The sequence below is a fragment of the Macaca fascicularis genome, chromosome 10 (genome assembly GCF_037993035.2).
Source record: "Macaca fascicularis isolate 582-1 chromosome 10, T2T-MFA8v1.1".
NCBI lineage: Eukaryota > Metazoa > Chordata > Mammalia > Primates > Cercopithecidae > Macaca > Macaca fascicularis.
Genome location: NC_088384.1, coordinates 12,648,806 through 12,718,151, shown reverse-complemented (window position 1 = coordinate 12,718,151; position 69,346 = coordinate 12,648,806). Strand labels below are relative to the sequence as shown.

General features: G+C 51.5%; 4 protein-coding genes across 4 annotated transcripts in view; 3 read left to right on the top strand and 1 right to left on the bottom strand.

The window, feature by feature from the left end:
- The first annotated feature begins 17,866 nt into the window (after positions 1–17,866).
- On the top strand, positions 17,867–23,434 carry APOBEC3A (apolipoprotein B mRNA editing enzyme catalytic subunit 3A). Its single transcript, XM_045363609.2, has 5 exons — positions 17,867–17,979; positions 19,842–19,995; positions 22,015–22,309; positions 22,727–22,842; positions 23,105–23,434. The coding sequence occupies exons 1-5, from the start codon at positions 17,951–17,953 to the stop codon at positions 23,117–23,119; spliced, it is 609 nt and encodes a 202-aa protein (XP_045219544.2). The 5' UTR covers positions 17,867–17,950; the 3' UTR covers positions 23,120–23,434.
- Positions 23,435–32,867: 9,433 nt separating this feature from the next.
- On the top strand, positions 32,868–43,734 carry APOBEC3B (apolipoprotein B mRNA editing enzyme catalytic subunit 3B). The gene is made up of 8 exons (XM_005567246.5): positions 32,868–33,048; positions 34,685–34,841; positions 36,399–36,678; positions 36,886–37,000; positions 41,560–41,713; positions 42,304–42,598; positions 43,015–43,130; positions 43,408–43,734. Exons 3-8 carry the CDS (start codon positions 36,429–36,431, stop codon positions 43,420–43,422), a joined length of 945 nt encoding a protein of 314 aa, XP_005567303.3. The 5' UTR covers positions 32,868–33,048; positions 34,685–34,841; positions 36,399–36,428; the 3' UTR covers positions 43,423–43,734.
- A 17,027-nt stretch (positions 43,735–60,761) lies between these two features.
- On the bottom strand, positions 60,762–63,144 carry LOC135965255 (uncharacterized). Its single transcript, XM_065521781.1, has 2 exons — positions 62,216–63,144; positions 60,762–60,886 (listed from the first exon to the last, which is right to left on the bottom strand). Exon 1 carries the CDS (start codon positions 63,142–63,144, stop codon positions 62,320–62,322), a length of 825 nt encoding a protein of 274 aa, XP_065377853.1. The 3' UTR covers positions 60,762–60,886; positions 62,216–62,319.
- Positions 63,145–65,312: 2,168 nt separating this feature from the next.
- Positions 65,313–69,346, top strand: part of APOBEC3C (apolipoprotein B mRNA editing enzyme catalytic subunit 3C) — a 5,861-nt gene continuing 1,827 nt past the window's right edge. The window contains exons 1-4 of the mRNA XM_045363608.3: positions 65,313–65,351; positions 66,717–66,873; positions 68,573–68,852; positions 69,077–69,346. The exon at positions 69,077–69,346 is cut by the window's right edge and continues 1,827 nt beyond it. Coding sequence (XP_045219543.2) covers positions 65,335–65,351; positions 66,717–66,873; positions 68,573–68,852; positions 69,077–69,195 — 573 coding nt within the window. The 5' untranslated portion in view covers positions 65,313–65,334 and the 3' untranslated portion in view covers positions 69,196–69,346. The remainder of the gene's footprint in view (positions 65,352–66,716; positions 66,874–68,572; positions 68,853–69,076) is intronic.

The window sequence follows — 69,346 nt, the reverse complement described above, 5'->3', positions numbered from 1 at the left end:
TTTTTAGTAGAGATGGAGTTTTGCTGTGTTGGCCAGGCTGGTCTCAAACTCCTGACCTCAGGTGATCCGCCTGCCCCAGCGTCCCAAAGTGCTGGAATTACAGGCGTGAGCCACCGCGCCCAGCCTGTGAACGTTCTTATGCAGCCTTTGGTGGACATAGCATCCATTTCAGTTGGATATTATAACACCTAGGAGTGGCATTGCTAAGTCATGGAGTAGATGCTTGTTTCGCTTTAGTAGCTGCAACCAAACATTCTATGCTGCCCCTTTCATGCTGCCATCAGCAGTATAAGAGAGTTCCATCCTTGACAATATTTAGTGTTGTCAGTCTTTTGGATTTGAGCCATCCTGGTGGGGAGGGGGTAGTGGTATCTCACTGTGGCTTTACTTTACATTTCTCTGATGATTAATGACGTTGACCACATTTTCATGGGCTCACAGGCCATTTTGATATTCACTTTCGTAAGCTGCTTCTTCAAGATTTTGGCCCATTTTATAACGGGCTGTTTTTCTTACTGATTTTCTGGAGCGCCTTATGTATTTGGGAGATAAACCCTTTGTTAGGTAGGTGTAGTGCAGACATCTTTTCCCAGTCTATGACAGACCCTTTCACTCCCTTAATTGTGCTTTCTGATGAGAGTCTGTGCTTTTCTTACTGATTCCTGGTTATCATGTATCGTTTTATTTCACATTGTGGATGAGGTTAAAAGTTGTTAATATAACACACACTAGTTAAGACAACATGTGGAGAGAGGAACGTGGCGCGGAGGATTTTCTCCTCTAGGCTGCTTCTAGTTTTCGGAGTCAATCATATTGACCCTCTGGTTTTAGTTCCTTGAGTGGTTTCCTCCAGGAACCAATATTTCTTGATTTATTAGTTCTTGATGGTATCTACTGCCTTCCCTCCACGAATATGAGAGTTTCGCTCTTATGATTCTCCAGAACTTCCCCTCCCCTTCTCTCCCCTCCCCATGTAGCTGCATCACTGCCCTCAGGTCCCCTGTGGGCAAATGCCCACAGCTTCAAAAGCTTGCTGAAACTCAACCAGAAGCAGAATCACTTGACTCAATCTTGTGAATCAGCCGCTGACACTTCCCTCACTCCTCTTCCAGCCTTCCTCCTCATCCCATCTTCTGACCTCTTTCACTTTTGCCTTCACATTATTAAGGTTGAAAATGTTTATATTCATTTTGTGAACATATCTCAGCCTCCCATGTCCTGTCTATAGATTGAATCTAAATGTTGAAAACCCAGTCTTTGAGGTTTCCATCACTGTACTTATAGGAACTTGCATCTCACCAACCTCGGCCATGATGACTTCCCTCTCCCGGACCTTCCTGTCTTAATGCTGTTCCAAAGAAAATCTTCTTCGTGTGGCCTGCAAATGGTTCTGCCTTTTTGATTTTCCACCGATGATGCTTACAATCATGCCGTGATCTTGTTGGCCTCCTCCTTGGACCATGGCTGTAGAATGTGGAAAGGTGTTAACTCTTCAACCTTTTTTGTCCGTCCAGTGCAGAAAAGGGTTAACCTTTCCACTCTGTGAGCTCTCCCCATGTTCCTTTTTTTTGAGATGGAGTCTCACTCTGTCACCCAGGCTGGAGTGCAGTGGCACGATCTCAGCTCACTGCAACCTTCGCCTCCCGGGTTCAAGTGATTCTCCTGCCCCAGCCTCCCAAGTAGCTGGGGTTACAGGTGCCTGACACCACACTTGGCTAATGTTTGTATTTTTAGTAGAGACAGGCTTTCACCATGTTGGCCAGGCTGGTCTCGAACTCCTGACCTCAGGTGATCAACCTGCCTCGGCCTCCCAAAGTGCTGGGATTACAGGCGTGAGCCACCGCGCCCGGCCTCCCCCATGTTTCTAGGTAGCCGTGGTTAGTTTCTTTTGCTTGCAACCAAAGATCTCTAATAGGTAGAGAAGGTGATCCAAGATTCCAGGAAACAGGAAACAGAAGGAACATGCCATGGGGCGATGAAACAGGAGGAGCTTGGAGTGAGGCTAGGGCAGCACGGACCGCTCCACAGCACCTGGCTGTGTAGTTGCTCTCAGTTGGACTTGCCTGTCCAGCATCCCTTCCTCCACTGCCTTCGGGGAACCACTTCTCCTTTGATTGTCATCTTGATGGATTCGTGGACAGACACCCCAGGCCCCTGCCCTCTCCAGGACTAGGGCCAGTTCAGAACCCAAGTTCAGCCAATCTGACTCCCCTGGAGCTCTGACTCGGAACAAAATAAGACAAAACCAGAAAACACTGTCACAGCAATGTGGATCCCAGTAGTTGAGCCCTCCAGGACTGTGCATGGGTTCCTGCTCCCGGACCCTGGACCATCACTCGTTCTTGTGCTTCCTGAGCCCAGATTCTGTAATTTACCCTTCAACCCCGTGAGCTCTGTTATGTTTCTCATTAGCTGTGGTCCACTTATTTTGCTTGAAACCGAAGATCCCTAATGGATAGAGAAGGTGATACGAGATTCCAGGAAATGGGAAGCAGAGGGAATGTGCCGTGGGGAGACAGAGGTGCCACAGCCCCCATCAGAGGCACCTGGCTCCAGGCAGTTTTTTTCTCTGGTTCTTGAGCTTCTCTCCTCCCTGACTCACCCTCCCTCCCTGAAGGTGCCTTCTCTGCTCTCACCCTTGGGATGGCCTCTTCCTTCCCCTTTTCTGGTCTCCTTCCCTCTGGGTCCCTGCCCTGTCCGAGGCCTCAATGCTCCCTTCTCAGCCGATGCCTCCCAAGGTTGACTCCAGCTGAGCTTCTCAAAGCTTCATCTCCTGGCCAAGAACATTCAGTGTCACCTTCTAGCCTGTGCTGACTCCTTCCTGCTTGGTCCTGTCACCTTCCTGTTTGACCTTTTTTTCACACTTGTCTTTCCTCACTGGGGGCTTTGGAGCCCAGCAGACCTAACCTCAAGTCGGGTTTCTGCCTTTTCCGGGCTGTGTCTTTGGACAGTGGCTTCACCGGTAAAATGAGGGTCATGACGCTTGCCTTCTCTGCAAGGAGACTGTAAAAGTTAAATAGGAGCCTGTGTGTGCAGTGTGGATACAAAAAGTGATCAGTGTTCCTCTATGAACAAAAACAGAGAAAAAATCCTCCCAAGACCCTTTACCTCCACCTCTTATGAATCTAAAGGTCTCTTGCCGCTGTGTTTTTGAGCATAAATCTATGTTTATTAATTTATCTCTAGGTCATTTCTCTCATTTCCTTTTTTCCTTCCTTCCTTCCTTCCTCCCTTCCTCCCTTCCTTCCTCTCCTTCCCCTTTCTTCCTTCCTTCCTTCCTTCTTTTTTCCCTCCCTCCCTCCCTTCCTTTCTCCCTCTCTCCTTTCCTTCCTTCCTTCCTTCCTTCCTTCCTTCCTTCCTTCCTTCCTTCCTTCCTTCCTTCCTTCCTTCCTTCCTTTTCTTTCATCTCACTCTGTCATCCAGGCTGGAGTGCAGTGGCACAATCGTGGCTCATTGCAGCCTTGACCTTGTGGGCTCAACTGATCCTCCCACCTTTCAGCCTCCAGAGTAGCTGGGACAAGAGGCACACACCCGGCTAATTTTTGTATTGTTTGTAGAGATGGGATTTCACCATGTTGCCGAGGCTGGTCTCGAACTCCTGGGCTCAAGTGATCCGCCCGCCTTGGCCTCCCAAAGGACTGGGATTACGGGTGTGAACCACCACGCCTAGCCCTCTCTAGGAATTGTGTGTGAGCTGACGATATTTCAGTGTGTGCCTAGTCCATCATTTTGAAGGCTAGGGTTGTCGGTCGTTCTCGAAGGGGGTCCAGCCTCTTGACACCTTGGTCTTAAAGCTCAAGGATCTCGAAGAATTAAGCCCATTTAGGCCGATCCTCTGTGTGCAATCAATGTCCTACTCACAGGGGCTGCTTACTGCCCATGCTTCCCTTTTGCCCTCCTTCCCATCTCCTGGGATTGGAGAGCTCATGGAAGCACCGATTCTGCATCTCCTGAGGAGACCTGCTGGAGATGACTCAGGAAGGGTGCGGGAAGGTGCCCTTCGGCAGCTGGTTCAGGTTTGACTCTGAAAGCATGGGGGTGGGGCAACCTTGACTCTCTTTAGAACACTGTCTGCTGTGCCGTCAGTCTCCTGAAGGTCACACAGGTGGCAAATACACGCCCCTGTCTCTGGGCTCACCTGTGGGTGAACAGAATTGACTGTGACTCGTTCAATATCATGCACTCAGACGCCTCTGCATATGAGACCCTTTGTGTCATGATTGTCTCAGCCATTCATCGCCCTCCAACCTGGCTGACCCCTATCTGCCCTTAGGATTCATTTCAGGGACCACCTCCTCAGGGAAGCCTTCTTAGCTAGCCCTGTCCCCTCTGGGTTGTGTGAAACGCGCCACCTCTAAGCACCCCCACCTCCCCAGCACATTCCCCTCATCATGTGGTGGCTACCCGTTGTGCCCAAGGATGAAACTCTCAGTGTCTTGAGGACAGAGTTGGTGACTATTGATCTGTAGGGAGTGAAGAAAAAACTTCCCCTTCGTCCTCTGAAGTTTTGCTGAAAGAGAAGCTCACGAAAGGCAGACAAATTGGCCGGGTGCGGTGGCTTACCCCTGTAATCCCAGCGCTTTGGGAGGCCAAGGCGGGTGGATCACCTGAGGTTAGGAGTTCAAGACCAGCCTGGCCAACATGGTGAAACCCCCTCTCTACTAAAAATACAAAAAACTAGCCAGGTGTAGTGGCAGGCTCCTATAATCTCAGTTACTCGGGAAGCTGAGGCAGGAGAATTGGTCGAACGAGGGAGGCGGAGGTTGCAGTGAGCTGAGACTGCACCATAACATTCCAGCCTAGGCAACAGAGCCAGACTTCTCCAAAAACAAAAACAAAAAAACAATGACAACAAAAAACAGACAAATTGGAGAAAAGGCACGCACATTTTATTTAACGTCTATGATGGAGCCTTCAGAATGAAGACCAAAAGGTATAGGGGAAGTCATCCATTTTAATGCTTAGTTTCAACCAGTTTTGGGCAGCCGTGTAGAAATATAATTGGACAAAAAGGGTTTGATCGAATGCTAATAGACTGAGGGGGAAATCCAGCAGGGCTTGTCTCTCTAGATTCTTCTTGGCCTCTCTGAGCAGCGTTCCTTCCTTCTGGGTGTGGGGTAGGGCCCTCTCTGGACTGGGAGTCATATGACTTACAGTCAAAGTAGGTCAGAGAATTTATTTTTTCTTTCCTTCTCTCTCTCTCTTCCTTCCTTTTTTCCTTCCTTCCTTCTTTCCTTCCTTCCTTCCTTCCTTCCTTCCTTCCTTCCTTCCTTCCCTCCTCCCCCCTTCCCTTCCCTTCCCTTCCCTTTCTTTTGAGACAGGGTCTCGCTCTGTTGCCCAGGCTGGAGTGCAGTGGCACGATCTTGGCTCACTGCAACCTCCACCTCCCAGGTTCAAGCAATTCTCCTGCCTCAGCCTCCTGAGTAGCTGAGATGACAGGCACCTACCACCATGCCTGGCTAATTTAGATATTTTTAGTAGAGACGGAGTTTTGCCATGTTGGCCAGGCTGATCTCGAACTCCTGACGTCAGATGATTCGCCCACCTTGGCCTCCCAAAGTGCTGGGATTACAGCTGTGAGCCACCGTGCCCGGTCCAGAGAATTTCTTTATGAACAGTTTTTATACAGAAAGGCAGAGAGAAAGTTACAATAATATTTTGGCTGGTTTGGAGACAGAAGTAATATTTTTAGGTTTTATGGCTGTTTGCAGGGTGGGGGTAGAAAGGGGGTTCTAGTTCCTATGGCCAGCTTAGCAAGAGAATGAGACTGAGGACAAAAGGGCAGGCAAAGGTCAGAGAAAAACTATTGCTTCTGAGGCTGCTTCTCAGGCCTTCATTTTGAGATACTGTTTTCTGAGTCCCAACACGTTCTTTCACTGAGTTTTCCCCAAACATTGAATAAGCACTGACCATGTGCTAGGAGTTCAAAACCAAAACGGAGGGGTGATTTTAGTCAAATGGGAGATACTTTCCAAAATGTGTGGCTCACAGCAGGGAAATGAGAGCACTGGGGACTACTGGAACAGAACTGCCTGGCCTGGGAGAATCCAAGGAAGGCTTCCTGGAGGAGGAATGGCAGAGTGGACCTCTGCTACTGCAGCAGGAATGCCCCCAGCTGCTGCTGGGGAAAGGCTTATGTTTGCTGGGTTTGCATTTGGGGCAGAGTGACTGGCAGCTCCCCCTGCCCAGCGAGGGTAGTTCTGGGGAGAGTTGCCACGCTCGGATCCCATTTCCCATCATCCCCAACACTGCATTGGTTCTTGCCAGCAGAAGTGAAAACATAAGAAGCTGGCAGGACTTCCCAGTCTCCTTCCCCTTCTATCCCTGTGTGTAGAGGCCTCCGAGGAGCCTGGACCTTGATTTGCGACCTGGGGGAAATTGCCCATGTGCTCGGAGGAATGCCTGCATGACACTCTTGTGTGAGAGAGAAATAGACATCTGGCTGGGCGCGGTGGCTCACGCCTGTAATCCCAGCACTTTGGGAGGCCGAGGCTGGCAGATCACAAGGTCAGGAGATCGAGACCGTCCTGGCTAACACGGTAAAACCCTGTCTCTACTAAAAATACAAAAAGTTAGCCGGGGGTGGTGGCGGGTGCCTATAGTCCCAGCTACTCGGGAGGCTGAGGCAGGAGAACGGCATGAACCTGAGAGGTGGAGGCTGCAGTGAGCTGAGATCGCACCACTGCACTCCAGCCTGGGAGACAGCGAGACTCCGTCTCAAAAAAAAAAGAAAGAAATAGACATCTTTTCTATTAAACCACTGCAGTTTCGGGGTTTATTTGTTCCCTATGCAGTGCCTCTTACTTCACCAGCACCCAGCCTATCAGATCGCTTGAGCTCCCAACCTCTGGTGGAGCTGGTCAGCGGGATTAGGAAGTGATACCTAATACAGTCTTTGAAAGTCCCTGTCACTGAGTCACTTGATCCTCATTCACTCAATGCTCATAAGCCGAGTACCTGGCGCTGATGATGCAGAGATGACACTGCCCTGTTCTTACAGGAGCCACAACCCAGTGGAGAAAACAGGCGGAAAGTCCAACAGCCACGCCCGCCTCTGTCTACTCGCTTTCCCCCAGGGCCTTCCTGGATTGATGTTTCCTAGAGAGTTGGGGGAGACGTTCCAAGCTGAGCAGGTGAAAGGAAGAGTCCCAGGGAGAGGGCCGTTGGCCAGAGAGGTCAGCAGCAGGTGGGAGCAGGGACATGTCATAGGTGGAGGAGAGAGACGTTGGTCCTGGGGCTGCTAGGGGCTGAAGTGCTGATGTTAACTGCCGGGATCACTGTCAGCCAATCAGGGCTGCCACGTACAGTTGCTCAGCCTTGCACTGCTCAAGGAGGATGAGTAGAGGCTGGCACGTAGGGAAATGTGTCTGTGCAGAGCAGGGGTACTTTTTTCTGACTATCACAAAGGTGCCAAATGAGTCGGGTGCCCCGATACCAGTGAACTCAGGATCAGCACTTCAACTCATTGCTTATCAGTGATGAGACTTCACAGATGTGGGGGTGAGAAGTGGGGGTGAGGGTAAGAGAAATAATGGAGCCACTTCTGCTGCAGCACAGGAGTGGCACTTTCTCCCTTAAGCCTCACGGCACCCACGTGGGCAAGGGGTTCTTCTGGTGCGGGGGAGGGAGTTAAGGTTAGGTGGTTTGCCCAGATCTATGTTCGGGACGTCTCAGAGCCTCAACCTCCCCGTCCATGTAATAGCAATTGACAGACTCCCTCTGAATAGGGTGACCTGTGTCCCTTTTGCCCTGGATGGGGCTGCTCTAGCCTGCTGTCCCTGCCATGGGTGACAGCACCCCTGTCACTCTTGAAAGGGTCCTGGTTCAGATGAAAAATGCCACAGTGACCCTACTTCGCAGGCAAGGTATGAGGCTAGAAATGATCAATTGCCAGAAAGATCTTGACAGGGCAAACGCATCACCTGACAGCACAGTCAGGGAGGACAGAGCCTGTGGGGGAGGCGCTGGGGCTGCCCAGACAGGCATCTATCTGGGAAGCTGCACAGAAGGGGCTGAGGGTGCAGCTGAAGGACAAGCACCTGAATTCAAACTCTGTCATCACTCACAGAGCTCCCCACTGCTGGCCAGCCCCGGTCAGAAGGGACAGGCCAGGCAATAAGAGCAGAGCCAGCAGTGAGTCTCCCTGGTGGAAAGGGCCCACACATGTGCAGTCAGGGGGACTTGGGAGCAGCCCTGTCCCCACCCCTTCCTGATCCCACCCCCCTAGAGAGGAAGCCCAGAGGTGGGTGAGGGGCCTACCATGCCTCTTGCCACTTCCTCCTGTGTGTCCTTAGCCAGGAGACATACCCTGCCTGAGCCTCAGCATCCACATCTGGAAGTTGGGGGTAATGAGAGTTGCTCACCTAGGGGGATGGGGTGAAAATTAAACAAGATTCTGCCAGCAAGGTCCCTGGGTTTGCCCCCAACTCCTCACAACCTCCCTCTCTCTCCCACTTCCTGCGTCCCTCCCTCCTCTCCCATCATTGTCACTGTCCCCAGGCCTCCTCCCTGTGCCCTCTTTCCACTCTTTCACCTCCTGTTCCATTCAACACCCCCGCTCTTCCAGAATCAGGGAAACTGAAGGATGGGCCTCAGTCTCTAAGGAAGGCAGAGACCTGGGTTGAGCAGCAGAATAAAAGATCTTCTTCCAAGAAATGCAAACAGGCCGTTCACCACCATCTCCAGCCGCTCACAGACACCAGCAAAGCAAGGCGCTCCTGACAAGTAGATTTTTTTAAAAATCAGAGTGAATTAATTTTAATTAAAAATGTGTCTTGGCCGGGCGCGGTGGCTCAAGCCTGTAATCCCAGCACTTTGGGAGGCTGAGACGGGCGGATCACGAGGTCAGGAGATCGAGACCATCCTGGCTAACACAGTGAAACCCCATCTCTACTAAAAAAGACAAAAAACTAGCCGGGCGAGGTGGCGGGCGCCTGTAGTCCCAGCTACTCGGGAGACTGAGGCAGGAGAATGGCGTAAACCTGGAGGCGGAGCTTGCAGCGAGCTGAGATCCAGCCACTGCACTCCAGCCTGGGCGACAGAGCGAGACTCCGTCTAAAAAAAAAAAAAAAAAGTATCTTACGTTTTGGCCGGGCGCGGTGGCTCATTCCTGTAATCCCAGCACTTTGAGAGGCCAAGGCAGGTGGATCACCTGAGGTCAGAAGTTCAAGACCAGCCTGACCAACATGGTGAAACCCCATCTCTACTAAAAATACGAAAATCAGCCAGGCGTGGTGGCATGTGCCTGTAATCCCAGCTACTCAGGAAGCTGAGGCAGGAGAATCACTTGAACCCGGGAGGTGGAGGTTGCAGTGAGCTGAGATCGTGCCACTGTACTCCAGCCTGGGCGACAGAGTGGGACTTTGTCTCAAAAAAAAAATTATATTATATTTCAAGCATTAAATTATAAGATTATGGTTAATACTCTGGGAATAGTTTTCAATTTATTAATGAAATGATTATTTTAATTGGCTTCAAAGCTACACTTCTAAAATAAAATGTGAAGAATCTTCCATAATTTGTTAGGTAATTGCACCACAAATTGCAAGTGTGTAAATAAACATTAGGAAATGAATAAATGTCATTCCTTTTGGAGTGGACCATCATGTAGGGCAAGAGTCACACTAACTCCTTCTGGGATGAGAAAACACAGCTAACCCTTCCGGGACAAGCACCTGAATTCAAACTCTGGCCTCACTTGCAGAGCTCCCACCTGCTGGCCAGCCCTGGTCAGAAAGGACAGGCCAGGCAATAGGAGAGCCAACAGCAAGTCTCCCTGTTGGAAAGGAGCCACACATGTGTAGTCAGGGGGTCTTGGGAGCAGCCCTGTCCCCACCCCCTTCCCGATTCCACCCCCTAGAGAGAAAGCCCAGGAGGGAGGGTTTCCACATGGAGGATGGACTCTGCCCCTGGACAGCAGCCCCCTCCTCCCAATCTCAGCCATGGCGGGCACTGGCACTCTCTTGCCTTTCCATCTGCAGAGCCTGAAGCCCTTGGGTCCAGCCTCCCGGCCCTGGTCACCCTGGAAGACAAGATTGTCCAGAAAGGGCAGCCTTCCCCAGGTCTCCTCTCAGCAAACTTCTGCTCACATATCTGGGGCCAAACTGTGCCACAATGTTGACAGTGACTGTATGGGCCTGGAGGAAAATAATTAGTGGAGGGGATTAGGAGAAGCAGGGAGAGGGGATGGCGCAGGAGGGCAGGAAGAAGTCTGGCAGCCATGTAGGCCCGAAGGGAAGAGCTAGCAGACTCTGAGATCCATGGAGACATGGAAGGAAAGGAGAAGAGAGGAGGGAGGATGGGGCGGGGCAGGGTTGCAGGCAACTGCGGGAGGACGGGAGGCAGAGGACACGAAGGAGCCAGGAGGACAGGGGCGTGGGAACAGAGGGCGCTGGAGGGAGGTCTGTGACTGTAGGGACCATCAGAGCTGCCCGAGGGACTGAGAGTAGGGTTCTGTCACTACACACAACAAGACTCAGGCCCGTGGCCATGCTCAGGATCCAGGCTCTGCCCCCACATCTGCTCCTGCAGATGCGGCTCTCCTGCTGGTCACCTGGTGGCCCCCAGAGGGATGGCTGGCCATCTCCAGGCACTGGGCCTCATCCCAGGGAGGAAGAAAGAGGTTGTGGCCAAACTGTGAGTGAAGCCCCAGGGGACAGGGGGCCTGGGCCCTTGGAAGGTGGGGTTCTGGGGGACGGTGGTCAGGTCTCCCTGGGACCTGCCCTGTGACATGACTAACTGTGGGGTTCTTTCACCAGGGTAAGCCCCTCTTGCCTCCCCTACACTGGCCTCTTTGCCCAGAATGACCGCACGATTTTCATCACTTACTTCCAATGAGTGGAGTCAGGGCTGTTGTCAAACCCAGAGTCACAAGCAAAGGGCAGGGCGTCACATCGGGGTGGTGAAGGCTCCTCTGGGGACCCTCCAAGCCTGGCTGCCATGATGTGCCAGGACAGGAAGCACACTGTCCTTCCTTAAGCTCCCACAGTGTGCCCAGCCTTTGATGGAAGTCTCAATGTAATTATAAATGCAGGCTTGAGGTTGCCAGTATCAATCATCTACCCCACTAATCTATAAATGAGTGCAATCACATTAAAAATGTTGATAGGACTTTACTGGAACCTGACAAGCTGGTCATTGCATTCATAGGACTTGGATCCACTCATCTGATTTCAACTACGAAAGATAAGGAGAGTTGAGGTAGAAAACGTCAATACATGGCTGGGCACGGTGGCTCACACTTTGGGAGGCTGAGGCAGGCAGATCACCTGAGGTCAGGAGTTCAAGACCAGCCTGGTCAACATGGTGAAACCTCATCTCTACTAAAGATACAAAAATTAGCTGGGTGTGGTAGCACATACCTGTAGTCCGAGCTACTCAGGAGGCTGAGGCAGGAGAATAGTTTGAACCCAGGAGGCAGAGGTTGCAGTGAGCCGAGATCACACCACTGCACTTCAGCCTGGGTGACAGAACAAGACTCTGTCTCAAAAAAAAGAAGTCAATACTATCTTAAAGCTATAGCAATCAGAAGAGTGTGCACGGGCTGTACAAAGTCTCGATACAATTATAAAGCTATAACATTCAGAAGAGTGTGTGTAGGAGGGTGGACGGGTGCTCAGAAGGAAGCTCTAAAGCCACAAGGAAAAACTTCACCCCTTTGGACTGGAGATGGGCTGTGTTCTGGCAAATTACACAATGCAAGGTGGTGACATTCTTGCCCACTAGGGAGTCATCGAGGAAGGTCACATTGCCTAAGAGTAGCAATTTATAAAATCTCATTAGAGAGTGCCTGTGTAAATTCTTTATTTCTGGGCCCCCCGTGTACTTCCTCACTAGTAAGGAGGAGAATCGGGTGAAGCTCACGGTCGTGGATTGCTGCAGTGTAAACAGACTTTACAAAAAAGAGCTTCAACTGGTGTCCTGCCCCTCTAGGGCACTCACTGGGGCCTTCATGCTGGCATTGGAAGAGTGGGCATTGGCAAGGACAGTGGCTGAAGAAGACAAAGAAAAGCAAGCTTTCACCTGCCCTGGGTGACCCGTGAATTCTAAAGTGTCTCCCAAGGAATACTGGGAGACCCCAGCAGTTTACACTTGGTGGGTTGAACAGGGAATGTTAGTATGAATTATTCATCCAATGTTGAACACCTACCTGTGCACATCACGCTTGCCCAGTGAGAAGGGCAGGGCTGCTGCTCCTGCTCTGTGCCCGGGAGGGAGGCAGACACACGGGCTGTCATGGGAGAAGCTGAGCTCAGCCCATGAAAAGGCTCCCATTCACAGGCACAAAAGCCCTGAGGAAGAAGCCACCTTGGTGCACTTGATGGAACATCACCCACTTGGCTCAACAAATGTGTGGTGGTGTGTGCCTGTGTGTGTGCGTGTGTGTGCATTCTGTGTGTGCATGCGCGTGTGCGCATGTGTGCGCATGTGTGTGTGCATGTGTGTGCGTGTGTGCGTGTGTGCATGTGTGTATGTGTGTGCATGTGTGTGTGTGCGTGTGTGCGCATGTGTCGGTGCATGTGTGCATGTGTGTGTGCATGTGCGTGTGTGTATGTGCATGTGTGTGCATGTGTGTGCGTGTATATGTGTGCATGTGTGTGTGCATGTGCATGTGTGTGTGCGTGTGCGTGTGTGTGTGTACATGTGTGTCTCACACATGCATATTTATCTACATATGCAAGAGGATAGGAGGAAACACAGGAAAACACTTTTGTAATCTTGTTTTGAGAAAACTGTCATACACAAGGCACACAATGCCAAACACTACGGCCCTTGGGCCTCCCTGCCACGGGGATGCTGCCTTTTCTGCTCCGGGTGTTTCCACGAGGCGGGCATGGAGTCTTCCCTGGAGAATCGACATACCGTGGAGAGACAGGTAAGAATTTTTACACTTAGGAAGGGCGGAGCAGCCATGACCTTAGGTGTGAGCCCCAGGGAAGACAGCCTGATATATTTGACTGGGTTATATTTGAAATTTCTGCACAGTGGAAGACACCATGCGGTACACACAGGAGCCTGCGAGAGCACCTCTGCCCAGCATGAATGAACGGCCAAGTGACACGAGTGACACTATGAGCTTGGTGCCCTCTCCATCCAGAGCCAGAGGTGGAAGCCAGGCCCTTCCTCCCAGCTCACACTCCTACATCCCCAACTTGAGCCATGGTGCACATGCTGGGCACTTACTGTGTGCACAGCAGAGGGAGCTGAGCTGCATCCAGAAACAGATCTAGGAGCTCACAGAGCCAAGGCCTGGGTCTCCATCCCTGGAGGAGGGTGGTGCCGAGAGCAGGGCCCCCAGCTCTCACTGGCCCGGAGCTCACCGTGCAGGGGCAGCCCAGGCCCTCCGGGGATGCCATTGGGGTGTCGGCGGCCAAGGAGCAGAAACAGCTGTGGGTGCTTCCCTCGGAGGACTGGGTGGGGCTGGGACCACGAGGACCTGCCCACTGCCTTCTCTATGGGGCATCTGGCTGTGTCTGGGAGTATCTCGTGGAAGGGCCCTTTCTACCATGGGGGATCGGTAGTCCAGACTTGTCTGGGAGCCAAGGATACCAGGCATGTCAAGTAGGTTCTTCTAGAAGGTTTTCCCTCCTGGAATGTCTGTGTCTCTGCCCCTCTCCTGCTGCCTGCATCAGGAAGGGAGGGAGCAGATGGGCTGGTGAAGTGAGTGATGTCAATCACATGTATCTACCGTCCAGGGCTCACTCTGTGCTGAGGGTCCTTCCAGGAATATGTGGCTCACCAGCGTCCCACCCCATAGAGAAGGTCAGGGGCCGGCCCTGGCAGCCAGGGCTGGAGCAGGAGGAGGCTGACCAGGAGTGTGGGGGTGGGAGAGGGAGAGAGGGACCCCACTGTGCCACCCCAGCACAAGGGACACTGGTCTCTCCGATTCCTGGCCTTCCACGAGGCGGGACGCCCCTCCTCCTCCTCTGGGCTCCTCCTCTGCCCCGCGGGGCGGTGGATACAGTGGGGCTTCCACCTCAGGACCTCAGGAGCCGCGTACGTGGCACACAGTGGGCCTCCTCAACAGCTGCTCATGAGCAAACAGGCCCAACCCCTTCTGGTGGGAAAGACGCAGACACACAAGCACACACAGACAGCGACGGGACAGAAAGGAACCTTCCCCAGGGTTTCCCAGACACACCCAGATGTCTACCTCAGCTCTGCCCCAAGTCAGAGGATTGCAGCAATTCTTACCGGGAAGAGTAATGGGGAAGCCACGTCATCAACCCCGATCATTTCGTTTTCATTTCTGGGTTCTGACAGCAGCCCCAGCTCCACCCCTTGAAGCAAGTGGCCGAAAAATGGACAGCGTGTAGTCACTCTGGTCAAAGAGGCCACCCCAGTGGGGGCACGGGGGACAGAGGGCCCCACCCTGGGAGGAGAGCACTGTCCCCTGTCCAAGGGCAGGTGCAGCCACCCCTCCACCTCCCTTCCCCCCCACCCTCTGTCTGCCCCCAGCTTGGCCCCTTTGCCTGGAGAGATCCTTTGGCTGTTTTGATCACTTGCTTCTAGGATGAGGAGGGCAGGGCTGTTGTCAGAGCCCAGAATCAAAGCCAGAGGAGCAGGTGGACACTGAGGTTGTCCCTTCACCCTGCTCCATGGACAGTGTTGAAGTGGGCATCTGGGTGTGTCTGGGGTATCCCAAGGAAGGGTCTTTTTGTCATGTCACTCTGTTAGGGGCGGTGCACAGAAGCAGGGAGTCCTTTCTGTCCCGAGCTCCTCAGACTCCCAGCTTCCCTGGGTCTCATCTCAGAGCTTTGCCTATGACCTGGGAGCCCTGTGGGTCCAGGGGAGGGGACTGGACACAGCCCTATGAGACTGCTGAGACCTGGACTAGGAACTGGCAGCCTGTGGTTCCTCTGGGCTGTAGGGGTCGGGGCCCCACAGTGGTGGCAGAGCCGGGACCTCGTACACAGCAGCATGGACTCCAGACCCTAGCGGGACCTCTGTTCTCGTCCCAGGGTGACATGAGCTGAGTGGCCCAGCCATCAGGGGCTGCTTCAGGGTCCCTCTGCCCTGGTCTGTCCCTCTCACCCAGTCTGGACCCCTGTGGGGCACTTGCCCTGTCCCCAGAGTTCCTTACAGGGGACCTGGGCAAATCCCAGGGAAGCTTGCACCTGTTAAGGAGGCCGTTTTCCTGCCTCTCCCTTGGGGATCCAGCTTCTTCCTCTCCCCTTGGAACTTCCCCAGGCTCCCGTGGAAACTCCAGCAAGACCTGGTATTTTATCACATTTTCACATTTATCACATTGATTGTTCAGCCAGCGTTCCAGGGACAGCAATGGGGGAGGGGCTGTCCTTCCCCAGGAAAGGGTGGAGCCTCTTTCCATCTTCCTCACAGTTGGCCTAGGAAAGGTGCAAACTCTTAACCACCCCTGGGTTCCCCTGTCGCCTTACAGACCCGTCCTGCCCCGGCTACAGGGGGACCAGGAAGGGGCCAGTTGTGTCTGGGACATTCCTGCCCGGAGAGAGTCAGGCCCTAGTGCACAGAAGGATGTGGGTGTGGTCGGTGCGGGCACTGACAGGGGGTGGGGCACGTAAGTCTCTGGGGAGCTCACTGAGAGGTTCCAGGTTGTAGCCCTTATGGAAGTTCCTGGGTCTGGGGGCTAGAGTGAGACTGTTCCCCACTCATGTCTGGGCAGCAGATGCCCAACCAGTGGCTCCCTCTGTCCACCCTTGGCCAGGGAGGGTCCTGGCCTCCCTCTCTGTTGGTGGGGACCCCCCCAACACCCTCTCTTCTCTCCTCTCTGGAGCCCTGCCTGGGTGCATGGCTTGTACAGTGAGTTACTGAGAACTGAACTCTGGACAGTACCTGGGCCCCAATTTGCTTTGAACATTTTAGTCTGAGGCCATCTTTGTCATCAAATGAGAAGGTTCACAGATGTACAGGTGTGCTGATAGTCCAACCTTCCTGGTTTGTAAAACTAGAAGGAGAAATAGACAACATGCCTGTTTCTGTGATGGGCTGTAAAGTGGATCTTACAGATTTGGAGACATTCTGGAAGATCCAGACCTGTCTGGATCAGAGAGGGGAGCAGGCATGGGGCAGTCGTGAGTCCAGTGGGGCCTGGGCTGGCAGGAGCAGCAGGGAGGAGGATGTGCCCAGGGTGGGTGAGCTGGGGAGACCCTGGAACCCAAGGCTGAGGACCCAGAGGCAGGAGACGCAGGAGACGCCCCAGGGATGCTGAGCAAAGCGTTGTCCCGTGATGCAGCTGTCCTGGGTCTCCCCGTTGAAAGCTCATGTGTGGGCTGTCCTGGCCGTGGGTCCAGGGCTGTATTTGCTCCAGGGGCATTTGATGCAGTTTAAGCCAGGGGAAAGGCCATCGCTCTGGGCAGCAGGAGCCACCGGAAAGGGTTGGGGTAGGGTTGGGTCCTCCCACAGTCCCACAGGGCACAGGAAGTAATTGGGGCTGAGAGTAGAGGTGGCTGGATTGAGATGACACCACCAAGGAAGGACAAGCCTTTGGGGGAACATGAGCAAGGACCACAGCCCATCTATGTCTGGGAACCCCAAACTTGGTACAGGTGTGGTCTCTGCCCAGGTGGGCTGTGGGTACCGTGGGGCGTCCCACTCTGTGTGCCTCGAGTGTGAACTGGGAAGGGTGGTCTCTGGTCAGACTCACACAACACACCAAGATGAGCTCACACCGGAACCACCCGACACTCAAATGGGAGTTGACAGCCCCCAGGGGACATCTTCTTGACTAGAGGAGTCCAACATCGGGAGACAGAATTGGAGGGGTCCTCACAGCAGGGAACAGGGCCTCCTCTGGCCTGTCCATGAGGAGTGGCGCCCACCAAGATGACAGGGACACTGCTGAGGAGGGAGGATCGCTCCCACCTTCCTCTGAGGTTTCCACCTCAGTGAGCACCGGCCGGCCTGGGAGGGTGAGGAGCTGTGCTCAGTCTGGGTGGCCAGGGTGGGACTGTCCCCAGGACGTGGACTCCCCTGCATGGGACAGCTGGCCAAGGACAGGGGGGTCTAGTGAGAGCCAGGACAGGGGATTAGGCAGAACAGAGGCAGCCCCCGGGCCCACAGGGCCAGCACTTTCTAGGGGCAGCTGTGCTGCGTGCAGCAGGTGGACCTGGGAAAGGATGGCACCAGACCTGCCGCCGGGACTCAGGGACTCACTTGGGGCAGGAGCACAGTGTCCCTCACATTTCTGCAGGGCCCAGAGGTGGGAGAAAGGGCACAGGGTGGCCCTTCTCAGGGGGGATGTGTCCCTGCCGGGGACTCTGTTTGCTGGGAGGGGCTGGACCTCTAGGTACCTTTCAGAGCCTTTAGCATCTCCTCTGGATAATGGGGATGAAAACACTCCTCACCCTAGTTTACAATTATTAGGTACACTGATGCATAGGAGGATGCAGGACCTGCTCATCTCCCATCTCCACAGCCAGAGAAGACGCAGGACGCTAACAGACAGCCCAGGATGCAGCAGGTGCCAGGGAGCCTGGACCGGGCACATCCTGCACTGGCCACAGTGGAGGACATAAGGGTGGCTGCCCTTGAGCCTGCTCTCTGGGGTGCTGAGTGTTATTCAGGGCCTTTCTCCAGGGTGTGGATACCTGTCCTCTCACCTGCCCCCTAGTCTCCTGCCTTTCAGACTCCTGCGGCCCAAAAGGAGCAAAGTGGGGCCAGGTCTACATCCCCATTGTCACTCCACAGCGTCCGGTGGGTCAACTGTCAGAGTGGGCACATCAAAACCAAAGCTTGCCCGAAGGCATGGCAGAGAACTTCCTTGTTCTGATGCTGACGTGGGTGGCATGCGTGGCCTGAGAAGGGAGAAGGGGTGGGGCAGGGTATCACTGACTCAGCAGCTTCCAGGTTGCTTTGATGATATATTAAGGCTCTCGAATCCTAAGAGAATGTTGGTGAAGATCTCAACACCACGCCTTGAGCAAGTCGCAGGACGCGGGAGGACATAGACCAGGAACCGAGAAGAGACAAGCACATGGACGGCAGCCCAGCATCCAGGCCCAGGTATGGGAAGCCCCTCCGAGCACCTCTGTGCCTCACCTCCTCTTCGAGCTTTTCTGATGAGCACTCACCTCTCATCCTCAAACCCCTGGGGCCTCTCTTTTCCCCCTGACCCTCTCTCTGGACTTGGCCTCTTGCTCTAGGTTCCCAGTTTTGGTCTCTCCTTTCCTTTCCTTTCCTTTCTTTCTTTCTTTTCCTTCCTTCCTTCCCTTCCTTCCTTTCTCTTTCTTTCTTTTTTTTCTTTCCTTCCTTCTTTCTTTTCTTTTCTTTCCTTCCTTCCTTCTTTCTTTTCCTTTCTTTCTTTCTTCTTTCCTTCTTTCTTTCCCTTCCTTCCTTCCTTCTTTCCTTCTTTCTTTTCCTTCGTTCCTTCTTTCCCTTCCTTCCTTTCCCTCTTTTTTCTCTTTATTTCCTTCCTTCTTTTTCTTTCTTCCTCTCTCTTTCTTTCTTTCCTTTCCTTCTTTCTTTTCCTTCCTTCCTTCATTCCTTTCTTTCTCTCTTTCTTCTTTCTTCTCTCCTTCTTTCTTTCCCTTCCTTCCTTCTTTCTTTTCCTTCCTTCCTTTCCTCTTTCTTTTTCTTTCTTTTCTTTTTCTTTCTTTTCTTTCTTTCTTTCTTTCTTTCTCTCTTTCTTTCTTTCTTTCTTTCTTTCTTTCTTTCTTTCTTTCTTTCTTCCTTCCTTCCTTCCTTCCTTCCTTCCTTCCTTCCTTCCTTCTTCCCTTCCCCTTCCCCTTCTCCTTCCTTCCTTCCTTCCTTCTTCCCTTCCCTTCCCTCCTCTCCCCTCCCCTCCCCTTTCCTTTCCTTCTCCCTTCCCTTCCCCTCCCCTCCCCTGCCCTGCCCTTCGCTCCCCTCCCCTCCTCTTTCTTTCTTTCTTTTTTTTGAGACGGAGTCTCGCTCTGTCGCCCAGGCTAGAGTACAGTGACACCATCTCAGCTCACTGCAAGCTCCGCCTCCCAGGTTCATGCCATTCTCCTGCCTCAGCCTCCTGAGTAGCTGAGACTACAAGCGCCCGCCATCACGCTCAGCTAATTTTTTGTATTTTTAATAGAGACGGGGTTTCCCCATGTTTGCCAGGATGGTCTCGATCTCCTGACCTCGTGATCCACCTGCCTCGGCCTCCCAAAGTGCTGGGATTACAGGCGTGAGCCACCACACCCAGCCTCTTTCTTCCTTTCCTTCCTCCCTCCCTCCCTCCCTCCCTCTCTCTCTCTTTCTTTCTTTCTTTTGCTGCTGCCTCAACAGAGATTTTTCTAATTCTGGTTATGTCAGGATGCATAGTGAGGGGCTGGGAGAGGCCTTCAAGGTGGGGCTGGTGTTTCCAGTCCAAGAGTCCTGAACTGCCCCATCTCAACTGCCTGAGAAGCACATTTGGGAGACCTCAGGGCACCCTAAGGGATGTGGAAAATCCTATGAATTATCCGAAAAGAAGTCCTGGCAGGTTCCTCTCCCCAGTAATCCCCCTCAGGAGGGTCACTGTCCTGATGCTGGATGTGGTAGGAGTTAACCCTGCAGGCAGGAGGAAGCCCCAGCGGGTCCATCTCCAGCAGGGATTGAGAGAGAGCTGAGCCAGGACAGGGGTGCATGGTGAGGCCAGGGAAGGAGACCCAGCTCTACCCCAGGGAGAGGGACTAAGCACACTGAGCTGACCCTGGGGAGACCCTGACAAGGCTTACACAGGCCGCAGGGCTGCAGTGATCTCCCAGTGAGCCCCAGAAGGGGTCAGAGGGGGAGGTTTGGAGGCGGTGCTAAGGGATGTGGGGAGCAGGGGGAAGGAGGGTGGGGTGCAAGGGAGGAAGTGTGGGGAGGGAGGAGGAGGCAGAGCAGTCCAGGAGGGCTCTTCCTCCTCTGGGCTTTCCCCTTGCTGTCCACAGACACTTGATGGATCCAGACACATTCACTTTCAACTTTAACAATGACCTTTCGGTCCGTGGACGGCACCAGACCTACTTGTGCTACGAGGTGGAGCGCCTGGACAATGGCACCTGGGTCCCGATGGACGAGCGCAGGGGCTTTCTATGCAACAAGGTGACCAACTCAGCCACCTGCATCCAGGCTGGGCCCTCCCAGTCCATGGACATGCATAGGCAGAAGGTTCTGGGTGGTACCTGTGGTGTCCCGCAGAGTGTCTGTCACCTGTGCTTCCTGTAGCTGCTGCTGCTTGGCCCTGGGATTGGGGGCGGGGGGAACTTCGGCTTCAGTGACTCTCCATGGCCAGGTGGGGTGGAGTCTGCCTGACGGCAAAGTGCTTCCTGAGGAGCCTCCCAGGATCCCCTCACGGACGCAGCTCCCACCAGGAGCGATTTGGAACTGTGGGATTTGAGAACTCAGGGCCTACCTGACTCACAAGGCCGGGATGCCCCTGTGCCTGCTCTTTGGCCTCATCCTGCAGGGAGAGAGACTGAGGCAGGAGAGGCCGATCAGGGGTTCTGTCCGGCCCGGGGTGGAGTCCACAGCAAGGCCAGAACAGGCCTCATGTCAGGATGCAGGGATGTCCAGCATTTGGGGAGGAGCTGGGCCAGGCCAGGCTGAGGGGCCCTGAGCCTGTGGGACTTTCTTCCCTGGACCCTACCCAGCACAGCCTCTGTCTGGAGAGGCCAGGTTCTGCTTGGCTCTGGTGCTGGAAACTGGGGGCTTCTCTGGGCTCTGTGAACTCAGTGTGGGCCTTGCTGGACCCACACACACTGCTTAGAACATCCTTTGAAGGGTGCCAGTCTCCATCACTGCCTAAGCAGTGGGACTCCCCCAGGAATGACCCACAGCTCCTTCTCAGCACAAACCGTGTCATCCACTCCACCATGCGATCCCTCTGAATGGAGTCCCTCCCTGTTCTTGTCCCCATCACAATCACAGTCTTTGCTGCCCTGCTGTCCCCAGTTTGACCAGTTCCTAGTCTTAGTGGAAAATCCTTTTCTCCGAAGTTTGGAGAAAATACCATATTTCTATAAGTCATGATAATGACAATTATCCCATGTCCCAGGGACCTTCCCATGTTGGAGTGAGTCTTGCTGGTCTTCCCTTCCCCACTACTTTTGGTGGCCTTTTGGCCTAAGTCTATATCACTTCTGGGCTCAGCACAGGTTGTGGCACAGAATGGAAGCTTCTAGAATTATGGGCCTGAGATGGGATGGCAGTAGGGGAGTTGATGAGTAGAGCAGGTCAATCTCCCCTTGAAAGAACCACACTTACTCAGGGGCATCAGGCCAATGACCCTGGGGCTCTGCCAGCTCCTTGTCTCCCTCCCATCTCTGTAACCTCTCCCTGCAGGGCTGGGCCTGGGGTGAGGGTCCTGAAGGCTCTGACCTTGGGTACAAAATTGAAGGGGGTTCCAAATGCTCAGTAACTAGAGAAAACACATTCTAATTTAATAATTAATGCAATATTTTATTTTATTTTATTTTATTTTTTTTTTTTTTTGAGACGGAGTCTCGCTCTGTCGCCCAGGCTGGAGTGCAGTGGCGCGATCTCGGCTCACTGCAAGCTCCGCCTCCTGGGTTCACGCCATTCTCCTGCCTCAGCCTCCCAAGTAGCTGGGACTACAGGCGCCCACAACCGCGCCCGGCTAATTTTTTGTATTTTTAGTAGAGACGGGGTTTCACCGTGGTCTCGATCTCCTGACCTTGTGATCCGCCTGCCTCGGCCTCCCAAAGTGCTGGGATTACAGGCGTGAGCCACCGCGCCCGGCCAAATAATGCAATATTTTAAAAAGGCAAATTTAATACAAATGGATCATGACAAATAAAACCGAAGATTTTAACAAAGACTGACAGGAGAGTGCTGTCACATGTATATCGGAGCTGGGGCAAAATCAAACCTCATTGCTCCTGATCTGTTTGTATTTAATGGACAATATTTTGCTTATCTTGGGATTTCTGCATAACCCTTGATATTTTTAATACTGCAGAGAAAATCATGCATCCTAATAACTGGGGTTTTGGCGACCCCTCTAATTTTGTGCTGGAGGCCCCCGCCTCCCCAGCCCCACCTGGTCCTGGCCCTCCCTCTCTGTTCACCACACATCACCTCACACTCTGTTTCCTTTTCTAGGCTAAGAATGTTCCCTGTGGTGATTATGGCTGCCACGCGGAGCTGTGCTTCCTGGGCGAGGTTCCTTCTTGGCAGTTGGACCCGGCCCAGACGTACAGGGTCACTTGGTTCATCTCCTGGAGCCCCTGCTTCAGGAGGGGCTGTGCCGAGCAAGTGCGTGCGTTCCTTCAGGAGAACACACACGTGAGACTGCGCATCTTTGCTGCCCGCATCTATGATTACGATTTCCTGTATCAGGAGGCACTGCGAACGCTGCGGGATGCTGGGGCCCAAGTCTCCATCATGACCTACGAGGGTAAGAATGGAAGGTTTGGGTGGGGTGGGGTGGGGTGGGTGGGGGCAGGAGAGGTCTCTGGGAAGAAAAGGAGAAAGGCCTTGGTCTGCTGCCTGCAGAGACGATGGCTGCACTCTGGGACCCGACTTTGGGGTCTATGGGAAGAGAGAGGCCAGACCAGGAGATGTGGGCCCGGGGAGGGCAGGGAGGGTGGCTGGAAGTGGAAGCAGAACTTGGGGCTTCCCGAAAGAATGAGAACTGGGCTGGCCCAGATCCCAGTGGGAAGTGCCTGATGAAGGAGCTCAGTCCCTAGGGGAGGGAGAGGGACAGGAGGGACTGAAACCAGGATGTGGGACGTCTGTCCTGAGAGTCACGGGCTCTTGGTGCCACCCCGTCCCCACAGCCGGAGCGTGACTTATCTCCCCTGTCCCTTTTCAGAATTTAAGCACTGCTGGGACACCTTTGTGGACCGCCAGGGACGTCCCTTCCAGCCCTGGGATGGACTAGATGAGCACAGCCAAGCCCTGAGTGGGAGGCTTCGGGACATTCTCCAGGTGACGGCTTCCTCCCTCTGCCTGGTGTCCCATCGGCCTCCCTCTCCTCCCCCCTCCCCTGGGCCTTGCCTTCCCCTCTGCTCAGAGCCTCCTCTGGGTTCCTGCTCCCCCCAGGGCGCCCAGCTCCGTCCCTCCCTTTCCTTCTCACAGCCTCCCTCTCTCTCCCTCCTCTCCTGTCATTGTCACTGTCCCCAGGCCTCCTCCCTGTGCCCTCTTTCCACTATCTCACCTCCTGCTCCATTCAACCCCACTGCTCTTCCAGAATCAGGGAAACTGAAGAATGGGCCTCAGTCTCTAAGGAAGGCAGAGACCTGGGTTGAGCCTCAGAATAAAAGATCTTCTTCCAAGAAATGCAAACAAGCTGTTCACCACCATCTCCAGCCGCTCACAGACACCAGCGAAGCAAGGCGCTCCTGACCAAGTAGATTTTTTAAAAATCAAGCGAATTAATTTTAATTGAAAATTTCTCTTACATTCTAAGTATATAATAGTAAGATTGTGCTCAATATTCTCAGAATAGTTTTCAATTTATTAATGAAATGATTAATTGGCTTTGTATCTAGACTAATAAAACATTAAGAATCTTCCATAATTGCTTTGGCTCAGCAATTGTATCATGAATTGCAAGTGCTTACATAAACACTAACAAATACAAAATATTAGCCGGGCGAGGTGGCGGGCGCCTGTAGTCCCAGCTACTCAGGAGGCTGAGGCAGGAGGATGGCATGAACCGGAGGATGGCGTGAACCCGGGAGGCGGAATTTGCCGTGAGCTGAGATCACGCCACTGCACACCAGCGTGGGCGACAGAGCAAGACTGTGTCTCAAAACAACAACAACAACAACAACAACAACAACAAGTTAGCAAATGTGTAGATGTCTTTCCTTGTGTAGTGGACCTGTAGTGGGGCAAAGGTCACACGACATCCCTCTGGAGCCAGAAAACTCAGCTAAACCTCACAGGAGAGGAACCTAAATGCAGACCCCACCCTCACTCACAGAGCCCCGGGCGCTGATTGGAAGGGACAGGCCCAGCAGTAAGAGGACAGCCAGCAGCCAGTCTCCCTGTTGGAAAGGAGCTACACAGGTGCAGGCAGGGGCCCTCCGGAGCAGCCCTGTGTCCACCCCTTCCTGATTCCACCCCCTAGAGAGGGAACCCAGGGGAGGCCGTGGCTGAGACCCAGGACAGGGCCAGTCAGCAGAAGCAGCCCAGGAAAGGGGGCAGGTGTCCAGGCTGGGCCCAGAGAGAGGGCTGGGGAGAGGAGCAGCCCAGGAGGCAGAGCCCAGCCACAGAGGGGAGGGGAGCTGAGCCCTGGAGACAGGAGGCTCCAGAGGCAGAGACGGAGCCCAGGGCTAGGGCAGCAGGTGTCAGGGCTGTGGCTTCAGCTTGGGGTCTGTCCTGGGCCTTCTGTGCTGGTTCCCACCTCTGGGATGTGTGACTTATGTGCCTGATTACAGCAGGCGGCTCCCACCTCACGAGTTCTGGAAAGTCCGCAGAAGCCGCGTAAAAGACCAAGAACCGGCCTCACACGCAGCTGCTCCTGGGCAGAAACGACTCACTGCTTCCCTGGCCTAGACACACACAACGCACAACACACACAACACACACACCACACACACACACACACACAAAACACACACGCAACACACATAACAAACACACACAAACACGCACACAACACAAACACACACACACAACACACACACAAAGACACACACACAACACACACAACACACACACACAAAACACACACACACAACAGACACACACAAACACGCACACAACACACACAACACACACAACACACAAACATGCACAAGACACACATACACAACACACACACAACACACACATACATACAACACACACACAACACACAAACACACACAAGACACACACACAACACACAAACACACACAAGACACACATACACACAACACACACAACACATGCACACACAACACATGCACACACAACACGTGCACCCACACACAGTGACAGAGACTTGACAAAAAGAAACCTCCTCCAGGTGCCCCAGAGCACTCCAGGGCACACCCCAGCCCCGCCCTGAGCCTAGGACTTCTGCGTTTCCCACACAGGGGCGGGTGCGGGAGGGACCGGGTTGTCCAAGCCGCCCTTTGCTTGTGTCTCTGGGTTTGACAACCGCCCGAACTCCACTTGTTGGAAGCAAGTGATGAAAAACGTGCAGTCATTCTGGGAAAGGGGCCAGTGTAGGGGAGGCCAGAGGGGCTCAGCTGGTGAAAGAACCCCACAGTTAGTCATGTCACAGGGCAGGTCCCAGGGAGACCCGCCCCCTGTCCCCCAGAACCCCACCTTCCAAGGGCCCAGGCTCCCTGTCCCCTGGGCCTCAACTCACAGCTTTGCCCATGACCTGGGAGCCCTGTGAGTCCTGGTGAGGTGACTGGACACAGCCTCATGACACTGATGGGACCTGGGCTGGGAACGGAGAGCCTGTGGTCCCTCTGGGGTGTAGGGAGACGGAGCCCCACAGTGGTGGCAGAGCCAGGACCTCGTACACAGCAGCATGGACTCCAGACCCAAGCGGGACCTCCATTCTGGTCCCAGGGTGACCCAGGCTGCACAGCCCAGCACCTACCCAGGGTCCCTCTGCCCTGCTCTGTCCCTCAATATTCTGGACCCCTGCTGGGTACCTGCCTTGTCTCCACTTACAGGGGACCAGGGTGAATCTCGGGCAAAGCCTGTATCTGTGAAGGAGGCCATTCTCCCTGCTCCCATCCCTGCCGCCCACATGGGGAACCAGCTCCTTCCTGTCCCCAGGGACCTTTCCTGGGCTCCAGTGGAAACTCTAGCGGGATGTGGGGTCTTTCATTTTCCCTCAGTGTTGCAGAGGCTGAAATGGGGAGGGGCTTTCAGTCCCCAGAAAAGGGCACAATCTCTTTCCTTCCCTCCAGCTGGCCCAGGGACGGTGCACACTCTTATCCCAGTCACCCTGAGGACTGCAGCGCTGCTATGAGCCCAGAGTCACCGCCAGGTTCTATGGATGCCTTACACACTCTTTCCTGACCTCACCTCAAGAGGACCAGGAAGGGGCCAGTTCCCACTGGGTTTTTGCTGCCCTGAGAGAGTCAGTCTCCAGTGCACAGAGGAACGTGGGTGTGCAGGGTGGTGGCACTGGCAGGGGGGCACAGCAGTCCCAGGGGAGCCCTCCCTGTTGTTTCAGGTTGTGGCACTTATGGAAGATCCTGGGTCCAGGCGCTGGAGTAAAATCGTTCCCATGGAAGAGGTGAAGGTTGCAGTGAGCCGAGATCACACTGTTGCACTCCAGCCTGGGCAACAGAGCAAGACTCCGTCTCAAAAAACAAAACAGAACAGCATCTTAGAAGATGCAAAGACAGCTTAGAAGCTATCTTAAGAGCTTGAAGCGTGCTGCCATGCCAAAGAAAGCATTCCCAGTTCAACAAAACTCTTAGCGAGCTTTCTTAATCTCATAAAAGGTTTCTAGATAAAAGGTTTGTCTACTACAAATATCTGCTAGATGGTAAAATCAAAGTCAAGACTAGCCTGGACAACATAGTGAGACCCAATCTCTTAAAAAAATTTAGAGTTTAAATGATGAAATGTTATAGGACATGAAGAAAGACTTTTTTTTTTTTTTGGTCGGAATTTCTCTCTTGCTGCCCAGGCGAGAGTGCAATGCCGCGATCTTGGCTCACCGCAACCTCCGCCTCCCAGGTTCAAGCGATTCTCCTGCCTCTGTTTCCCAAGTAGCTGGGATTACAGGCATGCACCACCACACCCAGCTAATTTTTTGTATTTTTAGTAGATATGAGGCTTCACCATATTGACCAGGCTGGTCTCAAACTCCCAACCTCAAGTGATTCTCCCACCTTGGCCTCCCAAAGTGCTGGGAATAGAGGTGTGAGCCACCGTGCCCAGCTGGACATTATATATTAATAAAAGTTTTAAGGCATCAAGAAGTATAACAGTTCTAAAAATTTACACACCAAGGCCGGGGTATTGACTGATGCCTGTAATCCCAGCACTTTGGGAGGCCAAGGTGTGCTGATCACCTGAGGTCAAGAGTTTGAGACCAGCCTGACCAACGTGGTGAAACCCTGTCTCTACTAAAAATACAAAATTAACTGGGTGTGGTGGCCCATGCCTGTAATCCCCGATACTTGGAAGGCTGAGGCAGGAGAATCGCTTGAACCCAGGAGGCGGAGGTTGCAGTGAGCCAAGATCTTGCCATTGCACTCCAGCCTGACTGACAGAGACTCTGTATCAAAAAAAAAAAAAAAAATTACACACTTAATAATAGATCATCAAAATATATGAGGCAAAAATTAACAGAATTGAGGGAGAATTAAAGTTCTACAATAATTGGAGACGTCAGTGCTCGATGCTCAATAATGGACAGAACAACCAGATAGAAAAAAAGGAAGGAAATAGAGAACTCAACACAATAAGCCAACTAGATCTAACAGACATATACAGAACACTTCACCCAATGACAGCGGATAGCCACTGTGGAAAACAGCACGGCAGTTCCTCAAAAAACTAAAAATAGAATGGCCAGATGATCCAGCAATTCCACTGCCGGGTGTACACTCAAAAACATTGAAAGCAGAGTCTCAAAGAGATATTTGTACACCCACGGAAACAACCCAGGTTTTCATCAATACGTGAATGGAGAGGCAAAATGTGGTCTACACATACAATGGAGTGTTATTCAGCCTAGAAAAGGAAGGAAGTTCTGACCCATGCTACAACATGGATGAACCTTGAGGATATTATGCTGAGTAAAATAAACCAATCACATAAAGAGAAACACTGAATGATTCCACTTATATGACGAACTTAGAATATTCAGAATGGCCAGCCCAGTGCAGTGGCTCATGCCTGTAATCCCAGCACTTTGGAGGCCCAGGTGAGCGGATCACCTGAGGTCAGGAGTTTTGTTGTTTTTCTTTTTTTTTTTTTGACAGGCTGTGTCATCCAGGCAGGAGTACAGTGGTGTGATCTTGGTTCACTGCAGCCTCTGCCTTCCCGGCTGAAGCAATTCTCCTGCCTCAGTCTCCTGAGTGGCTGGGATTATAGGGGCCCGCTACCATGCCCAGCTAATTTTTTTTTTTTTTTTTTGACAGAGTCTTGCTCTGTTGCCCAAGCTGGAGTACAGTGGCATGGTCTCGGCTTATTGCAACCTCCGCCTCCTGGGTTCCAGTGATTCTTCTGCCTCAGCCTCCTAAGTAGCTGAGATTACAAGCGCATGCCACCACCTCCGGCCATGTTTTGGGTGTGTTTTTAGTAGAGATGGGGTGTCACCATGTTGGCCAGGATGGTCTCAATCTCCTGACCTCGTAATTCTCCCACCTCGGCCTCCCAAAGTGCTGGGATTACAGGGGTGATCCACCATCCCTGGCCAATTTTTGTATTTTTAATAGAGACAAAGTTTCACCATGTTGGCCAGGCTGGTCTCGAACTCCTGACCTCGTGATCCATCGGCCTCGGCCTTCCAAATTGCTGAGATTACAGGTGGGAGCCACCTCACCCGTCAGGGTCAGGACTTCAAGATCAGCCTGACCAACATGCCGAAACCATGTTTCTACTGAAAATACAAAAATTAGCCAGGCATGTTGGGATATGCCTGTAATCCCAGCTACTTGGGAGGCTAAGGCATGAAGAATCGCTTGAACCCAGGAGGCAGAGGTTGCAGTGAGCCGAGATTGTGCCACTGCACTCCAGCCTGGGTAACAGAGCGAGGCTTCATCTCAAAACAAACAAGCAAACAAACAAACAAAAAACAAAAAAAGAGAATATTCAAAATGTTAAAGACAGAAAGTAGCATGGTGGTTGCCAGTGGCTGGCAGAGGAGAGAATGGGAAGGAGGGAATGGGGAGGAGGGAATGGGGAGAAGGGAATGAGGAGTTTGTGTTTTAACGGGTACAGAGTTTCAGTCTTACAAGATGAAAAGAGCCGGCTTGGCGCAGCAGCTCACGTCTGTAATCCCAGCTCTTTGGGAGGCTGAGGTAGGTGGATCATCTGAAGTTCAGGAGTTCAAGACCCACTTGGTCAACATGGTGAAACCCCGTCTAAACTAAAAATACAAAAATTGATTGGGTGTGGTGGTGCGCACCTCTAATCCCAGCTACTTGGGAGGCTGAGGCAGGATGGTGGATGTTGTGGTGAGCTGTGATCGTGCCACTGCACTCCAGCTTGGGCAACAGAGTGAGACTCTGTCTCAAAAAAAAAAAAAAAAGAAAAAGAAAAGAAAAGAAAAAGAAAAAGAAAAAGAAAAAAAAAAAGAAGAGCTGTGGAAAAGGATGGTGGTGGTGGTTGCACAACATTACAAATATGTTTAATATGTTTAATACCGCTTAACTCTGTGCTTAAAAATGGTCAAGATGGTAGAGTTTATGTAATATATAATTTACCACAATATTTTTTAAATTGGAAAAATAGAAAACCAGGAGCAAAGTTTTTACCAAAGCAATACGTAGATGACAGGCACATGAAAAAGACATACGACATCATTAGCCATTAGGCAAGTGAACATTAAAACCACAATATTATCACAGACCTATCAGAATGTTACCACAGACTTATCAATGGCTAAAATAAAACACAGTGGCAGCACCAAATGCTGGAGAAACTGGATCATTTATACATTGCTGGTGAGAATATAAAATAGTACAGCTATTCTCCAATTTAGTTTAGCAGTTTCTTTCTTTCTTTTCTTTTTTTTTTCTTTTTTTCCAGATAGTTTCTCACTCTGTCGCCTAGGCTGCAATGTAGTGGCATGATCTCAGCTCATTGCAACCTCCGCCTCCTGGGTTCAAGCGATTCTCCTGCCTCAGCCTCCTAAGTAGCTGGGACTACAGGTGCGCACCACCATGCCCAGCTAATTTTTGTATTTTTAGTAGAGACAGGGTTTCATCATGTTGACCAGGATGGTCTCGATCTCTTGACTCATGATCCGCCCACCTCAGCCTCCTAAAGTGCTTTAGGAGCACTGATTACAGGTGTGAGCCACCATGCCTGGTCAAGTAGTTTCTTATAAAACTAAACATGTACTTAACATACAGTTCAGCAATTGCACTATTGGGCGTTTATTCCAGAGAAATGAAAACTTACGTTCACATTTTAAAAACAAAAACAAAAACCTGTGTTTATAGCAGCTGTGTTCACAACAGCCAAAAACAGCAACCAATCTAAACGTCCAATGGGTGAATGGTTCAACCTGCTGTGATACATCCATGCCATGAATCGTGCCCTGCAATGGAAACAAACAACCTATGGAAACCAGCAACAATTCAGATGAACCTCAAGGATATTATGCTGAGTGAAAAACGTCAATCACGAATGATTCCATACATACATTCCATATCTAATCATATACTGATGATTATATATATATCAAAAGAAATCATATCAAAAGATCCCATATATATTCTAGATATATATTCCATATAATCATATACTAAAGATCCCATATATATAACCTTCTGTTTTATATTTATTTTTGTTATTTTATTTTATGTTATTTTGAGATGGTGTTTCATTCTTGTTGCCCGGGCTTGAGTGCAATGGCACGATCTGGGCTCACCGCAACCTCTGTCTCCCGGGTTCAAGTGATTCTCCTGCCTCAGCCTCCTGAGTAGCTGGGATTACAGGCATGCACCACCACACCTGGCTAATTTTGCATTCTTTTTTAGTAGAGACAGAGTTTCTCCATGTTGGTCAGGATGGTCTCGAACTCCTGACCTTAGGAGATCCACCTGCCTTGGCCTTCCAAAGTTCTGGGATTACAGATGTGAGTCACTGAGCCCTGCCTATTTTTTAACTTTTTGAGATGGAGTCTTGCTCTGTCGCCTAGGCTGGAGTACAGTGATGAGATCTCGGCTCACTGCAACGTCCACTTCCTGGGTTCCAGCTATTCTCCTGCCTCAGCCTCCCAGGTAGTTGGGACTACAGGTGTGTGCCACCATGCCTGGCTAATTTTGTTTTTGTTTTTGTTTTTAGTTGTGACAGGTTTTCACCATGTTGGTCAGGCTGGTCTTGATCTCCTGACCTCAGGTGATCTGCCTGCCTCAGCCTCTCAAAGTGCTGGTATTACAGGTATGAGCCACAGCAGTCAGCCATATATAACCTTCTTCAAATAAAATTACACAGGTGGAAAAAGGTTTTTCTTTTTCTTTTTTCTTTTTTTTTGAGACAGGGTCTCACTCTGTCGCCCAGGCTGGTGTGCAGTGATGCAGTCATGGCTCAAGTGATCCTCCCCACTCAACCTCCCTAGTAGCGGGAATTACAGGTGTGCACCACCACATCTGGCTAATTTGTTTTGTTTTTGTTTTTGTAGAGATGGGGTTTCAGCACCTTGCCCAGGCTGGTCTGGAACTCCTGACCTCAAGTCATCCATCTGCCTCGGCCTCCCACAGTGCTGGGATTACTGGCACGAGACACCACACCTGGCCTGAAAACGTTTTTGAAAAAATAAAATGGGCTGGGCAAGTGGCTCACGCCTGCAGTTAGAGGCCTGGAGACATTAAGAAAACCACCCAAGGTCACACAGTAAGGAAGGGGGGATCTCAGAGTTGCCTGGCTGCAAAGCTGGTGTCCCTTCCCCACTGTGCCTTAACTGCCGCCTTACAGCTGGGTTTGAGGATGCCTCCCTGGTCTAGGGTTATTATTCCATTTTCTTCTACAAAGTATGTTTCTGATGAACGGAACTGTTTATTTTCCACCAATGGTCTTATCCTTTGTCCATCTCTTTCTGATGGCAACAGAAAACTTCACCTTCCAGAGGAGCACCTCTGCCCACCGCCGCACCCTCAGGGAAATGAGGAGCGCCTCTGCCCAGCCCCCACACCGTCTGGGAAGTGAGGAGCGCCTCTGCCCAGCCCCCACACCGTCTGAGAAGTGAGGAGCGCCTCTGAGCGGCTGCCCCACCGTCTGGGAAGTGAGGAGCGCCTCTGGATGGCCACCGAGCAACCCTCTAGGTGTGAAGTGGCAGCTCTGTGTGTGATCTTTCTGCCCTCCCTAAGTTTGCATTTTCGACAGTAAAATTGACTTTTAAATTAAAAGATTTATAAAAAAAGAAAGAAAAGAAAACTTTACCTTCCAAAAACAACTACTAGGAGTCCGCTTTGTGCAGAGGTAGGACAAGCTTCTGTGCAGGTAGGGGCGCTGCTGCACCCCCTCCCACCCACGCATCCTCCTCCCTATCTGCCTTCGGGCGGCAGCCAGAGGAGTTCAGAGTCTCTACAGAGAGCACAACTTCTCCAGCTGGAACAAACTCCCCTTAAAGGAATCTATTTAGAAAGATTATTTCAACGTACATTCATTCCTCCAAAATACACTTAGATGGACTTAAATAAGCAGAAAGCTGTGTGTGTAATTGTTTCCCATCTTCTTGGTCCACACGGAACTCCTTGAGAGGTCCCTGTGGGCAGCGAGCCTGTGTGTAGACACCCTCCTCCCCTCCTAGGTGTCGCAGACATCACAGTCCCTCTGAGGCGCTGACCTGCCCCCAACCTTCTGGAAGCTGGGAGGTTGGAAGAGGGAATTCATACAACGGACCCAGCACACAGCTGGGAACTCGAGGAACACCTAAGCCTTCACTTGTGCTGTGCGGAGTCCACACTTCCTTCCCCACTGGAGTCTCCAAACCTCCCCTCGCTCAATAGGGAGGTGCTGCTCAAAGCTCTGGGCATACATTAGGGCTGGGGACCGGGTAGTATGGAGGGGGCTCCAGCCTGCCCATCCACCAGGCAAGGGGGCACCTGCCCCTCTCTCAGCCTGGTCTGGACCCGCCTCCCGGGCTCTGGCTGCAATGCCTTTCTCTTTCTCTTTACAATTCCTTTGGGTCCTGCCCAACACAGATAAAGACAGAGCAGCCTGTCTTTATTGGAGGTTCCTCTGCCAGCGGGAGGGGCCTGGGGAAAACCAGAGAAAGAGCCAGAGCCAGAGAAACGTAAACCACCCCAGGGCCTCCTACACCAATGCCTGAGCAGGAATGGGGAGGGGCCATGACACACAAGGCCCTGGGAGGTCACTTTAAGGAGGGCTGCCCAACTGCAGGGACTCTGTAAGCAGGAAGTGAAACCACCACGCTTCAAAAAAAGAGCGGGATTGGGAGAAGCATATCTAAGAGGCTGCCGCGCTTCAAAAAAAGAGCGGGACTGGGACAAGCATATCTAAGAGGCTGAACATGAATCCACAGATCAGGTACTGCTGCCCTTTGGGTCCCCTGGGCCCCTCCTGCCCCTTCCTGCCTGGTGGTCCTGCTGGGCCTCAACCCTGGCCTCCCCTTGCCCCTGCCCCTGCCCCAGCCCTGGGCTGCCTCCCCTCTGGCTTCCCTGCCACCCAAATCCCAGCCAGGCTCTTTGCCCTGCTATGTGGTCGCCCTACAGCTGCTTCTGAATGTGCCGCCTCCCCCACCTGCACCAGCCCAGGCCCCCTGCTGAGATTCTCCCTTAAAGTCATGGCCGGGTTGGTGCTCTCCGCCCTGGGAGGGTGCTCCCTCTGTGTGCTTCCCACCATTCCTGAGCTCAGGAACTGGGAGAATTGAACCAAAGGATGATTGGAGCAATCAGGTATTTTGTCCTCAGCACTTTGATGAAATTTCTGTAATATTTACTTTGCTTAAATACAGTCTTAGGAGAGGGTGTGGGGGCAGGAATGGTCTCTGAAGCACATGATAAATCATGTCATCCAAGGATGACTCCATGGTGAGCAGATGTCCCCAGACAGGTTCCACTCTAAGGTCACTCTTCATCTTTTAGAACATGACCAGTGGCCCAGCGCGGTGGCTCACACGTGTAATCCCAACACTTTGGTAGGCCAAGGTGGGTGGATCATGAGGTCAGGAGTTTGAGACCAACCTGGCCAATATGGTAAAACCCTGTCTCTACTAAAAAAAATACGAAAATTAGCCAGGCATGGTGGCGCATCTGTAGTCCCAGATACTCAGGAAGTTGAGGCAGGAGAATCACTTGAACCCGGGAGGCGGAGGTTGCAGTGAGCCAAGATTGCGTTGCTGCACTCCAGCCTGGGTGACAGAGTGAGACTTCATCTCAAGAAAAAAAAAAAAAAAAAAGAACATGACCAGTAACATGGAATGTGAGAAAAAAATGCAATAATCAGGAGAAATGCTCCTTTAAAATTTAGTGAAAAGAGAGCCCAGTCCTCAACAGCTTTCCCCTGCAGGGCCCGTGATGCAGAGGCTGGACAGGACAGGGCTGGCCTGGAAAGGGGCCCCAGCTCCATCTGTCCCCAGCTCTGTGGCCTGGGCAGGTTACCCTGCCTCTCTGTGCCTCTGGCACCTCCTCTGTAAGATGGGAATGGCCCCTGCCGGCCTAGGGCAACATCACATGAGCTCACACCCCTCGCAGCACTTAGAAGAGTGGCCTGGGCCTCAGAATTCAGTTCTACCATGATTTTAAAATAATGTTAACATGCAAAGTGAAATGTCAGGAAGGAATTGAGCTGAAAGGTTAAAAGCTATTTTTTTACGGGTGAAGAGTTTTATTCTCTTTTGCATTTTCCTAATGGGTTGGGCAGTGGGTTGGCAGAAATACTAGGAGAGTGGGGAATGTACCCCTGGAAAGGCCAGAGTTGGACCTGAGCTGGGAGAGATCGCCCCAGTTGGAAGAGATCGCCCCAGCCCCGGCGCCCCTGCCAGCATCCCCGCCTCTTCCTCTCCCCTCAGTCTTCCTGCCTGGGAAGACAGCAGAAATTCTCAGGGCTGTGGAGGTGTAGGGGAGGCCCAGGGCCATCCCAGGAGCTGTGTTCAGTGGACATGAGCCCCAAGGACTCCAGGGAGGGCTCTCTGTATGGGACGGTTTCTCTCTTGTGCCTTCAGAAATCCGATGGAGCGGATGTATCAACGCACATTCTACTACCACTTTGAAAATAAACCCATCCTCTATGGTCGGAGCTACACCTGGCTGTGCTACGAAGTGAAAATAAGGAAGGACCCCTCAAAGCTCCCTTGGGACACAGGGGTCTTTTGAGGCCAGGTACAACCCAAACTTCAATCAAATCACAGGCAGTGTTGCAGGAATTAGAGGACTGGAGAGACTGATATGGGTGAGACAGGAGGATTTATTTAGGTGCGCCAGCTCAGTAGACTCACATCCAAAAAGGCTGAGCCCTTAACAAAGACAGATTGAGGTACTTATAGGCAAACTTACAGAAGCAGAACAAAGGCAATTAATCAAACAGTGACAGGTCACATAATGTGTAGCATAACTAATGACTTGGCATAACTTGTGGCCTTGTATACCTGGTGGCCTAGAAGCTATGTCTAAAGAAAAACAGGAGCTGGCTAAATACAGACATTTGTAAAATATAGTTATAATTAATGGTTCTGGAAAGGAGAGACAGTAAAGGAATTTGTCTTTTAAAAAAATTTTTTTTATTTTCTTCAACCTTGCTCTGGAGGGGTGTGAGGGTGGTGTCTGGAGCCCATTCCTTTGGCGTTGACTTTTCAGGCAGTGTTATCTTATAACTGTCCTTGGAGTGAGCTGGCTAGGTGGAGGAAAACTAGTTCTTTTCTTTTTAACCCGTGCTACAGCAGGACCTAAGCAGCTGGGAATGCAGAAAACACAACAATAAGGAAAATGCCCAGGGGTGGGCTCTCAATTGTATATTTTTTCCCACACTTTTTTTTTTTTTTTTTTTTTTTTTTTTAAGATGGAGTCTTGCTCTGGCGCCCAGGCTGGAGTGCAATTGCACAATCTCGGCTCACTGCAACCTCCACTTCTTAGATTCAAGCGATTCTTCTGCCTCAGCCTCCTGAATAGCTGGGATTACAGAAGCCCACCACCACGCCCAGTTAATTTTTTCTATTTTTAGTAGAAACAGGGTTTCACCTTGTTGGCCAGGCTGGGGAATTCCTGACCTCAGGGGATTCACCTGCCTTGGCCTCCCAAAGTGCTGGGTTTACAAGCATGAGTTATCATGCCTGGCCACGTCCCAGATTTCTTTTCTTTTCTCTTTTTTTTTGTTTTTTTGAGACCAGGTTTCCCTCTTGTTGTCTGGGGCTGGAGTGCAATGGCTCACTCAACTTCCACCTGCCGGGTTCAAGCAATTCTCCTGCCTCAGCCTGCGAGCTGCACAGTCACGTGGGGGTGAAGGTTGTTGCCAGAAGCTCAGGGGATGCTCCAGACAGAGTGGCCTGGGATGTCGGGTCACTGCTGCTGCATGCCACGAGGACAAGAGGAAGCAGGAGTTTAGTCTGACACGCTGCCCTTCCAGATAGAAGGCAAGGGACAGAAAGAGGGGCTGACGTCACCCTTGAATAACCACAGCAGTGACACCCACAAAGGTGCAGTCCCCACAGCCTCACAGCTGCGTGTAGGTGCCACCTCTTAAGGCCATTACCATAGCAATTAACACTGAACATGAGCTTTGGAGCAGACAATCACTCAAACTAATCAGGGGGATGGAGGAAAGGAGCTTCAGTGGCAAGATCCCCTGGGCTCCTGTGCTGGCCCCTCCTCCCACTGCACCAACCCTGCCCTCTCCTCCTGCTCCCCCTCTCAGAGCATCCCCTGCCCCTGCTCCTCTCCCAGGTGTATTCCAAGCCTGAGCACCACGCAGAAATGTGCTTCCTCTCTCGGTTCTGTGGCAACCAGCTGCCTGCTTACAAGCGCTTCCAGATCACCTGGTTTGTATCCTGGAACCCCTGCCCGGACTGTGTGGCGAAGGTGATTGAATTCCTGGCTGAGCACCCTAATGTCACCCTGACCATCTCTACCGCCCGCCTCTACTACTACTGGGGTAGAGATTGGCAGAGGGCGCTCTGCAGGCTGCGTCAGGCAGGGGCCCGAGTGAAGATCATGGACTATGAAGGTGAGAGGAGGAGGGGTCAGGGGAGTGTGAGTGGGTGGAACAGCATGAGAGATGGATGGATCTGCAATGCCATGGCTGGGGGTGTCCCAGGGCAACCTACAGGGGCAGGGCCAGGGCTGACCACAACTGACCACCAGGAGAGCAGGCCTGGGAGGGCAGGACCAGGGTCAGGGGAGAGCCTGACTGCTTCCCTCCTCTTCGTCTCAGAATTTGCATACTGCTGGGAAAACTTTGTGTACAATGAAGATCAGTCATTCATGCCTTGGTACAAATTCAATGACAATTATGCATTCCTGCACCGCATGCTAAAGGAGATTCTCAGGTGAGGGTCTCCCTCTGGCCTCATGGTCTCTCTCCTCTCATCTCCTGCTCATCCTCCTAAGGCCTCCCTTGGCCAGGCCCTCCTGCCCTCCCTCCTGACCCACTGCCTGCCCTCATGGTCACACTGCCTTCCCTTAACTCCTGGTGCTCCCTCCACACCGCCTCCTCCCTGCTTTCCTGGGCCCTTCCTGTGAGTGAGAGGCCCTTTCGGCCTCCAAGGCACCAGGGTCTTGGACTAGAGGAACAAACAGCAGGACAGGGTGGCCTGAGACACCAGCCGCTGCCCTTCTGTGACATGGGGGCAAGAGGAGGCAAGAACTCAGCCTGCCAGGGAACAACTCTGGGCAGGAGATGTGGAAGGAAGGAGCTCAGTGTGGCGGCACGCGTGGCATCCTGGGGGGACATCTGAGGGCCATCCGCACCTGCTATTCCTCCCTCCAGTGGTGGCCTCTGAGTGTGAAGGCATGGAGGGAAGCAGACACCTGCCCCTCACTCTCCCTCCCTACCACATAGCTGCTGGGTGGGGGCCGTCCCTGGGATGATTCCTGAGGCCAGGATCCAGGGATCCCTCTGGAGGTCCTCCTACCCAGGTGAGAAAGCAGCATGGAGTGAGGCCTGCACTCAGATGGGCCTGGGAGGTCACTCACCGAGCCGGTGTCTCCTGGAACAAGGGCCCTGGAAGATAGAAATAGAAGCCAAACCCAGGACTAACATCAGGGCCAGGACAAGCCTGCCAAGGAGGCTGCATGTGAAGCCCCAGATCAGGGACCACTGTGCACTCTGCCCGCGGGGCCTCTGCTGCCCCTTCCTGCCTGGTGGCCCTGCTGGGCCTCAGCCCTGGCCTCCCCCTGCCCCAGCCCCAGCCCTAGGCTCTCTCCCCTCTGCTTCCTCTGCCACCCCCACTCCCAGCCAGGCTCTTTGCCCTGCTATGTGGTCACCCCACTGTTGCTTCTGAATGGGCCGCCTCCCCAACCTGCCCCAGCCCAGGCCCCCTGCTGAGACTCTCCCCTGAAAGCCATGGCTGGGCTGGTGCTCCCCGCATTGGGAGGGTGCTCCCTCTGTGTGTTTCCCACCATTCCTGAACTCTGGAACTGGGAGAATTGAACCAAAGGATAATTGGAGCAATGTGGAATTGTGTTCTCGGCGCTTTGATGGAATTTCTGTAAGATCTACTTTGTTTTAATACAAAGTCTTAGGAGAGGGTGTGGGGGAGGGAATGGTCTCTGTGCCAGAAAATAAGTCATTTCTTCCAAAGATGCCTCCAGTGTGAGCAGAGGAGGATGCACATGACCCCAGACACAGGCTCCTCCTCCGTGAGCACCATTCGCCTTTTAGAATGACACCTGTAACCTGGAATGTAGGAAAAAATATGATGATCAGGAGAAATGCTCTTATTTTAGGCTGGGCATGGTGGCTCACGCCTGTAATCCTAGCACTTTGGGAGGCTGAGGTGGGTGGATCACTTGAGGTCAGAAGTTCAAGACCTGCCTGACCAGCATGGTGAAACCTCGTCTCTACTGAAAATACAAAAAATTAGCCAGGCGTGGTGGTGGGTGCCTGTAATCCCAGCTACTTTGGAGGCTGAGGCAGGAGAATTGGTTGAACCTGGGAGGCGCAGGTTGCAGTGAGCTGAAATCGTGCCATTGCACTCCAGGCTGGGTGACACAGTAAGACTGTCTTAGAAAAAAAAAAAAATGAAGAGTAGCCGTGGCCTGGAAATTCGGTGTGATCCCAATGTAAAAATAATAATCATCATTATTGGACAGGTGAAATGGGAGGAAGGAATTGAGCTGAAATGTTCAAGCAGTTGTTTTAAGGTGAAGAGTTTTATTGTCTGTTGCATTTTCCTAATGGGTTGGGAGATGTGTGGCAGAAAAACTGGGAGGTTGAGGGTGTCCCATTGGTAGAAGAGAGCTGGGGTTCCAGCTGGGAGAGGTCACCCCAACCCTGCCGCCCCTGGCAGCATCCCCTCCTCTTTCTCTCTCCCAGTCTTCCTGCCTGGGAAAGCAGCAGACATTCTCAGGGCTGTGGAGGGATGGGGGAGGCCCAGAGCCCAGGGCCGTCCAGGGAGTGGTGTTCAGCGGGCATCAGCCCCCAGGACTCTGTGGGTTGTCTCTGCATTGGCGGGTTTCTCCCTCGTGCCTTCAGAAACCCGATGGAGGCAACGTATCCACACACATTCTACTTCCACTTTAAAAACCTACTAAAAGCCACAGATCAGAACGAAACCTGGCTGTGCTTCACCGTGGAAGTTATAAAGCACCACTTTACTGTCTCCTGGAAGACGGGCGTCTTCTGAAACCAGGTAGCACCAAAGTCCTAGTTACACCCCAAATAGGAGCTAAGCAGCTGGGGATGCCGAAAACACAACAATGAGTGACGTGCCCGGTGCGGGCTCTCCTGTGTGTACTTTCCTGCCACATGTCTTTTTTTTTTTTTTTTTTTTTTTGAGATAGTCTTGCTCAGTCACCCAGGCTAGAGTGCAGTGGTGTGATCTTGGCTCACTGCAACCTCTGCTTCCTGGGTTCAAGAGATTCTCCTGCCTTAGTCTCCCGAGTAGCTGGGATTACAGGTGCCCACCACCATGCCCAGCTAATTTTTTTTGTATTTTTAGTAGAAATAGGATTTCATCATGTTGGCCAGGCTGGTTTCAAACTCCTGTCCTCACAGGATCCGCCTCCCTTGGCCTCCCAAAGTGCTAGGATTACAGGCATGAGCCACCGCGCCCAACCTCCTCCCACATTAAGTCCGTGGCCCAGATCTTCCTCCCTGACTCTCCTGGGATCGGATGGTGGAGGGGGTTTACCTCTTCCCACAAGGCCTTGCTTAGAGCCCAGCACCCTCACTCTTGACCTTCTTTCCCAAAATCTTGTCATGGAGCTGTGCATCTGGCAGTCATCGGGAAACAGCTGCTGTGGGAAGCGGGGGCTGTGGTGTCCGGCACTGTGTCTGGGCCAGTCACCGCTGGGCTGGTGGGGCCGCCCCCGCCACTGCCCTGATTCCTTGATGTCAAGGACACATCATCACAGGATGGTGAACCCTTGCTCCTCACCATGCCGCCCCCACAGGGGCCACTGACCTCCCACCCACCCTGTCATGTCCCACCCACTCCTGCAGCCCCCACTGCCCAGGCAGGAGACTTTTCAGAGTGTGTTTGGGGAGGGAGCCATCTGTGTTTTGGGCAGGCCTGGCCTACAGTAGTGCTGGCCTCGGAAACGCCCAGGACTCAGGACTGAAGCACAAGTGTTTCCAGTTCCCACATGCTAAAAAAGTGACAAGAACTCCTCTTCGAGCTTTTCTGATGAGCACTCACCTCCCACCCTCAAACCCCGGGGGCCTCTCTTCTCCTCCTGACCCTCTCTCTAGACCTGGCTTCCCTCTCTAGGTTCTCAGTTTTTGTCCCAGCGCTGGTCTGTCCTCCGATGGTATCAATTCCAGGTCTTCCTTCTCCTGGGGCAGGTGCACAGGGAGCCTGAAAATCCCAGTGGGTAATGGTGCTGTGCCCCAGCCAGTGAAGGTGGTTGGAGAGGGGATCCTCCTCACTTGTCTTTAAATGAGCATCTGCTATTTCTTAACCAATGTTCCATGTCTCTGGACTTGGCCTAAGCCCTTTTATGTTCAGTGTCGTCTCATTCTCCCTAATATTAACGAAAGGGGGTTGCTTGTAGGACCACTTTTCTTTGAGGAAACCTTGTTTCCTTTTCTTGAGAACACAAAGTGAGTGAGTGGTAGAGCCCAGATTCATACCCAGGTCCACTTAAAATGATGGCGAACAGAGATTGATTGATTGATTGATTGATTGATTGATTTTATTTTCTTTTCTTTCTTTCTTTTCTTTCTTTCCCTCTCCTCTCCTCTCCTTTCCTCTCTCTCTTCTTTTGCTGCTACCTCCAAACACCGATTTTTCTAATTCTGGTTATGTCAGGATGTATAGAGAGGGGCTGGGAGAGGCCTTCAAGGTGGGGCTGGTGTTTCCAACCCAGGAGTCCTGAGCTGCCCCGTCTGGCCTGAGAAACACGTTTGGGAGACCTCATGGCATCCTAAGGGATGTGGAAAATGCTATGAATTATATGAAAAGAGGTCCCTGCCAGGCTCCTCTCCCCAGTGATCCCCCTCAGGAGTGTACCTGCCCCGATGCTGGGTGTGGTAGGAGTTAACCCTGCAGGCAGGAGGAAGCCCCAGCGGGTCCATCTCCAGCAGGGGCTGTGGGTAAGCAGAGCCAGGACGGGGGTGCATGGTGAGGCCAGGGAATGAGACCCAGCTCTACCTCAGGAAGAGGAGCAGGGTCCTCCCCGGAGGGCCTGAGCACACTGAGCTGACCCTGGGGAGGCCCTGAAAAGGCCTAAACAGGCTCCAGGACTGTGCTGACTTCCTGATAATCCCCCAGAAGGGGTCAGAGAGAGAAGATCAGTGGCCCCCACAAAATGAGTGGAAGCCCCTCCTCTGACAGGTGTCTCAGTATATGGGGAGCAGGGAAGGATTGGGGGGTGCAAGAGAGGAGCAAGGGGTAGTCCCAGGAGGAGTCTTAGGTCTTTTGGTTTCCCCCACCTTTGTCCACAGACACTTGATGGATCCAGACACGTTCACTTCCAACTTTAACAATGACCTTTCGGTCCTTGGACGGCACCAGACCTACTTGTGCTACGAGGTGGAGCGCCTGGACAATGGCACCTGGGTCCCAATGGACCAGCACTGGGGATTTCTATGCAACCAGGTGACCAGCACAGTCACCTGCATCCAGGCAGGGTCCTCCCAATCCAGGGACATGCATGGGCAGAAGGTTCTTCGTGGTACCTGTGGTGTCCCGCAGAGTGTCTGTCACCTGTGCTTCCTGCAGCTGCTGCTGCTTGGCCCTGGGGTTGGGGGGGGAAACTTTGGCTTCAGTGACTCTCCATGGCCAGTTGGGTTGAGTCAGTAATTAGAGAAAATGCAATTTAATTTAATAATTAATGCAATATTTTAAAATGCAAATTTAATGCAAATAGACCACAATGAATAAAACTGAAGATTTTAACAAAGACTGACAGGAGAGTGCTGACCCGTGTATATCGGAGCTGGGGCGAAATCAAACCTCATTGCTCCTGATCTGTTTGTATTTAATGGACAATATTTTGCTTATCTTGGGATTTCTGCATAACACTTGATATTTTTAATACTGCAGAGAAAATCATGCATCCTAGTAACTGGGGTTTTGGCGACCCCTCTAATTTTGTGCTGGAGGCCCCCGCCTCCCCAGCCCCACCTGATCCAGGCCCTCCCTCCCTGTTCACCACACATCACCTCACACTTTGTTTCCTTTTCTAGGCTAAGAATGTTCTCCGTGGTGATTATGGCTGCCACGCGGAGCTGTGCTTCCTGGGCTGGGTTCCTTCTTGGCAGTTGGACCCGGCCCAGACGTACAGGGTCACTTGGTTCATCTCCTGGAGCCCCTGCGTCAGCTGGGGCTGTGCCGAACAAGTGCGTGCGTTCCTTCAGGAGAACACACACGTGAGACTGCACATCTTCGCTGCCCGCATCTATGATTATGACCCCCTGTATCAGGAGGCACTGCGAACGCTGCGGGATGCTGGGGCCCAAGTCTCCATCATGACCTATGATGGTAAGAATGGAAGGTTTGGGTGGGGTGGGGTGGGTGGGGGCAGGAGAGGTCTCTGGGAAGAAAAGGAGAAAAGCCTTGGTCTGCTGCCTGCAGAGACGATGGCTGCACTCTGGGACCCGACTTTGGGGTCTATGGGAAGAGAGAGGCCAGACCAGGAGATGTGGGCCCGGGGAGGGCAGGGAGGGTGGCTGGAAGTGGAAGCAGAACTTGGGGCTTCCCGAAAGAATGAGAACTGGGCTGGCCCAGATCCCAGTGGGAAGGAAGTGCCTGATGAAGGAGCTCAGTCCCTAGGGGAGGGAGAGGGAAAGGAGGGACTAAAACCAGGATGTGGGAAGTCTGTCCTGAGAGTCACGGGCTCTTGGTGCCACCCCGTCCCCACAGCCGGAGCGTGACTTATCTTCCCTGTCACTTTTCAGAATTTGAGTACTGCTGGGACACCTTTGTGGACCGCCAGGGACGTCCCTTCCAGCCCTGGGATGGACTAGATGAGCACAGCCAAGCCCTGAGTGAGAGGCTTCGGGCCATTCTCCAGGTGACGGCTTCCTCCCTCTGCCTGGTGCCCCATCGGCCTCCCCCTCCTCCCCTCTCCCCTGGGCCTTGCCTTCCCCTCTGCTCAGAGCCTCCTCTGGGTTCCCTGCTCCCCCCAGGGCGCCCAGCTCTGTCCCTCCCTTTCCTTCTCACAGCCTCCCTCTCTCTCCCTCCTCTCCTGTCATTGTCACTGTCCCCAGGCCTCCTCCCTGTGCCCTCTTTCCACTCTCTCACTCCCCCCTCCCAGCTCCATTCAACCCCCCCTCCCCCCACTCTTCCAGAATCAGGGAAACTGAAGGATGGGCCTCAGTCTCTAAGGAAGGCAGAGACCTGGGTTGAGCCTCAGAATAAAAGATCTTCTTCCAAGAAATGCAAACAGGCCGTTCACCACCATCTCCAGCCGCTCACAGACACCAGCGAAGCAAGGTGTTCCTGACCAAGTAGATTTTTTAAAAATCAAGTGAATTAATTTTAATTGAAAATTTCTCTTATGTTCTAAGTATATAATAGTAAGATTGTGCTCAATATTCTCAGAATAGTTTTCAATTTATTAATGAAATGATTAACTGGCTTCATATCTAGACTAATAAAACATTAAGAATCTTCCATAATTGCTTTGGCTCAGCAATTGTATCATGAATTGCAAGTGTTTACATAAACACTAACAAATACAAAAAATTAGCCGGCGAGGTGGCAGGTGCCTGTAGTCCCAGCTACTCAGGAGGCTGAGGCAGGAGAATGGCGTGAACCCGGGAAGCGGAGCTTTCAGTGAGCCAAGATTGCGCCACTGCACACCAGCCTGGGCGACAGAGCAAGACTGTGTCTCAAAAAAAAAAAAAGAAAAACAAAACAAAAACAACAACAAAAAACGTTAGCAAATGTGTAGATGTCTTTCCTTGTGTAGTGGACCTATAGCAGGGCAAAGGTCACATGACATCCCTCTGGAGCCAGAAAACTCAGCTAAACCTCACAGGAGAGGAACCTAAATGCAGACCCCACCCTCACTCACAGAGTCCCGGGCGCTGATTGGAAGGGACAGGCCCAGCAGTAAGAGGACAGCCAGCAGCCAGTCTCCCTGTTGGAAAGGAGCCACACAAGTGCAGGCAGGGGCCCTCCGGAGCAGCCCTGTGTCCACCCCTTCCTGATTCCACCCCCTAGAGAGGGAACCCAGGGGAGGCCGTGGCTGAGACCCAGGACAGGGCCAGTCAGCAGAAGCAGCCCAGGAAGGGCGCAGGTGTCCAGGCTGGGCCCAGAGAGAGGGCTGGGGAGAGGAGCAGCCCAGGAGGCAGAGCCCAGCCACAGAGGGGAGAGGAGCTGAGCCCTGGAGACAGGAGGCTCCAGAGGCAGAGACGGAGCCCAGGGCTAGGGCAGCAGGTGTCAGGGCTGTGGCTTCAGCTTGGGGTCTGTCCTGGGCCTTCTGTGCTGGTTCCCACCTCTGGGATGTGTGACTTATGTGCCTGATTACAGCAGGCGGCTCCCACCTCACGATTTCTGGAAAGTCCGCAGAAGCCGCGTAAAAGACCAAGAACCGGCCTCACACGCAGCTGCTCCTGGGCAGAAACGACTCACTGCTTCCCTGGCCTAGACACACACACAACACACAAACACGCACAACACACACACACAACACACAACACACACACACACCACATACACACAACACACAAACATGCACAAGACACACACGCAAAACACACAAACCTGCACAAGACACACACACAACACACAAACATGCACAACACACACACACAACACACAACACATACACACACACCACACACACACCACACACACACAAACACATAGCACACACACACAACACACAACACACACGCACAACACACAAACATGCACAAGACACACACAAGACACACACAACGCACAAACATGCACAAGACACACACAACACACACAACACACACACAACACACACAAACACACACACAACACACACACAAACACAACACACACATGCACAAGACACACAACACATGCACACACAACACACAAACATGCACAAGACACACATACACCACACAAACACGCACAAGACACACATACACAACACACACACACAACACACACACAACACATACACACAACACACAAACACGCACAAGACACACACACAACACACAAACATGCACAAGACACACACACACAACCCACAAACATGCACAAGACACACACACAACACACAAACATGCACAACACACACACAACACATACACACACACCACACACACAACACACACACAAACACACAACACACACATGCACAAGACACACAACACATGCACACACAACACATGCACACACAACACACACACACACAACACACAAACATGCACAAGACATACACACAACGCACACAACACATGCACACACAACACACGCACCCACACACAGTGACAGAGACTTGACAAAAAGAAACCTCCTCCAGGTGCCCCAGAGCACTCCAGGGCACACCCCAGCCCCGCCCTGAGCCTAGGACTTCGGCATTTCCCACGCAGGGGTGGGTGCGGGAGGGACCGGGTTGTCCAAGCCGCCCTTTGCTTGTGTCTCTGGGTTTGACAACCGCCCGAACTCCACTTGTTGGAAGCAAGTGATGAAAAACGTGCAGTCATTCTGGGAAAGCGGCCAGTGTAGGGGAGGCCAGAGGGGCTCAGCTGGTGAAAGAACCCCACAGTTAGTCATGTCACAGGGCAGGTCCCAGGGAGACCCACCCCACGTCCCCCAGAACTCCACCTTCCAAGGGCCCAGGCCCCCTGTCCCCTGGGCCTCAACTCACAGCTTTGCCCATTACCTGGGAGCCCTGTGAGTCCTGGTGAGGTGACTGGACACAGCCCCATGACACTGCTGGGACCTGGGCTGGGAACGGAGAGCCTGTGGTCCCTCTGGGGTGTAGGGAGACGGAGCCCCACAGTGGTGGCAGAGCCAGGACCTCGTACACAGCAGCATGGACTCCAGACCCAAGCGGGACCTCCATTCTGGTCCCAGGGTGACCCAGGCTGCACAGCCCAGCACCTGCCCAGGGTCCCTCTGCCCTGCTCTGTCCCTCAATATTCTGGACCCCTGCTGGGTACCTGCCTTGTCTCCACTTACAGGGGACCAGGGTGAATCTCGGGCAAAGCCTGTATCTGTGAAGGAGGCCATTCTCTCTGCTCCCATCCCTGCCGCCCACATGCGGAACCAGCTCCTTCCTGTCCCCGGGGACCTTTCCTGGGCTCTGGTGGAAACACCAGCGGGATGTGGGATCTTTCATTTTCCCTCAGGGTCGCAGAGGCTGAAATGGGGAGGTGCTGTCACTCCCCAGGAAAGGGCACAATCTCCTTCCTTCCCTCCAGCTGGCCCAGGGACGGTGCACACTCTTATCCCAGTCACTCTAAGGACTGCAGCACCGACATGAGCCCAGAGTCACCCCCAGGGAGACATGCCCTCCGTCCTCACAAATTCTGCCCTGACCTGACCTCAAGAGGACCAGGAAGGGGCCAGTTCCCACTGGGTTTTTGCTGCCCCGAGAGAGTCAGGCTCCAGTGCACAGAGGAACGTGGGTGTGCAGGGCAGCGGCACTGGTGGGGGGCACAGCAGTCCCCGGGGAGCCGTCCCTGCTGTTTCAGGTTGTGGCTCTTATGGAAGATCCTGGGTCCAGGGGCTGCAGTAAAATCATTCTCACTCACATCTAACCTACCCTGGGCTGGCTCGTGGGAGTCAGAAGCCCAGACAGTGGCTCCCCCTGTCCACCGTTGGCCAGGGAGGGTCCCGGCCTCCCTCTGTGCTGGTGGGGGGCCCCACCCACCCTGTCTTCTCTCCTCTCTGGAGACACTGCCCTGCTCTCTGGCTTGTACAATTTGCTACTGAGAATTTAACTCCAGACAGTATTTTTGCCCCAGTGTGCTGTAAACATTTGAGTCTGAGGCCATGTTTGTCATCAGATGAAATGGTTTACAGATGCAAAACTGTTGTGTGTAGTCTAACATTTCTGGTTTGTAAACCCATCCATGTTGGCCTCCCAGCACACCCTGCTGCAGCCCTCGGTAACACCAGAATAGAGCCTGGACCCAGGCTCTGGGGCAGACAGAACCTTTTTACCAAAGCCTGCTGTGGCCACCCAGGCTGCTTTTCCTTAACAGACCCCCTGGTCAACTGTAAGCAGGTGAGAAAAATGTGACTTCTCAAGTGTGCGGTTCAGGTCACACCCTCTAGAGGGCGAGCATGCAGCAGAGACGTGCGGCATAACCCTTCGTCCCTCGCCTCAGCAGAGTCCGGTGACAGGTCGCAGGACCCCCAGGCCACACTGGAGAAGACCCTGCAGCTCCGCGTGGACACCCAGGAGTCTGTGACCTACAGAACCTGGGCCAGGTGCTGGGAAACACGGGGATGGGGCTGGCCTGCACCTGCCCCTGCTTGTCTTAGTTTTTGTTTTTTGTCTTTTTTGAGACGGAGTCTTGCTCTGTCACTCAGGTTGGAGTGCAGTGGCGCCATTTCGGCTCACTGCCACCTCGGCCTCCTGGGTTCAAGCGATTCTCCTGTGTCAGCCTCCTGAGTAGCTGGGATTACAGTAGCTGGGATTACAACACTCTGGGTGGGTGCCACCACACCCAGCTAATATTTTATATTTTTGGTAGAGGCTGGGTTTCACCTTGTTGGCCAGGCTGGTCTCAAACTCCTGACTTCAAGTGATCTGCCCACCTCGGCCTCCCAGAGTGCTGGGATTACAAGCATGAGCCACCACGCCCGGTCTGCCTGGCCTTTTTGGGTTTTGTCTTTGCCACCCAGAATGGCGTCACCTGGATGACCTGACCTAAGGCTGCAGGGATGTACGTGAGTCCGTCCCAGTCCAGGACACCAAGGCTAGTATCAGATGGGCTTTCGTGGCTTCTGGGCAGGACCCAGATCTGCACCTCCCATGTGCTGGAACCAGGGAAGGGTGAGGCTGGCTCCTCCAGTTCTGCCTTCTGGACGGGTGCTCCATGGACAGAGACCCTGAAGAGCATCATGCCAGGTGAGGCCTCAAATGGTAAAGATAAGAGAAACAGAACTTGAGGAGAAGAAATACAGAGGTCAGACCAAGGCCGTGCACACTGTGGTCACTTTTCTACTCTGACTCCCTCCTCTGGGGTCTCCTGTGACTGTGAGCGTCCTCCTCCCAACTGGACGGCACCTCCTCTCCCTGGGCCTTCTGCTCTGGCCCTGTCCTCCCTCTGACTGGGTCCTGGGTCTCAATGTTGGTCAATTATGACATCAAATTGGATTCTTCAGCTGGACACCCCCAGTCTCCTGGGCTGGATTCTGCAGTCACCCTTGGTGCTCCCAGCCCTTCCTCCCCTGTTCCTAAGCCCTGCTGTTTCTGCCTTTGGGAGGACACGCAGGCTATCAGCCCATGTTTGTCGAGTGCTACGGTCCTTGAGTGTGCATAGCCCCAAACTGGGAGCTGGCACTGGGTGTTATGACTCCCCTCGCTGTAAACTTTAACAACTCAAACAGAAGCAGAAATAAGCAACATCTACTGAGTGCTGACCACCCACCAGGCTCCGTTCCTTATGCCTGAAGGGGAGCGGCTCACTGAACCCTTGCGCCCAGCCCTACAGTGAGGCGCCATCATTTTCACCTTCTCTGTTCAGATGAGGAAACTGACTATTGCAGTTAGAGGTTGCAAAGCAGAGCTGGGGTTGATCCAGCCAGGTAGGTCTCTATCCAGGTGTTCAAACCTGGCTGAGACAATTGAAACAAGTCTTGAAATCAGTTACAAAGATTTCTTTCTTTTTTGTATTTTACCATTTACCTAACTTTACATGCAACTTCCTTAGTTCAGATACAATGTTTCATTAAAAAAAAAAAAATTCTGGGCTCATGCCTGTAATCCCAGCTCTTTGGGAGGCTGAGGTGGGCAGATCGCTTGAGGTCAGGAGTTCGAGACCAGCCTGGCCAACATAGTGAAATCCCGTCTCTACTGAAAATACAAAAATTAGCCAGGCATGGTGGCACATGCCTATAATCCCAGCTACTCGAGAGGCTGAGGCAGCAGAATGTCTTGAACTTGGGAGGCGGAGCTTGCAGCGAGCCAAGATCGTGCCACTGCACTCCAGCCTGGGAGACAGAGTGAGACTCATCTGAAAAAAAAAAAAAAAAGTTAATTAAATTTTAAATATAGAATTTTTGTTGTTTTGCTTTGTTTTCTTGAAGTAGAGTCTCGCTCTGTTTCCCAGGCTGGAGTTCAATGGTGCAATCTTGGCTCACTGCAACCTCCACCTTCCGAGTTCTAGCGAGGAGGCAGAGGTTATCGTGAGCTGAGATCGCACCACTACACTCCAGCCTGGGTGATAGAGCAAGACTCAGTTTCCAGAAAAAAAAAAAAAAAGAAAGAAAGAAAGAAGGAAGGAAGGAAGGAAGGAAGGAAGGAAGGAAGGAAGGAAGGAAGGAAGGAAGGAAAGAAAGAAAGAAAGAAAGAAAGAAAGAAAGAAAGAAAGAAAGAAAGAAAGAAAGAAAGAAAGAAAGAAAGAAAGAGAAAGAAAGAAAGAAAGAAAGAAAGAAAGAAAGAAAGAAAGAAAGAAAGAAAGAAAGAAAGAAAGAAAGAAAGAAAGAAAGAAGGAAAGAAAGAAAGAAGACATTAAATCTGAAGGCCTCAGAGCTGATGGCTTCCCAGAGCTGGGCAGGTCCACACTCCCTCAGCCTCAGGACCAAGTGTTTGAGTGACAAGGGGCCTCAGAAGCTACATGTGGGAGTCCTGAGACTTCCACTCTGTGCTGCTGTACGCACTGTCCCATCTGTCCTGTATCTTTTTTTTTTTTTTTTTTTTTTTTTTTGAGACGGAGTCTCGCTCTGTCTCCCGGGCTGGAGTTGCAGTGGCCGGATCTCAGCTCACTGCAAGCTCCGCCTCCCGGGTTCACGCCATTCTCCTGCCTCAGCCTCCCGAGTAGCTGGGACTACAGGCGCCGCCACCTCGCCCGGCTAGTTTTTTGTATTTTTTAGTAGAGACGGGGTTTCACCATGTTCACCAGGTTGGTCTCGATCTCCTGACCTCGTGATCCACCCGTCTCAGCCTCCCAAAGTGCTGGGATTACAGGCTTGAGCCACCGCGCCCGGCCCTGTATCTTTTCTTAAAGCCAAGGAAATGCATACTGGGTGAAAACTATCATGTCTCTTTTGATAGTGAATCCAAACCACAAACTAGTACTACTTGTCAAACAGAAAGATGTTGCAACTATATCAATAGATTAAAGGAAAAAAGCCACATGACCATCTCAATGATAAAAAGTAGAAAGTATTTGCTATTAAAATAGCATCTTAGGGCCGGGCACTAATCCCAGAATTTTGCCTGTAATCCCAGCATTTTGGGAGGCTGAGGCAGGTGGATCACTTGAGGTCAGGAGTTCACGACCAGCCTGGCCAACATGGTGAAACTCCATCTCTATTAAAAATATAAAAATTGGCCAGGTGTGAAGGTGAACACCTGTAATCCCAGCTACTCGGGAGGCTGTTGTTGATGGGCATTTGGCTTTGGGTGTGATGACCATGGCAGAGTGGAGGAGGACGAGAGGGGAGCGAGGGGGCTGGGGGCCACTGGGACCTCATTGTGGGCTGTGAGGCTTAAATGAGTTTATTCATATTCATATTATAGCTACATATATTATAAAGAGCACCTGGCCCATAGTGAGCCATTTAGAATATTGGTTGTTCTCTATCACCAGAAATCTGTCCCTGTAAACAGAGCGTTAAAAATCATCTTGATGGTCGGGCACAGTGGATGATGCCAGTAATCCCAGCACTTTGGGAGGGGAGGCAGGTGAATCACCTAAGGTCAGGAGTTTGAGATCAGTCTAACTAACATGGTGAAACCCCATCTCTACTAAAAATATGGACATTAGCTGGGTGTGGTGGGGTGTGCCTGTAGTCCCAGCTACTCGGGAGGCTGAGGCAGGAGAACTGCTTGAACCCGGGAGGTGGAGGTTGCAGTGAACTGAAATTGCGCCACTGCACTCCAGCCTGGGCGACAGAGTGAGACTCCGTCTCAAAAAAAAAAAAAAAAATCTTCTTGCAGGCAAGGTGCAGTGGCTCACACATGTAATTCCAGCACTTTGGGACGCCGAGGTGGGTGGATTGCTTAAGCCTAAGAGTTGAACACCAGCCTGGGCAACATAGTGAAACCCTGTCTCTACAAAAAATACAAAAATTAGCTGGATGTGGAGGTGTGCACCTGTAGTCCCAACTACTTGGGAGGCTGAGACAAGAGGATCACCTGAGCTTGGGGAGCTCAAGATTGCAGTGAGCTGTGATTGAGCCACTGCACTCCAGCCTGGGTGACAGGGCAAGACTGTATCTCAAAAAAAAAAAAAAATTTTTTTAAGTTGCATAAGACCCATACACGGAAAACTACAAAACTCTACTAAGAACTAAGAGAAAGTTTTTTAAAATACCTAAATCAATGGTGAGATATACCATGTTTTGGGATTGAAAAACTTAATATCAAGAGGTTAAATCGGCCGAGTGTGGTTGCTCATGCCTGTAATCTCAGCACTTTGGGAGGCTGAGGCAGACAGATCACTTGAGATCAAGAATTTGAGACCCTGGCCAACATGGTGAAACCCGGTCTCTACTAAAAATACAAAAAATTAGCCAGGCATGGTAGTGTGTGCCTGTAATCCTAGCTACTCGGGAGGCTGAGGCAGAAGAATTGCTTAAACCCGGGAGGCGGAGGTTGCAGTGAGCCGAGATCAAGCCACTGCACTTCAGCTTGGGTGACAGAGCGAGACTCCATCTCAAAAAAAAAAAAGTGAAATCTACAGATTTGATGCAATCCTACTCAAATTCTCAGGGTTTGGGGGCAGCTCTTCTGCCCCCTTGTGGAAGCTCTGTAATGTGTGCACCAAGTCAGGATGCGCCCCCTTCCCAGTAGTCAGATTTCAGGGTGAGCCACAGAAAGACCACCCTGGCAAGTCTGCTGGGAGGAAGCGAGGCTGTAGCCCTTTTCTGGCATGCTCACGTCTCCTTGGTGTGAAGCAGCACCTGGGCCTGGCGCTACCAGGAGTGGTCCTAGATGGTCCCTGAGTGTCTCTGATCCTGAGCCAAGTGTGTGTCTTTAGCTCCTTGAGGAAGGGCCCCAGTAGGACACGATTAAAGTCAGAGGCAAGAACGATGACATGGGTTCTGTCTCTCCTTGTGGGCTCCACAGCTCAGACCTGTGGGTTCTAGCTGGTTCTTGCTCTCCTCATCCCTTTGTGACGGCCCCTTGCACCACCCCGCCGCAGACTTCAAGCTCCAGCATCAGAGGCGGCGAAGACAACGCTTTATGGGGGTTGCTTAACCAGCCTGCAACTGGGTAAGGTCAGATTCGTATGTTTTAAAATTCGTAAAAGAAATATATACATCTTAGTGGTTCTGTTTATTGGCTGAACCCCAACTAATACACCCCTAAAAAGCATTACCGTGGAAGGATACAGTGGCTCATGCCTGTAATTCAAGCATTTTAAGAGGCAAAGTTGGAGCCAGGCACGGTGGCTCACACCTGTAATCCCAGCACTTTGGGAGGCTGAGGCGGGTGGATCACAAGGTCAGGAGATCGAGACCATCCTGGCTAACACGGTGAAACCCATCTCTACTAAAAAAAAAAAAACAAAAAAACAAAAAACAAAAATTAGCAGGGCGTGGCGGTGGGTGCCTGTAGTCCCAGCTACTCGGGAGGCTGAGGCAGGAGAATGGCGTGAACCTGGGAAGGGGAGCTTGCAGTGAGCTGAGATCATGCCACTGCACTCCAGCCTGGGCAACACAGCGAGACTCCATCTCAAAAAAAAAAAGAGGCAAAGTTGGGAGGATTGCTTGAGCCGGGGAGTTTGAGGTTGCAGTGAGCCATCACTGCACTCTAGACTGGGCAACAGAGCAAGATCCTGTCTCTAAAAAATTAAAACATTAAATTTAATTAATTAAAATTTAGGCCGGGCGCGGTGGCTCAAGCCTGTAATCCCAGCACTTTGGGAGGCCGAGGCGGGTGGATCACGAGGTCAGGAGATCGAGACTATCCTGGCTAACATGGTGAAACCCCGTCTCTACTAAAAATACAAAAAACTAGCCGGGCGTGGTGGCGGGCGCCTGTAGTCTCAGCTACTTGGGAGGCTGAGGCGGGAGAATGGCGTGAACCCGGGAGGCGGAGCTTGCAGTGAGCCGAGATCACGCCACTGCACTCCAGCCTGGGAGACACAGCGAGACTCCGTCTCAAAAAAAAAAAAAAAAAAAAAAAAAATTAATTAAAATTTAAAAATTTTTTTAAATGTTTAAAAAGCATTATTCTCTGCTGGGCTCAGTGGCTCACACCTGTAATCCCAGCCCTCTGGGAGGCCAAGATGGGCATATCACTTGAGGTCAGGAGTTGGAGACCAGCCTGGCCAACATGGTGAAACCCCATCTCTACTAAAAATACAAAGATTAGCTGGGCGTGGTGGCACACACCTGTAATCTCAGCTACTCAGGAGGCTGAGACAGGAGAATTGCTTGAGCCTCAGAGTGGGAGGTTGCAGTGAGCCAAGATCGTGCCATTGCACCCCAGCCTGGGTGACAACACTGAAACTCTGTCTCAAAAAAAAAAAAAGAAAAAAAGAAAAAAGTATTATTCTCCTACATCTCTCCAAAATTACTTAAAATATTTTAAGGGACAAATGGATATTGATTTCCAATGAGTTCAGGGTAGGCTGTGCTGCCATGGTGTCAGTATTTGAGCTAGATTCCTGTTCTTGCTATAGTAACATGTTATTGCTCCTAAATCATTCATATGTTAAAGACAAAATCATAGTGTGAATTAGGCACACTTAGAACTCACTGATCTTTTTTTTCTTTTTTTCTTTGAGACGGAGTCTCACTCTGTTGCCCAGGCTGAAGTGCAGGGGCACGATCGCAGCTCACTGAAACCTCCGCCTCCTGGATTCAAGCAATTCTCCTACCGCAGCCTCTGGAGTAGTGCTCTAGCAAATGAACTGAACCCAAAGAGTGGGTCACAGGAACCTCAACTTGAAACCTGTTGGTCAGACACTCCAGGAGTCTGGGGTTTCTACTGGTGTCTAAAGCAGGGGCAGTTCTGGGGACTGTGCCCTCAACCTGTGAGAGCTGACACCATCTCAAGGTAGTGCTGGATGTGACTGAGAGGACACCGGCTGGTGTCTGCTGAAGAATGGATTGCTTATCTGTTGATGGGAAGAAATCCCCCACATTTGGTCACAGAAGTTTTCTGTGTTGATTGTTGTTGTGTTGGTGCGAGAACAGAGGAAAAATACGGCTTGAGTTGTGTTTTTCTACACACTCAGTTTCCCACGCCCTCTTTATTCCCGGCCGTTGCTTGTTGCTTATTGCTGAGGTCTCCCGGCCAAAGCTGAAACCCTCTTCACAAACCTTGCCAGAGCCTTTCTGTGGTGTGTCTGTCTGACCCTGACCCATCTGAAGCTTTCTTCAGGATGTTAGGTCCATAATCTCTCTTTGACCATGGTTTTAACTCCCGGTCACCCATTCTAGGGCAGATGGAAAAGTCTTGCTTGGCCTTCTAGCATACTTACATAAATATTCCATAAAAGTAAGAATCACGCCGGGTGCGGTGGCTTACGCCTGTAATCCCAGCTCTCAGGGAGGTCAGAGGCAGGAGGACAGCTTGAACCCAGGAGTTGGAGACCTGCCTGGGCAATATAGCGAGACCCTGTTCTCCACAAAACGGAAGAAAAAAAAAGACAGAAAAAAAAGGTGTAAAAGTAAGAATCACCAAAACTGACTCAAAATGAAAAAAAAAAAAAAATCACTCAATGAGGTCGATCATCAATGAGGACACTGAAAAGGTAACCAATCCTTACCTAACCTCAGGCCTTGATGGTTTTACTGGCAATTTATACCAAATTGTCAATGAACAAATCATTCCACATTACAGAAACTACTCCAGAGAAAAGAAAATGATGGGAAGCTTCCCAAATCATGACCCAGGATTATCACAACCCTGATACTACAACTGGGCAAAAATAGAACACAATTTTTTAAAAACTATAATTCATGAGTAACTTCAATCAAAGAGACGTGGCAGCCCAGCATCTGAAGAATCCCTGACTAAAAAGGCATTAAATCCAGCTGGGCGCCGTGACTCACGCCTGTAATCCCAGTACTTTGGGAGACTGAGGTGGGCAGATCGCCTGAGGTCAGGAGTTCAAGACCAGCCTGGCCAACATGGTGAAACCCCCCTCTCTAGTAAAGACACAAAAATTGGCCGGGCATGGTGATGCATGCCTGTAATCCCAGCACTTTGGGAGGCCAAGGTTGGCAAATCACCTGAGTTCGAGACCAGCCTGGTCAACATGGTGAAACCTCGTGTCTACTAAAGATACAAAAATTTAGCTGGGCGTGGTGGCATGTGCCTGTAATCCCAGCTACTAGGGAGGCTGTGGCAGGAGAATTGCTTAAACCGGGGAGGCGGAGGTTGCAGTGAGCCAAGATTGTGCCACTGCACTCCAGCCTGGGTGACAGGGCAAGACTCCATCTCAAAAAAACAAAAACAAAAACAGAAAACAAAAATTAGCCAGGTGTGTTGGCAGGCACCTGTAATCCCAGCTACCGGGGAGGTTGAGGCAGGAAAATCACTTGAACCCAGGAGGCAGAGGTTGCAGTGAGCCGAGATCATGCCACTGCACTCCAGGCTGGGTGATAGAGCAAGACTCAGTCTCAGGAAAAAAAAAAAAAGACATGAAATCTGAAGGCCCCAGAGCTGATGGCTTCCCAGAGCTGGGCAGGTCCACACTCCCTCAGCCTCAGGACGAAGTATCCGTGTGTTTGAGTGACAAGGGGCCTCAGAAGCTACATGTGGGAGTCCTGAGACTTCCACTCTGTGCTGCTACACACATTGTCCCATCTGTCCTGTATCTTTTCTTAAAGCCAAGGAAATGCATACTGGGTGAAGACTATCATGTCTCTTTTGATAGTGAATCCAAACCACAAGCCAGTACTCCTTGTCAAACAGAATCATGTTACAACTATATCAGTTGATTAAAAATATAAAAATTGGCTGGATGTGAAGGTGAACACGTGTAATCCCAGCTACTTGGGAGGCTGAGGCAGGAAAATAGCTAGAATCCAGGAGGTGGAGGTTGCAGTGAGCTGAGATCATGCCACTGTACTCCAGCCTGGGCAACAGAGCAAGACTCCATCTCAAAAAATAAAATACAATAAAACAAAACAAAACAAAACAAAATAGTATCTTAGAAGATGCAAAGACAGCTTAGAAGCTATCTTAAGAGCTTGAAGCGTGCTGCCATGCCAAAGAAAGCATTCCCAGTTCAACAAAACTCTTAGCGAGCCTTCTTAATCTCATAAAAGGTTTCTAGATAAAAGGTTCGTGTACTACAAATAACACAAAAATGGGCAAAGGATATGCATAGGCAATTTATAGAAGAAATGAAATAAGCAATAAAATATGCAAAATTGGACAGCCTTATTAATACACAGGTAAACACTAGTGGGAATATCAACTGGGAATATCACTTTGGAGAGTGTGGCAGACACTAAAGGTGGGCTCACCCAAATGAATGAAAATAAAATGTAATGCAAATAGTAACCAAAAGAGAGCAGCAGCGGCTATGCTAATATTAGATAAAATATATTTTAACCAGATGTAGTGGCTCATGCCTGTAATCCCAGCTACTCAGGAGGCTGAGGTGGGAGGATTGCTTGAGCCCAGGAGTTCAAGACCAGCCTGGGCAACATAGTGAGACCCTATCTCTTTAAAAAAAAATTGAGTTTAAATGAAGAAAGGTTATAAGACACGAAGAAATACTTTTTTTTTTTTTTTTTTTTTTTTTTTTTGACAGAGATTCACTCTTGTTGCCCAGGCTAGAGTGCAATGCCGTGATCCTGGCTCACTGTAACCTCTGCCTCCCAGGTGCAAGTGATTCTCCTGCCTCTGTCTCCCAAATAACGGGGATTACAGGTGTGCACCAGCACGCACAGCTAATTTTTTGTATTTTTAGTAAAGACAAGGTTTCACCATATTGGCCAGGCTGGTCTCAAATTCCCGACCTCAAGTGATCCTCTCGCCTTGGCCTCCCAAAGTGCTTGGATTACAGCTGTGAGCCACTGTGCCCAGCTGGACACTATATATTAATAAAAGTTTTAATGCATCAAGAAGTATAACAGTTATACAAATTTACACACCAAGGCCGGGTGCATTGGCTCATGCCTGTAATCCCAGAACTTTGGGAGGCCGAGGTGAGCTGATCACCTGAGGTCAGGAGTTCGAGACCAGCCTGACCAACATGATGAAACCCCGTCTCTACAAAAAATACAAAATTAGCCGGACATGGTGGCGCATGCCTGTAATCCCAGCTGCTCGGAAGGCTGAAGCAGGAGAATCACTTGAACCCAGGAGGTGGAGGTTGCAGTGAGCCAAGATCTCGCCATTGCACTCCAGCCAGGCCGACAGAGCGAGACTGTATCAAAAGAAAAAAAAAAAAAAAAAGATTTACACACTTAATAACAGATCATCAAAATATATGAGGCAAAAATTAACAGAATCGAGGGAGAATTAAAGTTCTACAATAATTGGAGACTTCAGTGCTCGATGCTCAATAATGGACAGAACAACCAGATAGAAAAAAAAGAAGGAAATAGGGAACTCAACACAATAAGCCAACCAGATCTAACAGACATATACAGAACACTTCACCCAATGACAGCGGACAGCCACTGTGGAAAACAGCACGGCAGTTCCTCAAAAAACTAAACATAGAATGGCCAGATGACCCAGCAATTCCACTGCCGGGTGTACACTCAAAAACATTGAAAGCAGAGTCTCAAAGAGATATTTGTACACCCACAGAAGCAACCCAGGTTTTCATCAATACGTGAATGGAGAGGCAAAATGTGGTCTACACATACAATGGAGTATTATTCAGCCTAGAAAAGGAAGGAAGTTCTGACCCATGCTACAACATGGATGAACCTTGAGGATATTATGCTGAGTAAAATAAGCCAATCACATAAAGAGAAACACTGAATGATTCCACTTATATGACGCACTTAGAATATTCAGAATGGCCAGCCCAGTGCAGTGGCTCATACCTATAATCCCAGCACTTTGGGAGCCCAGGTGAGCGGATCACCTGAGGTCAGGAGTTTTTTGTTTGTTTGTTTGTTTGTTTGTTTGTTTTGAGACAGGCTGTGTCACCCAGGCTGGAGTGCAGTGGCATGATCTCAGTTCACTGCAGCCTCCACCTCCCGAGCTGAAGCAATTCTCCTGCCTCAGTCTCCCGAGTTGCTGGGATTACAGGGGCCCGCTACCATGCCCGGCTAATTTATTTATTTATTTATTTATTTATTTTATTTTGAGACAGAATCTTGCTCTGTCTCTTAGGCTGGAGTGAAATGGCATGATCTCGGCTCACTGCAACCTCCACCTCCTGGGTTCAAGCAATTCTTCTGCCTCAGCCTCCTGAGTAGCTGAGACTACAAGCGCCCGCCACCACACCCAGCTAATTTTTTTTTTTTTGTATTTTTAGTAGAAACAGGGTTTCACCATGTTGGCCAGGATGGTCTTGATCTCCTGACCTCGTGATCTGCCCGCCTCAGCCTCCCGAAGTGCTGGGATTACAGGCATGAGCCACCATGCCTGGACAATTTTTGTATTTTTAGTAGAGACAAGGTTTCACCATGTTGGCCAGGCTGGTCTCAAACTCCTGACCTTATGATGCATCTGCCTTGGCCTCCCAAAGTGCTGACATTACAGGCGTGAGCCACTTTGCCCAGCAGCGTCAGGACTTCAAGATCAGCCTGGCCAACATGCCGAAACCACGTCTCTACTAAAAATACAAAAATAGCCAGGCATGTTGGGATATGCCTGTAATCCCAGCTACTTGGGAGGCTAAGGCACGAAGAATCTCTTGAACCTGGGAGGCAGAGGTTGCAGTGAGCCAAGATCGTGCCACTGCACTCTAGCCTGGGTGACAGAGCGAGACTCCATCTCAAAACAAAAACAAACAAACAAACAAAGAGTATTCAAAATGGTAAAGACAGAAAGTAGAATGGTGGGTGCCAGGGCTGGCAGAAGAGAGAATGGGGAGGAGGGAATGAGAAGTTTGCGTTTAATGGGTGCAGAGTTTCAGTCTTACAAGATAAAAAGAGCCTGCTCGGCGTGGGGGCTCACGTCTGTAATCCCAGCACTTTGGGGAGCCGAGGCAGGTGGATCATTTGAGGTCAGGAGTTCAAGACCAGCCTGGCCAACATGGTGAAAGCCTGTCTCTACTAAAAATACAAAAATTAGCTGGGTGTGGTGACGCCTACCTGTAATACCAGCAACTTGGGAGACTGAAGCAGGAGAATCGCTTGATCCCAGGAGGCCGAAGTCGTGATGAACAGTGATCGTGCCACCAGCACTCCAGCCTGGACGACAGAGCGAGACTCTGTCTCAAAAAAAAGAAAGAAAAAAAAAAAAGGAAAAAAAAAGAAAAGAGCCATGGAGAGGGATGGTGGTGGTGGTTGCACAACATTAGAATATGTCTAATGTGTTTAATACCGCTAAACTCTGTACTTAAAATTGTCAAGATGGTAGATTTTATGTTATGTATAAATTACCACAACATTTTTTAAATTGGAAAAAAAGAAAACCAGGAGCAAAAATTTTACCAGAGCAATAAGTAGATGACAGGCACATGAAAAAGACATTCGACATCATTAGCCATTAGAGAAGTGAACATTAAAACCACAATATTACCACGGACCTATCAGACTTATCAATGGCTAAAATAACACAGTGGCAGCGCCAAATGCTGGAGAAACTGGACCATTTATACCTTGCTGGGGAGAATATAAAATAGTACAGCTATTCTCCAATTTAGTTTAGCAGTTTCTTCCTTCCTTCCTTTCTTCCTTCCTTCCTTCCTTCCTTCTTTTCTTCCTTCCTTCCTTCTTTCTTTCCTTCCTTCCTTCTTTCTTGAGATAGTTTCTCGCTCTGTCACCTAGGCTGCAGTGCAGTGGCACGATCTCAGCTCACTGCAACCTCTGCCTCCCGGGTTCAATTCATTCTCCTACCTCAGCTTCCTAAGTAGCTGGGACTACAAGTGCGCACCACCACGCCCAGCTAATTTTTGTATTTTTAGTAGAGACCGGGTTTCATCATGTTGACCAGGATGGTCCCTATCTCTTGACCTCATGATCTGCCCGCCTCAGCCTCCCAACGTGCTGGGATTACAAGAGTGAGCCACCGCGACCGGCCAAGTAGTTTCTTTTTTTTTTTTTTTTGAGACGAAGTCTTGCCCTGTCGCCCAAGCTGGAGTGCAGTGGCGCGATCTCTGCTCACTGCAAGCTCCGCCGCCTCCTGGGTTCATGCCATTCTCCTGCCTCAGCCTCCCTAGAAGCTGGGACTACAGGCGCCCGCCACCATGCCCGGCTAATTTTTTTGTATTTTTAGTAGAGACTGGGTTTCACCGTGTTCGCCAGGATGGTCTCGATCTCCTGACCTCATGATCCACCAGCCTCGGCCTCCCCAACTGCTGGGATTACAGGCGTGAGTCACTGTGCCCAGCCAGTAGTTTCTTATAAAACTAAACATGTACTTAACATACAGTTCAGCAATTGCACTCTTGGGCATTTATTCCAGAGAAATGAAAACTTATGTTCACATTTTTAAAAAAACAACAAAAACCTGTGTTCATTGCAGCTTTGTTCACAATAGCCAAAAACAGCAACCAATCTAAACATCCAGTGGGCGAATGGTTCAACCTGCTGTGGTACATCCGTGCCATGAATCGTGCCCTGCAATGGAAACAAACAACCTATGGAAATCAGCAACAATTCAGATGAACCTCAAGGGTATTATGCTGAGTGAAAAACGTCAATGACGAACAATTCCATACATACATTCCATGTATAATCATATACTGATGATTCCATATATAGCAAAAGAAATCATATCAGAAGATCCCATATATATATATTCTAGATATATATTCCATACAATCATATACTAAAGATCCAATATATATAACCTTCTTTTTTATATTTATATTTATTATTTTATTTTATGTTATTTTGAGATGATGTTTCATTCTTGTTGCCCACGTTTGAGTGCAATGGCGCGATCTGGGCTCAGAGCAACCTCTGTCTCCCGGGTTCAAGTAATTTTCCTGCCTCAGCCTCCCGAGTAGCTGGGATTACAGGCAAGCCCCAAAACACCTGGCTAATTTTGTATTCTTTTTTAGTAGAGACAGGGTTTCTCCATGTTGGTCAGGATGGTCTCGAACTCCCAACCTTAGGAGATCCCCCCACGTCAGCCTCCCAAAGTTCTGGGATTACAGGTGTGAGCCACCGCACCCGGTCTATTTTTTTTTTTTTTTTTTTGAGATGGAGTCTTGCTCTGTCGCCTAGGTTGGAATACAGTGGTGAGATCTCCACTCACTGCAACATCCACTTCCCGGGTTCCAGCTATTTTCCTGCCTCAGCCTCCCAGGTAGCTGGGACTACAGGTGCGTGCCACCATGCCTGGCTAATTTTTTTTTTTTTTTTTTTTTTAGTCTTGACAGGGTTTCACCATGTTGGTCAGGCTGGTCTTGATCTCCTGACGTCAAGTGATCCCGCCCACCTCGCCTTCCAAAGTGCTGGTATTACAGGTATGAGCTACCGCAATCAGCCATTTTTAACCTTCTTCAAATAAAATTACACAGGTGGAAAAAGTTTTTCTTTTCTTTTCTTTTCTTTTTTTTTTTTTTTTTTTGAGACAGGGTCTTACTCTGTCGCCCAGGCTGGTGTGCGGTGATGCAATCATGGCTCAAGTGATCCTCCCCCCTCAACCTCCCTAGTAGCTGGAATTACAGGTGTGCGCCATCACATCTAGCTAATTTGTTTTGTTTTTGTAGAGACGGGGTTTCACCATGTTGGCCAGGCTGGTCTTGAACTTCTGATATCAAGTGATCCGCCCGCCTCGGCCTCCCACAGTGCTGGGATTACTGGTATGAGCTACCACACCTCGCCCGAAAACATTTTCAAAATAATAAAATGGGTTGGGCAAGTGGCTCACGCCTGCAGTTAGAGGCCTGGTAAACCACCCAAGGTCACACAGTAAGGAAGGGGGGAGCTCAGAGTTACCTGGCTGCAAAGCTGGTGTCCCTTCCCCCACTGTGCCTTAACTGCCGCCTTACAGCTGGGTTTGACGATGCCTCCCTGGTCTAGGGTTATTATTCCATTTTCTTCTACGAAGTGTGTTTCTGATAAACGGAATTGATTATTTTCCACCCATGGTCCTTTGTCCATCTCTTTCTGATGGCAACAGAAAACTTCACCTTCAAGGGCTGCGCCTCTGCCCACCGCCGCACCGTCTGAAAAGTAAGGAGCGCCTCTGGTCCGCCGCTGCATCGTCTGGGCAGTGAGGAGCGCCTCTGCCCCGCCGCGGCACCGCCTGGGAAGCGAGTAACGCCTCTGCCCCGCTGCCCCACCGTCTGGGAAGCGAGGAGCGCCTCTGCCCGGCTGCCCCACCGTCTGGGAAGCGAGGAGCGCCTCTGCCCGGCTGCCCCACCGTCTGGGAAGCGAGGAGCGCCTCTGCCCGGCTGCCCCACCGTCTGGGAAGCGAGGAGCGCCTCTGCCCGGCTGCCCCACCGTCTGGGAAGCGAGGAGCGCCTCTGCCCGGCTGCCCCACCGTCTGGGAAGCGAGGAGCGCCTCTGCCCGGCTGCCCCACCGTCTGGGAAGTGAGGAGCGCCTCTGCCCAGCCCCCACACCGTCTGGGAAGCGAGGAGCGCCTCTGCCCGGCTGCCCCACCGTCTGGGAAGCGAGGAGCGCCTCTGCCCGGCTGCCCCACCGTCTGGGAAGCGAGGAGCGCCTCTGCCCGGCTGCCCCACCGTCTGGGAAGCGAGGAGCGCCTCTGCCCGGCTGCCCCACCGTCTGGGAAGTGAGGAGCGCCTCTGCCCAGCCCCCACACCGTCTGGGAAGGGAGGAGCGCCTCTGGAAGGCTGCGGAGCAACCCTCCAGCTGTGAAGTGGCAGCCCTGTGTGTGATCTTTCTGCTCTCCCCAAGTTTTCATTTTCGACAGTAAAATGTACTTTTAAATTAAAAGATTTATATTGGGGAAGGGGGGGGAGAGAGAGAGAGAGAGAGAAAGAGAGAGAGAGAGAGAGAAGAAAGGAAAGAAAGAAAGAAAACTTCACCTTCCAAAAACAACCACTAGGAGTCCGCTTTGTGCAGAGGTAGGACAAGCTTCCATGCGGGTAGGGGCGCTGCTGCACCCCCTCCCACCCAGGCATCCTCCTCCCTATCTGCCTTCGGGTGGCAGCCAGAGGAGTTCAGAGCCTCTACAGAGAGCACAACTTCTCCAGCTGGACTGAAGGGGGCCTGCCCCTCCACACCTGTGGGTATTTCTCGAAAGGTGGAGATGAGAGACTGAGAAAGGAAATAAGACACAGAGACAAAGTATAGAGGAAGAAAAGTGGGCCCAGGGGACGGGCGCTCAGCATACGGAGGACCGGCACCAGCACTGGTCTCTGAGTTCCCTTAGTATTTATTGATCACTATCTCTACCATCTTGGTGAGGGGGACGTGGCAGGACTGTAGGCTAATAGTGGGGAGGGGGTCAGCAGTCCCTGATGTAGGGTCTGGCCCTATGGGGCTTAGCAGGTATTCTCCCCGTGTGTGGAGACGAGTGATTGTAAGAAATAAAGACACAAAACAAAGAGATAAAGAGAAAACAGCTGGGCCCGGGGGACCACTACCACCAAGACGTGGAGACCAGTAGTGGCCCCAAATGGTTGGGCGCACTGTTATTTATTGCACACAAAACAAGGGGGCACGTCCAAGTGATTGATAAGGTCAAGCAAGTAACGTCATCATAGAACAGGGGGCCCTTCCCTACAGGTAGTCAAAGCAGAGAGGGAAGGCAGCGTACATCAGCGTTTTCTTCTATGCACTTATCAGAAAGATCAAAGACTTCAAGGCTTTCACTATTTCTTCTACCGCTATCTTCTAAGAACGTCAAAGAGGAACCAGGAGTACGTGAGGAACATGAAAGTGGACAAGGAGCATGACCATTAAAGCACAGCACTACAGGGAGGGGTTAGGCCTCCGGATGACTGCGGGCAGGCCTGGATAAGATCCAGCCTCCCACAAGAAACGGGTGGAGCAGAGCGTTCCCTGACTCCTCCAAGAAAAGGGAGACTCCCTTTCCCGGTCTGCTAAGTAACGGGTGCTCTCTTGGCAGGGGCGTCACCGCTTGACCAAGGAGCCTTCAAGCGGCCCTTACGCAGGTGGGACAGAGGGCTCACCTCTTGTATTCTCGGTCATTTCTCACAACATCCCTTCAGCACTTGACCATATACCCACCAGTTACATAATAATATTGATATTACTCTTAATAAAGGAGTGTAATATTAAAGAGTAATAAAGAGTAATATTAAAAGCTAATGATTAATGTCTATACTAATGATTGATAATGTCCATGATGATCTCTACATCTAATTTGTATTATAACTATTCTTATTGTAAGTATATTCTTTACTATACTGAAACAGTTTGTGCCTTCAGTCTCTTGCCTCAGCACCTGGGTCATCCTCCACCCACACCTCTGAGGGGCTGACCTGCGCCCCACCTTCTGGAAGCTGGGAGGTTGGAAGAGGGAAGGCATGCAATGGACCCAGCACACAGCTGGGAACTTGAGGCACACCTAAGCCTTCACTTGTGCTGTGCGGAGTCCACACTTCCTTCCCCACTGGAGTCTCAAAACCTCCCTCACTCAACAGGGAGGTGCTGCTCAAAGTTCTGGGCACACATTAGGGCTGGGGAGGGGGCGGTGGAGAGGGGGCTCCAGCCTGTCCATCCACCAGACAAGGGGGCACCTGCCCCTCTCTCAGCCTGGTCTGGACCCGCCTCCCAGGCTCTGGCTGCAATGCCTTTCTCTTTCTCTTTCTTTCTCTTTGCAATTCCGTTGGGTCCTGCCCAAGACAGATAAAGACAGAGCAGCCTGTCTTTGTCTGAGCTTCCTCTGCCAGTGGGAGGGGCCAGAAGAAAACCAGAAAGAGGGCCAGAGTCAGAGAAACGGAAAGCACCCCAGGGTCTCCCACACCAGTGCCTGAGCAGGAACGGGGAGGGGCCATGACTCACAAGGCCCTGGGAGGTCACTTTAAAGAGGGCTGCCCAACTGCAAGGACTCTGTAAACGGGAAGAGAAGCCACAGCACTTCAGAAAAGAGTGGGACTGGACAAGCGTATCTAAGAGGCCGAACATGAATCCACAGATCAGGTACCTCTGCCCGCTCTGTCTGCCAGGCCCCTCCTGCCCCTTCCTGCCTGGTGGTCCTGCTGGGTCTCAGCCCTGGCCTCCCCCTGCCCCAGCCCCACCTCTGGGCTCCCTCCCCTCTGTCTCCCCCGCCGCCGACACTCCCAGCCAGGCTCCTTGCCCTGCTGTGTGGTCGCCCCACTGCTGCTTCTGAATGGGCCACCTTCCCCACCTGCACCAGCCCAGGCCCCCTGCTGAGACTCTCCCCAGAAAGTCACCACTGGGCTGGTGCTCCCCACCCTGGGAGGGTGCTCCCTCTGTGTGTTTCCCACCATTCCTGAGCTCTGGAACTGGGAGAATTGAACCAAAGGATGATTGGGTCAATCCGACATTTTGTTCTCAGCACTTTGATGAAATTTCTGTAAGATTTACTTTGTTTCAATATAAAGTCTTAGGAGAGGGTGTGGGGGAGGGAATGGTCTCTGTACCAGAAAATAAGGCATTTCTTCCAAAGATGCCACCAGTGTGAACAGAGGAGGATGCATATGACTCCAGACACAGGCTCCTCCTTCGTGAGCACCATTCCCCTTTTAAAATGACCCTGGTAACATGGAATGTAGAAAAAATATGATGATTAGGACAAATACCCTTATTTTACCCAGGGCACGGTGGCTTATGCCTGTAATCCTAGCACTTTGGGAGGCTAAGGCGGGTGGATCACTTGTGGTCAGGAGTTCGAGACCAGCCTGGCTAACATGGTGAAAGCCCGTCTCTACTGAAAATACAAAAAATTAGCCAGGCGTGGTGGCGGGCACCTGTAATCCCAGCTACTTGGGAGGCTGAGGCAGGAAAATCCCTGAACCCGGGGGCCGGAGGTTGCAGTGAGCCGAGATTGTGCCACTGCACTCCAGCCTGGGGGACAGAGCGAGATGCCATCTTAAAAAAAATAAATAAATAAAGGTAGCCTTGGCCTGGGGAATTCGGTGTGATATCATCATCGGACAGGTGAAATGGGAGGAAGGAACTGAGCTGAAATGTTCAAGCAATTATTTCAGGGTGAAGAGTTTTATTGTCTGTTGCATTTTCCTAATGGGTTGGGAGATGTGTGGCAGAAAAACTGGGAGGTTGAGGGTGTCCCATTGGTAGCCCCAGAGCTGGGGTTCCAGATGGGAGAGGTCACTGCAGCCCTGCTGCCCCTGCCAGCATCGCCTCCTCTTTCTCTCTCCCAGTCTTCCTGCCTGGGAAAGCAGCAGACATTCTCAGGACTGCGGAGGGATGGGGGAGGCCCAGAGCCCAGGGCCGTCTAGGGAGTGGTGTTCAGTGGGCATCAGCCCCCAGGACTCCGGCGGGGGGGGTCTCTGCATTGGGGTTTCTCTCTTGTGCCCTCAGAAACCCGATGAAGGCAATGGATCCAGGCACATTCTACTTCCAATTTAAAAACCTATGGGAAGCCAACAATCGGAACGAAACCTGGCTGTGCTTCACCGTGGAAGTTAGAAAGCAGCACTCAACTGTCTCCTGGGAGACGGGCGTCTTCCGAAACCAGGTAGCACCAAAGTCTTAGTTGCACCCCAAATAGGAGCTAAGCAGCTGGGAATGCAGAAAACACAATAAGTGACGTGCCTGGTGCGGGCTCTCCTGTGTGTACTTTCTTGCCACATGTCTTTTTTTTTTTTCTTTTTTCTTTCTTTTTTTTTTTTTTTTTTTTTGATATGGAGTCTCGCTCTGTTACCCAGACTGGAATGCAGTGGCGCTATCTCAGCTCACGGCAACCTCTGCTTCCCGGGTTCAAGTGAGTCTCCTGCCTCAGTCTCCCAAGTAGCTGGGATTACAGGTGCCTGCCACCACACCCAGCTAATTTTTTTGTATTTTTAGTACAAATGGGATTTCACCATGTTGGCCAGGCTGGTTTCAAACTCCTGACCTCAAGTGATCCACCAGCCTTGGCCTCCCAAAGTGCTAGGATTACAGGCGTGAGACACCATGTCTGGCCTCCTCCCCACATTTTTTAAGTCCGTGGCCCAGATCTTCCTCCCTGACTCTCCTGTGATCAGATTGTGGAGGGGTTTTGCTTCTTCCCAAAAGGCCTTGTTTAGCACCCAGCACCCTCACTCTTGACTTTGTTCCCCAAAATCTTGTCATGGAGTTGTACATCCGGCAGTCCTCGGGAAACAGCAGCTGTGGGAAGCAGGGGGTGTGGTGTCCAGCTCTGTGTCTGGGCCAGTCACTGCTGGGCTCGTGGGGCCGCCCCTGCCACTGCCCTGATTCCTCAGCAGAAGGCAGGCAGGGACCAAGGCAGACCCCAGAGGGCCAGGCCATAGCAGGGGCTGAGGATGCCTGGTGAATGGATAGCTGGGAGAAAATATGGCAGAATTCACACATAAGTCTATGAGACAGGGAAAGACTCAATAAAATAAAGAAGGAAGGGGCCGGGCACGGTGCAGTGGCTCATGCCTGTAATCCCAGCACTTTGGGAGGCTGAGGCAGGCAGATCATGAGGTCAGGGATTCGAGACCAGCCTGGCTAACATGATGAAACCCCATCTCTACTAAAAATACAAAGATTAGCCAGGTGTGGAGGTGCATGCCTATAATCCCAGCTACTCAGGAGGCTGAGGCAGGAGAATCGCTTGAACCTGGGAGGCAGAGGTTGCAGTGAGCCAAGATTGTGCCACTGCACTCCAGCCTGGGTGGCAGAGCAAGACTCCATCTCAGAAAAAAATAAAAATAAAAGAATAAAGAAGGAAGGAGAAGGATAGAACAAGGGAAACTCAATGAATAAAACACCCTGGGGCCTACTATGTACCCAGAAAAATGAAAAGTAAAGAAATAAAATAAGGCCATGTATGTGGTTTACCCTCATAGTCCCAGAGCTTTGGGAGGCTGAGGCAGGAGGATCGCTTAAGCCCAAGAGTTTGAGATGAGCCTGGGCAACATGGTGAAACCCCGTCTCTACAAAAATTACAAAAAAAATTAGGCAGGTGTGGCGGCACACACTTGCAGTCCCAGTTAATTGGGAGGCTGAGGTGGGAAGATTCCTTGTGCCTGGGAGGTCAAGACTGCAGTCAGCCCAGATTGCACCACCGCACTCCAGCCTGGGCAACAGAGAGACACCCTGCCTCAAAAATAAATAAATAAGGAAACGCCCCCGGGCTCTGGCCCACCTTCTGCTCCCATTGCCTCACCCCTGCACTTCTCCTGCTCCTGGTCTGAGCTCCCCCTGCTCTCCTCCTCCTCCTTCCCCAGGTCGATCTTGAGAGCCATTGCCATGCAGAGAGGTGCTTCCTCTCCTGGTTCTGCGAGGACACACTGTCTCCTAACACGGACTACCGGGTCACCTGGTACACATCTTGGAGCCCTTGCCTAGATTGTGCAGGGGAGGTGGCCGAGTTCCTGGCCAGGCACAACAATGTGATGCTCACCATCTATACCGCCCGCCTCTACTACTCCCAGTATCCGAATTACCAGCAGGGGCTCCGCAGCCTGAGTGAGAAAGGAGTCTCTGTGAAGATTATGGACTACGAAGGTGAGATGTGGGGTGGCTGAGGTAAGCGGGTTCGGGAGGGACAGCATGAGGGGCAGGTGGGTCTCCAATGCCGTGGGGCGGGGCAGTGTCCCCTGGGAGTCTGTGGGGACGGAGCTGGTGTCCACTGCAACCGGCAGTCAGGAGACCTGGCCTGGGAGGGGAGGGCCCAGGGCCTGGAGAGAGGCCTGCTGGGTCCTCACTGCTTTCTCCTCGTTTTTTCTCAGATTTTAAATATTGTTGGGAAAAGTTTGTGTACGATGATGGTGAGCCATTCAAGCCTTGGAAAGGACTAAAAACCAGCTTTCGATTTCTGAAAAGACGCCTACGGGAGATTCTTCAGTGAGGGGTCTCCCCGGGCCTCATGGTCTGTCTCCTCTAGCCTCCTGCTCATGCTACGTGGGCCTCCCCTCCACCCTGGACCAGCTCTGTTTCTGCCTGGTCATCCTGAGCCCCTCCTGCCCTCAGGGCCATTCCACTGTGCTCCCCTGCCTCAC

What these genes read in the sequence shown, in the direction of transcription:
- APOBEC3A (XM_045363609.2), top strand. Translation starts at nt 17,951, where the DNA reads ATGGACGGCAGCCCAGCATCCAGGCCCAG. An exon ending in AGCCCAGCATCCAGGCCCAG is followed by an intron (nt 17,980 to 19,841) that starts GTATGGGAAGCC and finishes TGCTGTCCACAG; the next exon opens with ACACTTGATGGATCCAGACA. An exon ending in GGGGCTTTCTATGCAACAAG is followed by an intron (nt 19,996 to 22,014) that starts GTGACCAACTCA and finishes TTCCTTTTCTAG; the next exon opens with GCTAAGAATGTTCCCTGTGG.
- APOBEC3B (XM_005567246.5), top strand. Translation starts at nt 36,429, where the DNA reads ATGTGCTTCCTCTCTCGGTTCTGTGGCAACCAGCTGCCTGCTTACAAG. An exon ending in ATGCTAAAGGAGATTCTCAG is followed by an intron (nt 37,001 to 41,559) that starts GTGAGGGTCTCC and finishes CTTTGTCCACAG; the next exon opens with ACACTTGATGGATCCAGACA. An exon ending in GGGGATTTCTATGCAACCAG is followed by an intron (nt 41,714 to 42,303) that starts GTGACCAGCACA and finishes TTCCTTTTCTAG; the next exon opens with GCTAAGAATGTTCTCCGTGG.
- LOC135965255 (XM_065521781.1), bottom strand. Translation starts at nt 63,144, where the DNA reads ATGAAAACTTGGGGAGAGCAGAAAGATCACACACAGGGCTGCCACTTC.